The 60,948-nt window shown below is 43.0% G+C and overlaps 4 pseudogenes across 4 annotated transcripts; 2 read left to right on the top strand and 2 right to left on the bottom strand.

Moving 5' to 3' along the window:
* Positions 1-221: 221 nt before the first annotated feature.
* LOC308416046 (RNA-binding protein EWS-like) lies at positions 222-2,138 on the bottom strand (annotated as a pseudogene). The gene is made up of 2 exons: positions 1,736-2,138; positions 222-1,578 (listed from the first exon to the last, which is right to left on the bottom strand). The product of its transcript is annotated as an RNA-binding protein EWS-like (transcript).
* A 2,146-nt stretch (positions 2,139-4,284) lies between these two features.
* Positions 4,285-4,893, top strand: LOC308415941 (ragulator complex protein LAMTOR3-like; annotated as a pseudogene). The gene has a single exon. The product of its transcript is annotated as a ragulator complex protein LAMTOR3-like (transcript).
* A 9,347-nt stretch (positions 4,894-14,240) lies between these two features.
* Positions 14,241-16,169, top strand: LOC308414517 (heat shock cognate 71 kDa protein-like; annotated as a pseudogene). Its single transcript has one exon. The product of its transcript is annotated as a heat shock cognate 71 kDa protein-like (transcript).
* Positions 16,170-38,567: 22,398 nt separating this feature from the next.
* On the bottom strand, positions 38,568-39,114 carry LOC308414890 (small ribosomal subunit protein uS13-like; annotated as a pseudogene). Its single transcript has one exon. The product of its transcript is annotated as a small ribosomal subunit protein uS13-like (transcript).
* Positions 39,115-60,948: the final 21,834 nt, after the last annotated feature.

Raw genomic sequence — 60,948 nt, 5'->3', positions numbered from 1 at the left:
GCTGACTGCATCTTCAAACATTTGTCTTCGTAAGTATTTAAGCAGATAACAAAAATTTATTGTATTCAGGCTACTACTGATCGACCAGGGCTGCAGAATAAATGAGAGAACTGAACTGTGCCCCGAGCCAGAATGGTACAGTTATAGATATGGAATTATAAATTTAAAACATTTTCTGGTTTAAAAAATAAATCTGGTCGTCAATGCAGCTCTGCAGGTCTCTAGTAGGGCCGGTCTCTGCGTTCCTGACGGTGTTCGCCTTTATCCATTTTCCCAGGTCCTCCACGTCCGCCTCTTCTTCCTCCCATCTGTTCCATTTAAGGTCCAGGAGCCCCCCCCCCCCCAGGACCACCTCCACCAAAGCCACCTCAGAAGTCTCCTCTGTCTCCACCTCTGCCACCTTTAACATTCCTCCAGGACTGCCGCGATCCACGAATCCACCTCTTCCTCCTCACATGCCACCAAGGCCGCCTCTGCCACGATCACCACCCGGAAGTGGAAAAGGTGGCGGGAGGAAGCCCTAGGGCTTAGGGGCCTTACACTGGTTGCATTCTGTTCTCCAGGCGAAGTTCTGGTTTCCACAGCCCGGATTGGGACACTGCCAGTTTCCAGCTCGGTGCTGGACATTTCCTCCTCCAGAAGGGTTCCCTCTGGAGCCTCGGGGCCCTCTTGGAGGGAAGCCTCCTCTGTCTCCTCCACGGCCTCCCATGCGACCCATGGGTCCTCCGGGACCTCCTGGGCTACCAGGACCTCCACGAAGTGGTGGTGGCATCCCTCTGCCCTAATGAGGTGGCATGCCACCCCGAATGCTGTTCATTGGAGGCTTCTTTTTGGGCAAGAGAAACCTTAAGTTTGCTTCCTTGAAAATCTTTCCCATCAAACCATTCCACGGCAGCCTTGGCAGTTGGTGGATCTTCATAGGATACTGTGGCATCACCTTTAAGCTTTCCTGTCCCTTTATCCAGGTAGAAATGAATCATGGGTTGTCCAGTTCTCTTGTTCATCTTGACAACCCCACACTGATTAAAGAAGTCTGCCAGAGCATCCAGAGTCACATTGTCGTTTAATCCTTGCACATAAATTGCACTGTTGTCAGAGTCTTCATCGGGATCTATAGGAAGGCCTAGATCAAGATCTGGTCCTTCATCCATGGGTCCACCAGGCTTACTGAAGCCACCTCGCTCTCCAGCGCTGCCCATTCCACCGCATCCTCCTCCCCGCCCACCTCTGCTCATGCCTCCACGATCAAAAGCCCCTCTTCCCCTGCTCCGGTTATCAGGGCCACTCAAGCTCTGGTCCTCTCCTGGTCCGAAAAGTCCTCCGGACTCCTGCCCATAAACACCCATGCTACTGGGGTGGTCCTGTTGGAATGAACTCTGCTGCCCGTAGCTGCTGCTCTATTGGCTATATTGACTTGGAGCCTGGCTGTAGGATCCAGTCTGAGGGGGGAACTAGTGGGAGGCTGCTGCCCATAGCTGCTTTGTTGACATTAGCTACTCTGCTGTCCATAGCTGCTTGGCTGCCCATAGCTGTTCTGCTGAGAGTAACTGCTCTGATCGTGACTGTGAAGAGGAGTCACTGGTCGGAGGACAAGATGGAAGTGTGGTGACTGGCTGCACTGGGTAGCTCCCAGGTACCTGGGGTTAACTGTAGTTACTCTGTTCATATCCTAGACTGGGTTGGTTATAACCCCCTGTGCTAGATTGAGGTTGACTAGTCTCAGCAGGCTTGTTACCATCCTGTGGTCTTGTAGGTCTGGTGGCTGCTGGCTGCTGGCCATGGGCTGGGTAGGCAGGCTGGGTGCCATATGAAGATTGAGCTGCATAAGAGGCCTGCGTTGTGGTGACTGTAGCAGTGGTGGTGTCATAAACACCAGTGCCATATGCCTGGGGGGCAGTTGGAGTGGTATAACCAGTAGGGGACTGTCTGTAAGAAGTTGCATATGCAGTCTGCCCGTGGGTGGCAGTGCTCTGAGCCCCGGTATAGCTGACATCAGTAGGCTGTCCATAGGTTCCACAGCTTTGTTGCCCATATGCCTGGGTGGTCTGTGCATATCCTTGAGTTGGCTGGGCGGTGTAAGCACTGTAGCCCTGCTGGGCTGCAGCTTGGCTATAGGTAGTGAAATCCATGGACGCCATTTTCTTGCCTTCCTCCTCGTTCTCTCAACATCCATCTCCCTCTAGGTCTTTTTATCTACATAGAAGGGCAGTTTGTGTCTTTGTCCATTAGATGTAATCTTATTGTGTAGAAAGTTTGTAGATTGAGACGTTAATACATAAACCTGCATGAAAAGTTACCGGCTTTGGAATAATGTTTGTGTGGGGCGGTGGAGGAAAGAAAACGCCAGGGCAGTTGTATCCACCCAGGACAGAATCAGCTGGGGGGCCTGATAAAGAGATAAACCATTAATTTTAATATTTACAGCAGCAAAAAATTTCTTCCAAGTTTTTAAAGGCAAAATTATGAATGGCCACTGATAAAAAGTCCCTTACAGGTCCACCTGCGAGTGTCTCAGTGCTTCTGATACAGTCTCATCTGGGTCATATTTGAAATCAAGTGTTTCCCTGTAGTTGTCAAGACGTCTCCAGAAACCTCTCATGCTGCATAGTACTAAAAGATTCATTCAGAAATCAAGACTAAATGTAATATGTTGATTAAAATTTAGCACTAGAAAGCTAGTGTCTTGTCTGTAAGTGTGAGTGGAAAAGCAAGTTACTGAGGAAAGTGAGGACTGGCCATAATCCTTGTGACCGTGTGTGCTGGCGCTGGCGAGCCCCGCTAGCATGCACTGCTGAGCAGAAGCTTCCCAGGAAATGCACCACACACATACAGCTTACCCAAGGAGGGGAATCTAGACTGACTTTGTTATTTTGTGCATTAATATATTTTTACAATCCTGCAAACTTTCGTCATCCTTGAGTCACTCATTCCCCATGAGGTCACTTCCTGGTAGTATCCCAGTGCTCTGTGTGGAGTTACTTCAAATTGAAGTGGCCTTGATCACCCCACATCAGGGCTTTTGCTTTTCTGCACAGTACTGAGGATCCAACCCAGTGGCTAACATGCTAGGCAAGTGTGACCACTGAACTCAGCCCCCTTCCCTTTTTTAAGCCATATGATGTCTACATGTTGCCTTTTTAAAGAGAAGATGTTTTTGCTTTGGTTTATTTTCTTCCCATTTGGCATATCCAACCACCATGTGGCTTAGAAGTTGCTTGTGTGTGCGCCATTCTGCTCAAAACTATATGGTGGTCAGGTGCAAGTATGTGTTGTAATTTTTAACAAAAATAAAACAAGCTGCATTTATAGACTTGATTAGAAGCAAAACAGACACAGCCAGTTCATATCCAACCCAGCCTTGCCTTTTTTTTTTTTTTTTAAGTGTGGTCCAATGTTTTTAAAGTAAAATTAGTTCTCTATGACCAGGTACTCAAATATAATTTAATACTCATTTAAAGTCTTTGTAGCTTCAGAATGGAGAAAGTTTTAGTTGTATATCTTTATATCGCCTGGTTTCCCTTTTACTCTAACTTGGTGGCTTGAGTTGCTTATGCTGGCAGAAGGTTGACACTGGATGAAAGATCGCTTTGGGCTCATCAGTGCATTGAATTATCATTTAGGCACTGCATAGTGGGAGTATGTACGTTGAAATAGAAAGGTAATTTTAACAACACACACACACACAACTCAACACAACACAGACTTGATCTCTGCATGTGTGTACAAGTGCGGGTGTGGAGAGGGATGGGACTCACTCAGTCCTGTGAATGTGTTCTACAACTGAGCAACATCCCTAGCCTTCAAAATAGAATTTTTGATGTTGAAAATCCCATATTTAAAGGAAGCCTTAATTATCAATGGATTTATGAAGGAAAGTTAAAAAAAAATAGACAGTACAAAATAGATCTATGGGGTTTTTGGTCTCTCTGTCTGTCTCTCTGTCTCTCTGTCTCTCTGTCTCTCTCTCTCTCTCTCTCTCTCTCTCTCTCTCTCTCTCTCTCTCTCTCTCTCTCTCTCTCTCTCTAGTAAGAATAGCTTGTTAATTATGTCCTCATTAATTATATCAATGTTCATGACTAATGTCATCTTACATTTTGTTGAACATTTGTTCCTTTGGAATTATATGGTATGTGGTTCAGGGCTTGGTTAATGCTCTAGACTTCAAAAACCGCATTATTGATGTGTCATAAGAAATTACCAATCACCGGTACTGGAGGGTGCAGCAAGTGCTTCCTGCATCGCCGCGGAGGTCACAAGTAATGTGACAGTGACTTGACAGGTTTCATAGAGATGACTGAACTTCGGCGACACCCAAGCAGGTCTTCCCAGGCTGGAGCATGCGTGCGTCTGCAGAGGAGTGGAGATTGACTCTGCAAGAAAAAGGGGTTCATCATGGCGGATGATCTAAAGCGATTCCTGTACAAAAAGTTGCCAAGTGTGGAAGGGCTCCATGCGATTGTTGTGTCAAATGGAGATGGAGTGCCTGTTATTAAAGTGGCTAACCACAGAGCTCCAGAGCGTGCCCTGAGACCTGGCTTCATATCCACTTTTGCTCTCGACAGACCAAGGCAGCAAACTCGGACTTTCAAAAAATGAAAGCATCATCTGCTACTATAATACCTACCAGGTGGTTCAGTTCAATCGTTTGCCTCTGGTGGTGAGTTTCCTAGCCAGCAGCAGTGCCAACACAGGACTAATTGTCAGCCTAGAGAAGGAGCTGGCTCTGTTATTTGAAGAACTGATCAAAGTTGTGGAGGTGTCTTAATCCAGCAGCGGTTCTGATGCACGCCTTGGCCTCACTGCAGCAACCCTGGACAGGCCAGCAACCTTCAGACCACAGTAGTACGCGCATCTATGTATCCACAGGGCCGCTTTTCCACATTACACTAAAGACGAGCCTATCGCTATAATTTATAGACAGATCAATTGTTATATTTATGTGTATAAAAATCTTTTCTTACTAAGTGAGACCTGGGAACACCACAGAAATGGTTCATTCTATTGCAGCTCACATGGAGTTAGTGCGGGCGCCTGACAGTGAGTGGCATCTGTCCAGTGCATCAGGGTCGGACGGGACAGGGAGGCCCTTGAGCCAGCAAGCGCACCTGCTGAACTCTGCTCCACTCCATAAGCCGCAGACCCTTTTACTGAGAATATTAATGAGGTCATATTTTTCTTAAGATTCTATTTTATTTCTTCGCATTGTGAGGAAGATGTGTGTGTGTGTGTGTGTGTGTGTGTAAGTGTGTATATGCGCGCCCACACGCGCATGCACGCATGTGTGCCACACGTGCTATGGTGGGAAGTTCGAGAACACTTTTGAGGCATCAGTTTTATTGTTTCACCCTAGGTTCTGGAGATCAAATTCATGTTGTCAAGCTTGCATAACAAGTATCTTTAACCTCCGAACCATCTCACCAGCCCTGTTTGTTTGTTTGTTCTTTACATGGCTAGGGTCTGATACAATACCAATATAGTTTCCCTTTATATTTTCCTGATGTTGCTCATACATTTTTCAAGTGGTTGTAATTATAGGTAACATACAGGTTGAAACTTCCACATAATATTTGCTGGGCATAGTGGTGCATGCCTCTAATCCTAGCACTCAGGAGGCAGAGCTAGGTGTATCTCTCTGAGTTTGAGGCCAGCCTGGTCTAACAGTATAGTCAGAGTTACAAAGAGAGACCCTATCTCAAAAAAAATACTTTAGTTCATTCAATGAATAATTTTAATGGTTACATGACAGCTCGTTAGGTAAATAAAATACAGATTGGATTAGACATATCCAAATGATTGGATTTATTTATTTTTTTTTTTTTGAAACAGGATTCCATTAGGCAACCCAGGCTATCTGAGTTTGGGTTTTACTGCTATAACAGACACCATGACCAAGGCAAGTCTTTTTTTTTTTTTAAGATTTATTTATTTATTTTATGTATATGAGTACACTGTAGCTGTCTTCAGACACACCAGAAGAGGGCATCGGATCCAATTACAGATGGTTTTGAACTCAGGACCTCTGGGAGAGCAGTCGGTGCTCTAACCACTGAGAATTCCCACCATCCCTCCAAAGCAACTCTTATACTGACAACATTTAATTGGGGCTGCCTTACAGGCTCAAAGGTTCAGTCTATTATCACCAAAGTGGGAACATGGCAGCATCCAGGCAGGCATGGTGCAGGAGGAGCTGAGAGTTCTATATCTTCATCTGAAGGCTGTTAGCAGAATACTGGCTTCCAGGCAGCTAGAATGAGGGTCTTAAAGCCCACACCCACAGTGACACACCTACCCCAACAGGGCCACACTTTCTAATAGTGCCATTCCCTGGGCTGAGCATACACAAACCATCACACTCCACTCCCTGGCTCCATAGGATTGTTCAAACATGAGTCTATGGGGGTCATACCAACCCATAGCATAATAAAAATACATTTAGTACAACTTTCAAAGTTGCCATAGTCTGTAGCAGTCTCAATAAGGTTAAAAGTCCTAAGTTCAAAGTCTCTTCTGAGATTTATCCAATTACTTAACTGTAATCTAATGTTTACTCACTGAACATTAAAAACCCAGATCTCTGCTCCTCCCTGTTCCAGAGACAGCTGCATCTTCTCATGCAGTGCCAGCCTCGTCCCTTAGACAAGATGGTGAAGGTCGGTGTTAACAGATTTGGCTGTATTGGGCGCCTGGTTACCAGTGTTGCCTTCTGCTCAGGACCTAGCAAAGAGGAGATTGTCGCCATCAATGACCCCTTTATTGACCTCAACTACATGGTCTACATGTTCCAGTATAACTCTACCCATGGCAAATTCAATGGCACAGACAAAGCTGAGCATGGGAAGCTTGTCATCAATGGGAAGCCCATCACCATCTTCCAGGAGCGAGATCCCGCTAATATCAAATGGGGTGATGCTGGTGCTGAGTATGTTGTGGGATCTACTGGCGTCTTCACCGCCATGGAGAAGGCCGGGGCCCACTTGAAGGGTGGGGCCAAAAGGTTCATCATCTCTGACACTTCAGACAATGCCCCCATGTTTGTGATGGGTGTGAACCATGAGAAATATGACAACTCCCTCAAGATTGTCAGCAATGCATTGTGCACCACCATCTGCTTAGCCCCCTGGCTAGGGTCATCCATGACAACTTTGGCATTGTGGAAGGGCTCATGACCACAGTTCATGCCATCACTTCGACTCAGAAGACTGTGGATGGCCCCTCTGCAAAGCTTTGGCGTGATGGCCGTGGGGAAACCCAGAACATCATTCCTGCATTCACTGGTGCTGCCAAGACTGTGGACAAAGTCATCCCAGAGCTGAATGGGAAGCTCATTGGCATGGCCTTTCCTGTTCCTACCCACAATGTATCTGTTGTGGATCTGACATGCCACCTGGAAAAGCCTGCCAAGTATGATGACATCAAGATGGTGGTGAACCAGGCAGCTGAGGTCCCACTAAAGGACATTTTGGGTTACACTGAGGACCAGGTTGTCTCCTGCGACTTCAACAGCAACTCCCACTTTTCCACCTTTGATGCTGGAGCTGCCATTGCTCTCAATGATAAATTTGTGAAGCTTATTTCCTAGTATGACAATTAATAAGGCTATAGCAACAGAGTGGTGGACCTCAGGGCCTACATGGCCTCTAAGGAGTAAGAAACCCTGGACCACCAACCCCCCCAGCAAGGACACTGAGAACAAGAGAAAGGCTCTCAGCTGCTGAGGAGTCCCATCCCAACTCGGACCCCAACATTGAGCATCTCCCTCACAATTTCCATCCCGGACCCCAATAATAATAGGAGGGGGCCTAGGGAGCCCTCCCTCCCTACTCTCTCAAACACCATGAATGAAGTTCTGCTACACCCACAAAAAAAAAAAAAAAAAACCTCTGCTCTGACCAGACACTCATGGCTCCGGTAATTAGAATTACACCGTCTAGGAAGTTCCAAAGAGACTTTTCTGAAAATTCTGTCTTAGGGTTTTACTGCTGTGAACAGACACCATGACATGACCAAGGCAAGTGTTATAAAGGACATAATATATTTGGGGCTGGCTTATATGTTCAGAAGTTCAGTCTATTATCATCAATTCAGGAACATGGCAGCACCTAGGCAGGCATAGTGCAGGAAGAGCTGAGAGTTCTACATCTTCATCTGAAGGCTGCTTGTGGAAGACTGGCTTACAAGCAGCTAGAAGTAGGGTCTTAAAGCCCACACCCACAGTGACATAACTACTCCAACAAGGCCACACTTCCAAATAGTGCCACTCCCTAGGCCAAGCATATACAAACCATCACATCTAATCAAGACGAAAAACTTCAAAATACTGGGCAAAGACAGTCCTACAACGAATGGCTCAACTAGCCGATGAAGACAGCAGCTAGGTTTACAATGCGCAGAACCTCTGGTCTGGTTTCTAATACCCGGTTCTTAAACAATAACTATCCTGAGCGACATGCAACCTATGGCATGTAATCTGTCTGTATCCAGCCTGGATAATGAAGAAACAGGGGATGGGGAGGGAACATTGAAGAAAATGGATAGACCATCTGAATCCAAAGCTCTTAAGAAAAGGATACCCAATGAGAGATAAGAAAAAGGCCACATTATAAAACAAGAGCATTGTGATTAGGTACATACATATGAGTCAGCACTTTGAATTAAAGGATTAAAATTGAAGTTAAAGAAATCTACCAAAGATGGGTGGTGGTATCACAAAAACTTTAATCCTATTACTGGGGAGACAAAGACAGGCAGATTTCTCTGAGTTTGAGGCCAACCTGTTCTACACAGAGAGAGTTCAAGAAAGCCAAGGCTATTAAACAGAGAAATCTGTTTTGAAAAATAAAACAAAAATAAGTAGCAGAATGAGGAGGAAGAGTAGGAACAACTCTACCAAGGGCAGCTGATGAGATAGCTCAGTGGGTGAAGGTGCCTGCTGCCGTGTCTGATGACCTGAGTTCAAATCTCAGGATCCACATGGTAGAACGCCCATGAGTTGTGCTTTGATTGCCATACATGAACTGTGGTGTGCATACACCAACATGTCTGCACACAAAGTAAATTTTTAGTGTAAAATGTTTTTTCACATTTTTAAAATAAGAGAACTCCGTAAGGAGCAATAGAAACTGCAAAAATTTGAGTCACAATGATGGCTCAAACTTGCAATTCACACACTTGGGAGGTTGAGGCAGGAGGATTGCAAATTTGAGTTCAACATAAGCTACCAGATGGGACTTGGAATTTTAAAAGAAAAACCAGAAAGTTCTGTATAATATTTTGGAATGCTACAGACAAAAAAAAAAAAGACTGATAACAGTCTTACAAATTTCCAGAAAGGAGAAAATGGTCCCACGTGAAGGTCAAGGTAAGTCTTCTTGGCTGCAGTGCTGCAAGCTATAAAACAACAAAGTGATGTCTTTAAAATCTAATGGAAAAAATTTACCTGGATTTCCAAAGCAAGCCTGACCCTCACTTGAGGGAAGATAGAATAAGGCTGTGGAGTTTTGTTCTAGCTGTGCAAGATTAGAGCAACTTTACCTTCCATTTGCTTTTCTCAAGCAACTCTAGAGGGATGTGGTTTTACCAACATCAGAGAGCATAAAGAAAGATGAACTTGAGATCCAAGAAACAGGATGTACAAGAGAGGTGAAAGAAATACTTGAGATAATAGAAGTCTCAGAATAGGAATCGCAGAGCAGACCTGAAAAAAAATAAAAATAAAAATGGACCAATCAGATGGCTCCAGAAACATCTAAGGAAGACAAAAAATCATAAACCTAAGCAGTCTAAATTGTGAAAACCTTCTTAACCACTGAGCCATCTCTGTAGACCTATACACATCTTCTTTTAAAACGTTTATTTTAGGGGCTGGAGAGATGACTCAGCAGTTAAGAGCTCTCCTGGAGGATCTGGGCTTAATTCCCAGCATCCACACGGCGGCTCACAAATGTCCAGTTGGGAAAGGTGGTCCTTTTCTCACTGCTGAAGGCACTGTACACATGTTATATACAGACATTCAAGCAGACAAAACACTCGTGCACATAAATATAAAAATAAACAACTATTAAAAAATCTTTTATTTTAAAATATACATGTATGCTAGGCATGATAGCGTATGGCTTTTATCTTACCACTTAGACAGCTTTATACTTGCAACACTACTGTTGCATGAGGTTTTCTTACTGGCCCTGCTCATTCAGGGCCCGTGCTCCATCCTCCACTTCTCTCCAAAGCATGCTTTGCCTCAGAACATCAGGTAAGAGCAGAACTGAATGTCCAAAGGTCACCCTGTCCTGCCCTCAAGGCTGGAGCAGGCTCCTGGAGAAGACGCCTCAGTAAGTACCCCTCTGTCTGAAGAGCCTTGACTGACCAGTATAGCCACCACCTGCCTTCTCACCTCTCCTAAGTGCGAGTTTACTCCTTCCTTCTACGGCAGTTGCCCCCTTGCTTTCTTGTGTCATCACCTAAGCATGCAACCACAAACATGATACTTTCACCTATTTTTCATCTAGAGGCTCCCTACCTACCTCTTTTTTAAATGTATGTGTTTGTTTGTTTGATTGATTATTTGTTTATGTATTAGATCACAAGACAGGCTTTCTCCGTGTAGCTCCAAATGGCCGAAACTCACTATGTAGAACAGGCTAGCCTTGAACTCAGATCCCCTTGCCTCTGACTTTACCTCTGCCTCCCAAGTGCTAGAATAGAAGGTATGCATTGGGGTTTTATTTAGTTGCTCTTTTTTTTTTTTTTGGTTTGTTTTTGTGTTGTTTTGGGTTTTGTTTTTGTTTGTTTCTTTCTTTGTTTATTTCACAACAGGGTTTATTTGTGTAACAGCCCTGCTACCCTAAAACTCTCTCTGTAGACCAGACTGGCCTCAGACTCACAGAGATCCACCTGCCTCTGCCTTCTGAGTGCTGGAATTAAAGGTGTGTGCCACCACTACCTGGCTTATTTTTATTTTTTTATGTGTATGGGCGCTTTGCTTACATGTTGTTTGTCCAGTGTGTGTGTTCAGTACCTACAAAGGCCAGAGGACAGATTCCCAGGAACTGGCCTTGCTAAATGTCATGTGGGAACTTGGCACCAAATCTGTAAGAGTGGTAAGTGCTCTTTTTCAAAATTATTTTTACTGGATATTCTCTACATTTGCATTTCAGATGTTATCCTCTTTCCCCCAGTCCCATCACCCTTCCCCACCCATTGCCTCGATGAAGGTGCTCCCACTCCCAACATCCCTCTCCCACCTCAGCATTCCCCTAAACCGGGAAAATGACCCTTCACTGCACCAAAGTCCTCTCCTATCACTGATTCCAGAGAATGCTATCCTCTGCTGCATATGCGCCTGGGGCTATGGGTCTCTTCATAACAACTCATTGGTTGGTGTTTTAGTCCCTGGGAGCTGTGGTAGGTTTGGTTAGTTGATCATTTTGTTCTTTCCGTGGGGACGCAAACCCTTTCAGCTCCTTCAGTCCTTTCTCTAACTCCATTGATGTCCCCATGTTCAGTCCAATGGTTAGCAGCAAGCATTCTCCTCTGTGTGGTTATGGCTCTGCCAGAGCCTCTGAGGAGGCATCTCTATCTGGCTCCTGCCAGTAAGCACTTCTTGGCATCAGCGATAGTGCTTGGGTTTGGTGGCTGCATATAGGATCGGTTCCCAGGTGAGGCAGTCTTTGTATGATCTTTTCTTCAACCCCTGCTCCTCTATTTGTCCCTTCATTTCCTCCCATGAGTGTTTTGTTCTCCCTTCTAAGGACTGAGGCATCTACCTTCTTGCCTTCCTTCTCTTTGAGTTTCATAAATTCTGTGAATTGTTTCTTGGGTATTATGCATTTTTGTGGGGCTAGTGTCCGCTTATCAGTAAGTACATACCATGGCTGTTCTTTTGTGAGTGGGTTACCTCACTCAGGATGATATCTTCAAGTTCCATCCATTTGCCTAGGAATTTCATGAAGTCGTTTTTAATAGCTGAATAGTACTCTATTGTGTAAATGTACCACAATTTCTGTATCCATTCCTCTGCTGAAGGACATTGGGTTCTTTCCAGCTTCTGGCTGTTATAAATAAAGCTGATATGAACATGGTAGAACATGTGTCCTTGTTAGATGTTGGAGCTTCTTTTGGATATATGACAGGAGTGGTATAGCTGGGTCCTCAGGAAGTACTATGTCCAATTTTCTGAGGAACCACCAGACTGATTTCCAGAGCAGTTGTACCAGTTTACAACCCCACCAACAGTGGAGAAGTGTTCCTCTTTCTCCACATTCTCGCCAGCATCTGCTGTCACCTAAGTTTTTTTTATCTTAGCGATTCTAACTGGTGTGAGGTGGCTTGAGTTAAATTCATTTGGTTTATACTTCTGTTAGTTTCATTGTGTCTCTATTCAGTTTCTGCTTCCATGATCTGTCCATTGATGAGAGTGAGGTGTTGAAGTCTTCCACTATTCTTGTGTGTGGTGCAATATATGCTCTGAACTTTAGTAGGGTTTCTTTTATGAATGTGGGCGCCCTTGCATTTGAAGCATAGTTGTTCAGGATTGAGAGTTCATCTTGATAGATTTTACTTTTGATGAGTAAAAAAGTCCTTCCTTATCTTTTTTGATGACTTTTGGTTGAAAATCTGTTTTATTCAATACTAGGATGGCTACTCCAACTTGTTTCTTGGGACCATTTGCTTGGAAAGATTTTCTCAACCTTTTACTCTGAGGTAGTGTCTGTCTTTGTTGCTGAAATAAGTTTCCTGTATGCAGCAGAATGCCGGGTCCTGTTACATATCCAGTCTGATAGTCTATGTCTTTTTATTGGGGGATTGAGTCCATTGATGATAAGAGATATTAAAGAATAATGATTGCTGTTACCTGTGTTTCTCTAAGGGCTTGTACTTGTTTTTCTGTGTTCTTCTGTATTTCTTTAAGGGAGTTATTTTTGTGCTTCTTGAGGCCCTTTATCATCAGCATGAGGCACAATTTAAACCCAAATCTTGTTTATCTGGTGTGTTGGGATATACACTGCTTGCTGTGGTGGGAGAGCTGAGTTCTAATGTTGCCAGGTTGTCTTTGTTTCTGTTGCTTATATTCTTGTGCTTGCCTCTTGCCATCTTCTTATCTTCAGTGTTAGTTGATCTTGTTGTCTCTGAATGGGCTCCAGAGGGAGATTGATCCAGCTTTCCATGGGCAGGCTGTGAGTTCTGATAGCAATGGGTCGGTCTAGCTCTGGGTGCAGATGGAGGCCTGAAGGGCACAGACCCAAGCAGTAGTGTGATATCTGCACCCTGAGAGTTCCCAGAGGGCTCTCCCCAGACAATCAGTGAAGAGAGAGCTTGGGCTAACCCGTAGGTTCAGTGAGGAGAGCACTCTTGAATCTCATTTCTCCTGGGTGCTCAGTTCTCTGGGGGGCAGGCCACAGTCCTGATGGCAGTGTGCCTGATCTGCCTGTGGCTCTGGGCTGAGATGGAGGCTGGACCAGTCTGATCCTAGACTGCACTGCGATTCTCCACACCCCGAGGGTTCGAGAAGGTCCTCCCCAGACTATCAGTGGAGAGAAAGCTTGGGCTTATCTGAAGGCTCAGTGGGGAGAGGGCTCCTGTGTCTCCCCTGGGCACTCGGTTTTCTGCGAGCAGGCTGTGAGTCCTGATGGCAGTCTGCCTGATCTGCCTGTGGCTCTGGGCCAAGAGTAGCAAGTGCTCTTAACCAGTGGCCATCTCTCCAGCCCTGCCTGCCTACCTCTTTTTCATCCTTACAATTTGTTGATTTAGCTGACAGCATTTTCCAGGATCTGGGGTGTGGGGATTGGGACAGGGTATCTCTACATAGCCCTGGTTGCCCTGGAACTTGTTCTGTAGACCCAGCTGGCCTCAAACTCACAGAGATCTACCTTCCTCTGCCTTCCCAGTGCTGGGATCAAAGGTGAGCACCACTACACCCTGCTAGGATCTGGATTGTTTTTATTGAATATCCACTGTGTGGCTAAATTTGTTATTAAAAACAATAAAAACAACCTGAAATGTATTACATATTTAAATGTGGAATAATTTTAAAGATGTTGTCATCATTTCAAGCAACTTGACACACCTTCTTTGGGAATAAACTGTTGGTGTTCACATTATAACATTAGCCTAGTCTCTATATTAATTGGTTTACCGTTACTATGACAAAATGCCAGAATTGGTCAACTTATAAGAAGGAAATAGTTGAGTCTCACTGAACGCAGAGCCAGCTCTCGGACATTTGTGTAGTCACACTAGCAACTATGTCTAAGGGACCTGCAGTTGGCATTGATCTTGGCACCACCTACTCCTGTGTGGGTGTCTTCCAGCAAGGAAAGGTGGAAATCATTGCCAATGACCACGGTAACTGCACCACACTGAGCTATGTTGCTTTCACTGACACAGAATGATTAATTGGGGATGCAGCCTAGAATCAGGTGACAATGAACCCCACCAACACAGTTTTTGATGCCAAATGTCTGATCTGACATAGGTTTGATGATGTTGTTGTTCAGTCTGATATGAAGCTCTGGCCCTTCATGGTGGTGAATGATGTAGGCTGGCCCAAGATCCAAGTTGAATACAAGAGGGAGACAAAGTTTCTATCCAGAGTAAGTGTCCTCAATGGTTCTGACAAAGATGAAGGAAATTGCAGAAGCTTACCTTGGAAAGACTGTTACCAATGCTGTGGTCACAGTGCCAGCTTCCTTCAATGACTCTCAGCGACAGGCAACAAAAAGATGCCGGAACTATTGCTGGCCTCAATGTACTTCGAATTATCAGTGAACCAACAGCTGCTGCTATTGCTTATGGCTTAGATAAGAACTTCGGAGCTGAAAGGAATGTGTTGATTTTTGACTTGGGAGGTGGCACTTTTGATGTGTCAATCCTCACTATTGAGAATGGAATTTTTGAAGTCAAATCAACAGCTGAAGACACCCACTTGGGTGGAGAAGACTTTGACAACCATATGGTCAACCATTTCATTGCTGAGTTTAAGCGGAAGCACAAGAAGGACATCAGTGAGAACAAGAGGGCTGTCCAGAGTCTCCGCACTACCTTGAGGCCAAGCACAGCCTCTCCTCCAACACCCAGGCCAGTATAGAGATTGAGTCTCTCTATGAGGGAGTTGACTTCTATACCTCCATTACCCGTGCTCGATTTGAGGAGTTGAATGCTGACCTGTTCCATGGCACACTGGACCCTGTAGAGAAGGCCCTTTGAGATGCCAAACTAGACAAGTCACAGATCCATAATATCGTCTTGGTGGGTGGTTCTACCAGAATCGCCAAGATTCAGAAATTTCTGCAAGACTTCTTCAGTGGGAAAGAACTGAATAAGAGCATTAACCCAGATGAAGCTGTTGCCTATGGTGCAGCTGTCCAGGCAGCCATTCTATCTGGAGACAAGTCTGAGAATGTTCAGGATCTGCTGCTCTTGGATGTCACTCCTCTGTCCCTTGGTATTGACACTGCTGGCGGAGTCATGGCTGTCCTCATCAAGCGCAATACCACCATTCCCACCAAGCAGACACAGACTTTCACCACCTACTCTGACAACCAGCCCGGTGTATTCATCCAGGTGTAGGAAGGTGAAAGGGCCATGACCAAGGACAACAACCTGCTTGGAAAGTTGGAGCTCACAGGCATACCTCCTGCACCCCGTGGGGTGCCTCAGATTGAGGTCACTTTTGACATTGATGCCAATGGCATCCTCAGTGTTTCTGCTGCAGATAAGAGCCCAGGAAAGGAGAACAAGATTACCAATGACAAGGGCCTCTTCAGTAAGAGGGATATTGAGGGCATGGTCCAAGAAGCTGAGAAGTACAAGGCTGAGGATGAGAAGCAGAGGGATAAGGTTTCCTCTAAGAATTCACTGGAGTCGTATGCCTTCAACATGAAAGCAACTGTTGAAGATGAGAAACTACAAGGCAAGATCAATGATGAGTACAAACAGAAGATTCTTGACAAGTGCAATGACATCATCAGCTGGCTGGATAAGAACCAGACTGCAGAGAAGGAAAATTTGAGCATCAGCAGAAAGAACTGGAGAAAGTCTGCCACCCTATCATTACCAAGCTGTACCAGAGTGCTGGTGGCATTCCTGCAGGAATGCCTGGTGGCTTCCCTGGTGGTGGAGCTCCTCCATCTGGTGGTGCTTCTTCAGGCCCCACCACTGAAGCAGTGGATTAAGTCAGTCTAAGTAGAGAGTATAGTATTGTTCCACAGGGACCCAAAACAAGTAACATGAAATAATAAAACTATTTAAATTGGCAAACAAAAAGAAGAAAGAAATAGTTATTTTGATACGGAGGTTTCAGGCCGGGGGAGGGGGGTTGGCATTGTCCTTTCAGACCTTAGAGACACACTGCACTGTGACAGGACTGTGTGACAGAAAAGGTCTGTTCAGCTCATGGCAGTTGGGAAGGAAAGAAAAACAAAAAGGGGCCAGGGCCCCAATATTCCTCCTTTGATAACGTGCTTCCTCCATGTGATCCAGTGACTTAGCTTCCTCCAACTTCAGCTGGGTCCCACCTCTTAATCGGTCTACCACTGTTCAATGTTGTAACCAGTTGGGGATTAAGCCTTTAACATAGCTCCAAACCAACAGTCTCCAATTCAGAAGGCAGCACCAAAAATGGTAGGCCTACCCAGTAGGCTCAGAACTTAGGAGGCCAAACTTGGAGGGTTGCTCTGAACTCAAGGCCAGCCTAAATTACTAAGTGAGTTTCAGGATAACAGGCTACAGAATGAGTCTCTATTTTAAAGAAAAAAAAAAGACAATAAAAAAGGTAAGAAAAAAACTAAGTTGTTTTACTTACATGTCCTTTTATTTAAAATTAGCTTGTGTCTCATTTTTAAGCCAAACTAGTAACTTTAATACAGTAAATGAATCAGGTTTTCGTAACAGGAGAATATTTTCTCAACTCTACTATTAAATCTTTGTCTAGAAGCAACATGAGAGGTCCAGCATCTTTGGCCAGGAAAGGTGCAGAAAAGGTTAACATGGCCTAACATCCAAAACTGTCTGAACCTAGTCTATAAATTTACACTATTATATTCAACTATGATTCATAGAAATGGCATTAAGCTTAAAATATTCAAGTGTGCCATTTTTTAAAGTTCCCAAAGAGTAAATCATTTCCTTCTGTATTTTTGGAAAAGTGAATATTCATTTCTCCCTGGCGATATTAAATTATGACAATCTTTGGCATTCAAATTAACCTGTCACATTGCATCCTCCACAATTCTCCAACATTTGCAGATATGAGAAGCTTCTGAAAATGAAAATCGAAAGGTATGATGACTATAGGCCACAAGATGTCCTTCAGTAGATGAATGGATACAAAAATTGTGGTATATTTACACAATGGAGTACTGCTCAGCTATCAGAAACAATGACCTTATGAAATTCTTAAGAAAATGGATGCATCTAGAGAATATCATCCTGAGTGAGGTAACCCAGTCACCAAAGAACAGGCATAATATGCAGTTACTGATAGTGGGATGCTAACCCCAGAAAGCTCTGAACACCACAGAAACAACTCACAGACTATATGAAGTTCAAGAAAAACAAAGGCCAAAAAAAAAGAAAAAGAAAAATCATTATGCTTAATCTTTACACACCAAGAAAACTTTGACTATTTCCAGGTTACATCTTGTTTTACATGTACTTTATGCTCATTGTAACTAGTAATATTTCAATGCATACTATCAAACCTTTAAAAAAAATCAAGTACTGACAAAAGTATATTCATATACTTTTATGCAAAAAATGCTTTTAAAATCTGTACATTTATCTTTGTTTTTTAAAATAAAGTTGTTCAATTAAAAATAAATACGCCACTCCATCGTGGAATTTTTTAAAGAGTCAATGCATATTTTGGATCAATAATTATGACAGATTTCTATAAATAAGCTTTCAGTGTTAAAAGATGTTGGATCAGCATTTCCGGAAATCTATGACTAATGCCATTATACTATCTGAAGAGTTTTATTATGACGTCATATTTTCAGAAACTTTAAATATTAATCCATAGGTTTATTCTTAGCATGTCATTGTTTTGGTTTTTTTTCTGATTCAGGATACTTTGTCCCTTTGTACAAATAAATGAATGTAATTCTTTTACCATGCTAGAATGAATAAGGTCAGGGGGTAGTATTTAGGTTTGCATCCATTTCAGCCAAATTGAAATTTCTCTATGCAAAGACAGTACCTTGCCAGTCTCTCTTTCCCTTCACAAACCAGGAATGAGGGAACATCACAGGGACTTTTTTTTGAGACCTGACTCACCCTGTTGCCCAAAGTGCCCTCCAACTCTCAGACTCCAGCATTCCTCCTGTCCCAGTCTCCAGTGTGGCCACATGCCCACTGTGCCTGACAGAAACATTATTTCTGACAAAATTTCTGAGTCATTTGTGTGGAATACATTTTCATAATTCAAGTAATTTTGCAACAAATTAAATTATGGTATTCATGTTTCCCTTCTAATATCATGCAAATATTGCTTTGGAAGCTAATTTCTCTCGCTTACAGGCATACTGTAGCAGATGCTGTAGACCGGCTACCTGATCTCCTGGCCTTTACCCAACTTCCAACTTGCCAATCCCTAGGCATCTTTGTTTATAGCAGATGCCCCTGGGTTTAAGCAAGTGGACACAACAGGTTAGGGAATCAACTCAGCTCTTGAGTTGCTCTCCCTCAGAGGCAGAGAGATGTTGGTTAGAGATATCCCAACTCCTTCTGCCTTGTGTGTGAGCTTTATGACTGGTCTCAAGAGTTTCCAGCAGAGGCCCCACCCTCACAGTGCTCACTGCTTTAGCACCCCTCCCTTGTTGGCTCCCTCGCTCAGCCTGCCTTCCTTGGTGATTTCCTCACTTCCCTAAGGTGTATTTTGGTTTGGTTGTGGTTTTGAACCTTCTCGGAGGCAGCGGCTTTGCCTGCACTTCTGCCTCTGCCAGCCTGAGGCTCACCAACCTGCCCGGCTCTGCTTAGTTCTTTCCTCTGCATTTGAATTTGTCATTTCCTGGGCTCACATTTGCAGAGAACAGAGCAAATGTCAATTTTGTTAGGAAATGGCTTTCCGGCTGCTTCTGGATCCCTCATCTTTGTAGTCTGTGTCAAAAGACAGTCATTTTACTCCTCAGCTAATCCCTCAAGACAAACAGATCTACAACTGGTTCTGACAACCAGGAGAGAAAAAAAAAAAATGGGTCTGTGGAGTCGGTATAGTCAAATACAGGTCCCAGTCAGTGGTTTCAATGGTGTCATTCAGCTTCAAAATTCAGTGAATTTTATCCTGAATTCTACAGAAACTACCCTATAAAATTAAAAAGGAAGGAATATTTTCCAACTCATTTTACAATGTCACCCTAATAGCAAAAGTAGACAAAGGCTGTACAACTAGGAAAGGTTACAAGTCAAATTCAGAAATATCCAAAAAGAACCGTGAGCAACACAATCAATTGGAGGCCCCAAGACCTTAGCACAACTGACTCTGGTGGAAGTTCCATTCCAGCTGTAAAACTTAGCATGTATAGGACACCACCTGCCACAACTGAAACAAAGGCCTCATCTATCAAAGTCTATAGCTCTGGGAAAGTCTTCAAATGGACTAACCTTGCTTTCTGGCTTCTGTAGTTCTGCTTCTAAATAACTATTCTTGTTAGCTGAAGTATGTCAATCTTTTTGCTTAAACACCCTGAGATCCCAAGCACCCAGGCTGTGTAGTCGCAGGCTGGTTAATAAAGACTTTCTATTGGCTTAAACCGATGTTCAAGAGCGGACTTCTCTGGTGGATACCCTACAACACTACAGAGGACTTGTTTCCTGAATATGTTAAAATAAGGAAAAGGGGGGGAGGAAGAGAAACAACAGAAGGGGGAGCAGGGGGAAGAGAGGGGCAGAGAAAAACACTGTTCACCCAACAAAAGAACAAAATAAAAAAACAATAGTAGCACCAAATGTTTATGTGTGCCACAACCCAAATAACCACAGAGGTCAGGTACCTAGTAAGGGGAGAATCTCCCAAAGAAGGGTAAATAAAATAGTGTTACAGAGAGATGAAGGGCAAGCTAAAATAGAAGGATGAAATTATAATGCAGACAGCGGAGTAGGTAAAAGAAGGAATATATATGGGGAGGGGCATGTAACACTACAGGTCTCTTGAAGAGCCATATGGAAACCTATTGTTCAAGAAGCTTCCTAAAATATGTACATACATGAAAGGAATTTAAACGGCATCTCCATGAAGGAGACAATGCCCCAACTAGACTTCTCATGCTACCAAATCCAACCTCTAAAAGGTTATAGCTTAGAAAAGGGTTATACCTTACTGAGTCATTGGCAGAAGGGGCTCTAGGGTTCCCCAAACATCACAAGCTGTTGCCAGCTTATTGATTGCCCTCTATAATCTGATGGTAAGTCTCCATTCCTGAAAACACCACCTGCTTATGTCAAACTAGAATTGTCACCCACTAATGACTAAGCATTCTTGATGCAGGAAGGTGCTCTGTATGCTACCAGAAGAGAAAGATGATCATCAGTATCATCCAGCTACAAACCCCGAGACCTAAGACAGCTACACGCCTGCAAGATATGCTGCTGCAATAATAGCATATATATCATGGGTGTAGCCAGCCACTTTTATTGGATTTAAGGCACAATCTATGAGACCAAACTCATACCTCACGTTGCTAAAGTGACCAAGAACCTGAAACTAGATAAGAAATGGGCTTAAGGGAAAGCTTCCTAGTATTATTGTGCTAAAGGAACACAACAATAAAATGGCTTCTGGTGACATATTGCTATGTCCATAGGTCAGTTCTTATCAGAGAAGCTTCTTCTGGCAGCATATGGGAAGTAACATAGAGAACCACAATCGGACAATGAGCAATAAGCGGGCCTGGGGGACACTCAGTCCTAAGTGGCATATCTTCCTCAGCCCTCCACTCTAGGCTCAGATGTCTAAGCAAAAGATGAGGCTGAGAGACTGGAAGAAGCAGAGGTAGTGGTGACTCCAAGGAACCTGTCTTTCAGGCACAGCGAGACGGACGCACATAGGAACTCACGGAATCTGTGACAGCACAAAGAAGGCCTGCACAGATTCCAGTCACACAAGGTCCCAGCACTGAGAGGGGGAAGGTGACATGTGGTCCCACATCTAACGAAGAAGCTATTTGTGATTGATATCTGTTGGCAAAGGGAAAGTTAGTTTTCTCTAATGGGGTGTCACTGGTCATATGAACCATACTCTAGGGCAGACACTGTGGCCAACACAGAACAGATTCCATGGGGCTTTGTTTAGCAGAGAGGCATTCTTGCTTATTTCTTTATTACTTTTTGTCCCATCTGGGTTTTTTTATTAATTTTTATTTTTGGTTTTTATTTGAGGGGAACGTTTGTTTTTGTTTTGAGAGCAAGAGAGAAGAAAGGAGAGGGGAATAGAGAGAAAACATGAAGTTGGGTGGGAAAGTAGGTAGGGAGGATCTGAGAGGAGCTAGAGGAGGGAAAACATGATCAAAATATATTGTCTGAAAAAAATCTTAGAGCCTGGAGAGACAGTTCAGTGTTTAAGAGCATTTGCTTCTTTGCAGAGGACTGGGGTTTGATTCCCAGCACCCACATGGTAACTCACAACCACTTGTAACTCCAGCTTGAGAGCATCTAACACCCTCTTCTGGCCTCCTGTGGCACTTATACATATAGCACAAACACGCATGCATGCGCGTGCACACATACAAATAAATAAATAATAAAAAATAAATTTAAAGAAAATAATAATCTTAATAAATAAAATAATACCAAGTGCTGATAAAGAGGAATTGGATCACTTCATAAATTACTAGTAGAATTGTAAAGTGATCTAGCCATTTTGGAAAAAAGTCAAAACTAAACATGCATTAAACATGTGGCTGAATATTTCTGCTGTTAAACATTTATCCTGAAGAAAACTTTGTCCAGAAAAACACTGTGTGGATGCTCCCATCAGCTTTACTTCCCAAAGCAATATGCTAGATGCATCCTAAACCTTTCTCAGCAGGTGAGTGATTGGACAAACGCCCACAGATCTGTAGAATAGAATCGTATTTTGAAAGCAACAGAAATGAATTATTGATATTTTAGCAACAACTTGCATGGACCTCAAGCTCATTATTCACAGGGGGAAAAGTTAACCTCAAAAGGTTATACACTGCATAATTCCATCCGTATAATATGCTCCAAATAACAAAACGGCAGAGAAGAACAAATTAGCGGTTGCCAGGCAACAAGAACAGGAGGCCAGAATGGAAAGTACATGCAAATGCAAAATTCTGATAGTATTTCTTAGTGATGAAGGAACATGTTTGAGTCTTGATTCTAATGATCCGTACATAAATCTACACATATGATAAAATGTACCTTCTGTTGTAAGACCCCAAGGAGTCTTAGCTCAGGAGCGAGACCCACAGAACACAATTAGACGATAGACCGCTGTAATAACAAGAGGTTTACTTCCATACGTATGGGGTTGCTCATCCTCGCAGGGAGAGGTAACCCCAATCACACATCTTTTATTCTTTACAGTGGGCAGATTTCAGCAACAACATGGGGCGGTGACATCAGATTGGTGGGTTACAGTGACCTTTGGATTCATTGGATAAGGGGGTTTAGGCTGATGATGATGTATATTTGGGTCTTTTCTGTGAGACCCTGTGGCTGTCAGCCAGCAAATTCTGTGGGTTTTCGTCCTTGTTTTGTTCCTCAGAATTGAGTGATTAGAGCATGAGCTAATTATGACATGCGTCAGGACCCCATCTAGGGCTTTCTAGAGGGCCAGGTGGCTATCAGTCAGAGGTTTTTCTGAGAATTACTCTGGGCCATTGTTTTTATTTGTCAGGCACAGGTGGGATATCATAGCCTTGGGATGACTCGAAGGTCTCTGAATCTGACTTCAGCCATTTCTGTGTCTTTAGGGTCCCACATCCCCCCTTTCTTTGGATTTTATTTCAATCTTGAAATTATAGGTTATTCTAGTGTAATTCTTGATATTGTTGTCTGAGCATCATAACATGAACTGTACCTATGTGTTCTCGGATAAAGGCTAGCAGGCGATTTTAAAATGTAAGGCCCGAAGGTTAAAGGCAAAGCAGAATAATCAAAAGTCTAAATAATCAGAGTTAAAACTAAAGTGACCCCCACCCCTGCTGTAAAAACAATAGATCTAGCTCTCTCCTTTTCTGTAGGACTACCTCTGCCAGGGAGGTGATCGACTCATGAAGGTGGGAGATAGAATCTTTTATCCTCTGGATATCAACGTCTATGGCTGCATGCAAACTGGAGTAGCGGTTGTCATGAAGGCAATTTTTATTTTTAACTCTTTTAGGCTGGCTCTCAGAAGCACACTCAGGGTTAAGGTTGTAATTGGTTCTCTATTTCTCCAGCTTAGATTCTGTCCCTTCTCTAGTATCTTAAAAACCTCGGATCCCTCATGATATAGGAGGCAAGACATCTACTGAACTAAGACACAAAACCCCTTGGCCTGATTTAGGACCTGAAGATGTACACAAGGGGTCGATCTTGAAGAGCAAGCCCACCAGGTATCCCCAGGGGGAATCAAATACCCATCTGGTCTACAATAGTCATGAGTAGAGTTACAAAGAAACTTTTTCTCTGGGGAGACAGTGTCTATGCATAGTCTTTCTCTCAGTTTCTGAGTGGGAATATCTCATGTGTCTAGCCCAGTCGCTAATTTACACAATTTAGGGGTTAAAGTGGGCCACCAGGTGTAAGGAGGTGACTCTTTAGACATTGACCACACCTGTAGCTGATAGGACATGCCATGTAAGTCTAGCAGGAGTATGGGAGTTGCTCACAGTTGTCTAGATGACACCCCCCCCCCCAACCACAGAGTAACTTGTAGTCAGATCATAGTGTTCAGGATATCTTGAGTTTTAGGTGGTTGTCAGTCTTTTCGATTTTCCAACTGGAGATGTCAGACGGCTCAGGTCTGTCAGCAGGACTAGGTAGGGTCCTTTCTAGCAGGGCTCAAGCGTCTGGGTGTGGTGTCGCCGTATGTAGACTGAGTCTCTAACTTGGAACTGATGAGATGTCTTAGGAGTCCCCGGCTCATAGGCAGCTGCCAGCTGTGACCATGCTTTTTTCTGCATAACCTGTAGACATTTTAGCCTAGCATATAAATCATCATCATTGTTAATTATAGGTAAGTTCTAGGGTATCTCTTATAACAGTCAGGGGTGTTGGAGTCCCATACATAACTTTAAAAGGAGTCAGGCTAAAGAGGGATGGGGTGTTTTTAGCTCTAAATAGGGCAAGGGGGAGAGCACCACCCAGTCAGCACCAGTCTACAAGACCAAATTTTTTACCTGTCCTAAATTTTGGGGATGGTAAGCACAATGAAGTTTCTAATTGGTCCCCAAGAAACAAGCTAATATCTGACTTATCTGGGCAACAAAAGGTGGCCCATTGTCTGACCTAATTACCTTAGGGGTTTCAAACCTAGGGAAGATCTCTTTTAGAATCTTCTTAGCTATGACGACTGCCGCCATTTCTCTCTTTGTGGGGAGGCTTTCACCCGCCCAGAAAAGGTATCTATAAAGACTAATAGATACTTATATCTATATCTTCCTGGCTTAATCTCTGTAAAGTCTACTTCTCAGTAAACCCCAGGTCTATCTCTCTTTGGCCTCTTTTTTTAACCTTAGTTGTACATGCTTTCACCTTCTGGCACGGCACACAGTCATCTACTACTTGTCCTGCTAGACACCTTAAGTCTGGCACACAAGAATTTAACCACAAGATGGTCCTCAAAAATTGATCGACCTCTAGATGGGTCCATTGATGCATTTGTTTCAAGTCCAGTACTATATACCAGGTTCTGGATGAGGGCAATGGGTTCAACAGGTTATAGGGGTCAGGTACCATGAGGTGGAGATCAGCCACCCACTTGTTTACCTCTCGGAGATCTTAAACTGGCCGGCAGTTGTTGGTTCCAGGTTTTCACAACAGTAGAGGAGGTATGTTCCAGGCTGATTGGCACTTACGCAGAACCCTGAGTTGGAGTAGCCGGATGATGTGTGGCTTGATCCTGTCTAGCGCCTCCTTTGACGTGTGGTGCTGACGCACAGCTATCAGGCTAGCCTGGGCTTTTCAGTTCTATATGGATGGGGGGACTGGTTCTCAGCCTCCCCCATTCCTATAGTTTCCACCCAGGCTTGTGGATACAGCCACCAGTCTATATCTTGAACCCTTTGATCTTTATTTTTAAACAATTGATATTTATCTTTTAATTTGATAGTCAATACTTATATGGACTCTCCCTGCCAATTTTTAATTTATGGCCCTTCAGGGAGGAGTGGATTTGGGCCCGTATCTTGGTGAAGAAGTCTCTCTCTAATAGGGGATAGGGGCATTCAGGAATGACAATAAACAAGTGGGATACCCAGCCCACTCCGAGATCCACTGTTCTTCAGTTAGTCCATGAATATTGTTTGGTGCTAGTAGCCCCTTGAGCCCAAGACTTTTTGTTTGACATGGGTCCCTCAGTTCATAGTATCACAGAGAACTGAGTCCCTGTATCTACAAGGAACTGAATAGGTTTCTCTTCCACTTTCAAGGTTACTCTGGACTTGGGGAGAGGGTCTGAACCCTGTCTCCCATAATTGTTGTCTTCCTGCATGGCCATTATCTTGGTACCCAGGGGTTCTTTTTCAGGATCACAGGTCCCCCTTTTCTTCTTTTATGGGCAATCTCTTGCCCAGTGTCTTTTTGTCCTTTCAACAGGCACTGATTCTTGCCTAGAGGCTCTTTCTTAGTGCCAGACTTGGTTCTTAATTCCCTGTTCCTCACTACTGTGGCCAGGATCCTCTGCAAATTTTTTTTCTTGTCTCTCATCTCTCTTGAGCTCTCTAGCTTCCTGCTCTTTTTTGCTTTCTTATGGCTTCTTGCTCTTTTTCTTTTCCTATGAATTTCTCTTTCTTCTTTTTTAGTTTCTCTTTGATTGTCTTCTTTCTCTACCCTTTATCGTATTTACTTTTACTTTCTCAACAGCTTGTATTAAATCTCACAATGACTTGTCTCATAATCTTTCTAGTCACTGAAGCTTTTTTCCTGACACTTCTACTGGTCTATAAAAGACATAGTCACAATAGCTTTGTATTCCTTGTTGCTGGGGTCATAGGCGGGATGCTTCCATGAGCTGCTCTAGAAAGGCTAAGAGTGACTTGTCTGGTCCCTGCTTAACCTCACGTACCTTTAAGTGATTGGTCATCCTGCAACCCCTTAAGACCTGCAAAATGGAGCCTGATGTAGAAGGTAATGCTCCTTACCTTCTGCCGAGTTGACGTTCCAGCCAGTCCTAGTCAGGGATATCCTGCATCTATGTCCACAGGCACAAGGGAGGGGCGCCCATCTGCCGACCCCCAGGACATTCTTTCAAGCCTCAAGGATAGTACGCTGTTTCTCTTTTGTGGACCTGGAGCAGCTGCTGGCAGTCCTCCCAGATTGGCTGCTGGGAGAAAAGGAGTGACTCAAGTAAATTAGTCAAGGCCTTCAGGTTCTCAGAAAAAGAAGAGTTATGAGTTTTCCAGTTATACAGATCGGCCGAGGAGAATGGTCAATATTGTAGGGGTTGTAGGTCCCAATCATCAGGAGGGCCATAGGCTCCTGGGGGAGCAAGATATTTGACTGCTCAAGAGTTGGGCCACAACAACTGCGAGTCTCTTTAGCTGGCCTCTCTGGGATAGGCATCTCTTGCCCTTGTTGGACCAGAGGAGCTGAGGGCCCCTCTGGGTCCTGCTCCTGGGTCTGTCTGCCTGAGAAGAAATAGAGGACAGATAAGGGGGAAGGTGAGCCAAGAAGAAGGAAGTCAGCATCTGTGGCGTGGCAGACCTCTTTCTTTGGTGATAAATAGCCATGTGGAAATGTAAGCTGAATAGAAGAGCTGTGATTTTAGCTTTCTGCTGGTGCTGCCCCCCCCCCCCCAGCTCAGCTGCGGCCTCTCGGATGCCCAGTAACCGGCTCCACTTAACTCCCCAGCCCTGCCCTGCGCCGCTCCGCCTGGAGCAGCTGTACTGGTCCACAGCCAAATGCAGCAGAGGCCAGGTTTTTTATATATAAAAACTAAAGCTTGCACCAGAATGTAAAAACTAAAGCTTCTCTCCTTATCAGAGTCTGAGCTGAGAAGGCAGGCTTAGCCCAAAGCCTGTAAACAGGAAAGCAAATCTCACAGAGCCCCGGGCGGGACACAACAGGCGAAGTCAGACCCCCTCCTCACGCAGAGAACCAGGAGGGAGGGCGTCTACACCACAAGGGAATGTCAGTCCAAGTCCAGATACAAAAAGGAAAACAGAAAGTAAAATTCTGACGCGTCCCTATAACGAACCCGCAAGTCTACACAGACACCACAGAAAGCAAAACAAAAATCCTAGGTGTTCCTTGCCTCGAATAGTACAGGAGATCCAGGTTGCCTTGGGGCAGCCACCCGGTCTGAAAGGATGGCCACTCCGAGGTGAAGAGTCTGCCACTTTCCCTTCTTGACTTCAACAGACAAATTGTGTGCCCTATCTTTACGTCCGTCCAGTGGTCCAGGGTAATAGTCAAGGGTGTGGAAGTTTTCTGTCCCATTGACTCGTCCAAGTAGAACGCTACAACACCACAGAAAACAAACAAGACCAACACAGGGGCGTCCTGCACGCGATTTCCACATGAGCCTGATACTTTCAGTACCCCGCTCAGACTGCAGCTGAACCTTAGCTACTTACAGATAGAGGTGGACCACTTCTGATCCTCCAACGGGACTCTGGAGTGTCCTCCAGATTCCCTCTTCCTGGATCATCCTCCAGAGCCTGTGACCTGTGACGACCTGGCACTTCTACGGATCACAGCTGCAAGCCCCTCACGGAGCTTTCAGCGACCACCCAGGCTAGGGGACTCTAACCCCTCAGAACCACACTAGGGGACTCGAACCCCTCAGAAACACTTAAACACAGACAGCAGACAACATAAGACGGAAAGTAACACAGAACACAAAACACAGACTTTGCACAAAACACAGACTTTACTCAAGCTTACCTCCGATCTCCCTGCCAATTTTGGACTTGGGGAAGCGCGTTTTCCTGGCCAACACACCAAGTGTTGTAAGACCCCCAAGGAGTCTTAGCTCAGGAGCGAGAACACAATTAGACGATAGACCGCTGTAATAACAAGAGGTTTACTTCCATACGTATGGGGTTGCTCATCCTCGCAGGGAGAGGCAACCCCAATCACACATCTTTTATTCTTTACAGCGGGCAGATTTCAGCAACAACATGGGGCGGTGACATCAGATTGGTGGGTTACAGTGACCTTTGGATTCATTGGATAAGGGGGTTTAGGCTGATGATGATATATATTTGGGTCTTTTCTGTGAGACCCTGTGGCTGTCAGCCAGCAAATTCTGTGGGTTTTCGTCCTTGTTTTGTTCCTCAGAATTGAGTGATTAGAGCATGAGCTAATTATGACATGCGTCAGGACCCTATCTAGGGCTTTCTAGAGGGCCAGGTGGCTATCAGTCAGTGGTTTTTCTGAGAATTACTCTGGGCCATTGTTTTTATTTGTCAGGCACAGGTGGGATCTCATAGCCTTGGGATGACTAGAAGGTCTCTGAGTCTGACTTCAGCCATTTCTGTGTCTTTAAGGTCCCACACTTTAAACCCACACAAAAAAAATGCAGCTTAAAAATGGTGAATACTAAACCAAATTCAGTGGCATGTGTCTTTGATCCCTGCACTGTGGAGTTGGAGGCAGGGGAATCAGGAGTTGTAAACAAGCCTTGGCTACATAGCAAGTTTAAGGTCTGCCAGGGCTACATGAAACCATATTTCAAGAAAACAAAGTAAACCAATAGTGAACATTGGATATCTATAAGACAATGAACAATAATTAACTGATTACAGTAATTTTCAATTTCCTGGTATTTTATTTTATATATCATATCACCATTGAAGGAATTTGGAGCTTCAGGGGTGACTTGTAGTGTTTTTGACACTCCCTGAAAGGTTTCTTCCAAGGGAAAGAAAGTTTTAACTCTAAATTTTTATCCTAGTGTGAGAGATAAAGCATAAAAGCCCTTTAATTATTTGTAGAAAAAAAAGGAATCTTTAGGTCATAGTTAGAAATGCCATAAGCATTTCAAATATAATAAATTTATTAGGTGATGAAACTCAGTGGTACAGCACTTGCCTAGCATGAGTGAGATTCTGGTTTCCATCCCCAGCAAAGGTGTGTGTGTGTGTGTGTGTGTGTGTGTGTGTGTGTGTCTGTGTGTGTGTCTGTGTGTGTGCATGTGTTTGTGTGTATAATATAATTATAATAATATATGTGTTATATACATATGTATGTATATATTATATACCCATACATATACACAACATAGAACAGTAAACACATTGATGTGCATAAATTTTTGGCAAAATGTAAATCACCCATCACTATAAATCCTTAAGAGAATGAGCAAGAAGAGCTCGAAACAATTGGAGTGGAAATGCTCTGACAGGACATTTTCTGACTCTCCTTATCCCTGTGTTTCAACTTAATCTTCTGCCTTTGTTTTTCTACTGCTGAGGGTAGATAAAGGTTCATGAATTATACATTATATTATGATAAAATATTGCTCTTTGTCTTATTAAATGTTTGCTGCTTTGAATTCTATTTGTCTATTATAAAAATTTTCCATAATGCTTTCTTTTCCCAGAATTTGCTTAGCATAGCTTCCCAATTTTTATTTGTAGTCCTTGCTTGTTTTGATCTGTGTATTTTTCTTGTTTCTTTTCTTTCTTCCTATTTCTTCCTTTCTTCTTTTCTTCCTTTCTTCCTTTCTTCCCTCCTTTCGAGACATATACTCATGTAGCCCAAGCTGACCTCAAACTCACTACATGGCAACAGATGACCTTGAACTCCTGACCCTCCTGCCTCCACCTTCTAGGTGCTGGGAACACATGCATGTGGCACCATGTTTAGTCTTTTATGTGTGTCTTTAATAGAGAACATACAGCTGTATATTTTTCCAAATGAAAATCTTTTATTGTTTAAGGGACAAACTTAAGGAGCTGTGGTGGCACACCTAAAATCCCAGCACTCAGAGATCTGAGGCAGGAAGCCAGAAATCTAATGAGACTTCATCTTACAAAATTTGAAAGAAGAAGTTTAATATTTTTAAATATTATTTAAAACCGTGTCTCTGTATATGCATGTGTAGTTGTGTGCAAGTCCTGTGAACTGCCCAACATGGGCGCTGAGAAACTGTGGGAGAATAGCAGGCACTTTTAACCAGCCCGCCATCTCTCCAGCCCAGGAAATTGTACCCACTTGTTTTATTGTGACAAGTTACCCTTTAATTTCATTGTTTTTGTTGGTCTGTGTCTCATATGCATTCGAGACATTTCCTTTCCTTTCCATTCTTTGACCTGTGCTAAGATGACGTAGTTTTTACTAGTCTTTTCTCTCTTTTTTTGTCCTCTAGTGACTTATAAGGTGTATACACTACTTTCACCCTAGTGTTACTTTGCCTAATTTGCTCAGTTTCCATGCAGTGGTAGCACATGCCTTAAATCCCAGCACAGAGAAGCCAGAGGCAGATGGATCTGTGAGTTTGAGGCCAGCCTGGTTACAGAGCAAATTCCAGGACAGTCAAGCCTACACAAAGAAACCCTGTCCCCAAAAAAAATGTATAGTATTTTAGTTGTGAAAGTTGAAAAATAGCTAGATTTATCTCTCGGGCCCCTTTAAAGCATTTGTCACATGTACTCATGCATCTAATATTTTATTGAAATGTTTTTGCTTATGTTTGTACAAAACAAAGCCCTTTGGTTCACTAGATAGGAATGTTTGGCAGCCCCCGGGAACTACTTAGAGATATTATCATTTTAAAAAATACCTCTGGGTCCCACAAGATGACTCAGTAGAAAAGACCATCTGCCACCAAGTCTGAGAATGCGAGTTGAATCTCCAGGACCTACATGGCAGGAGTGAGTGAACTGACCCTGCAAGTTGTCCTCTGACCTCCATGTGTATGCCATGCCATACAAGCATACATACACACACACACACACACACACACACACACACACAAGTCAAAACATTAAAATATGATGTTTTTTAATTAAAAAAATAAAATCACTTTTTTAGTTTTGTCAAAAACAAATCAATTGACTGCTTACATGCTGGTCTCCTTCACCCTCTCTAGTCTAGTCCGAGATCACTTGGTTCTACAGTCACTTCAGAGACATTCAAAGCGCTTACAAAAAAGGCTGCTACAACCAGTACACAGGCTTAATCAAGGTCACAGGAAATGAGATCAATACATTAAAAACAACTGTATTTGTATACAATAAAACATTGGAAATTGAATTTTAAAACTGTAAAATTTGCTATAGTACCAGAAATACCACATACTTTGTCATATTTTTTTAAGATTGATTTATCTATTTGTTTTATGTGAGTACACTGTACATTGTCTTCAGACACACCAGAAGAGGGCATCAGATCTCATTACAGATGGTTGTGAGCCACCATGTGGTTGCTGGGATTTGAACTCAGGACCTCTGGGAGAACAGTCAGTGCTCTTAACCACTGAGCCATCTCTCCAGCCCTAGTCATAATTCTTAAAAAGAAAGGACCAGGTCTTGAGACCTCGCTGTCTCAATTCTTCTGAAGTCTGTTACTGAGCTCTCCAACTTCATTCTTCAAAATTGTTTTGACTATTATAATTCCTTTGCTTTATCAAAGAAACTTTAGAGTTTGTTTGAAATTTTCTACAAAAAAAAAAAAAAAAAAAAAAAAAAAAAAAAAAGATTTGCTGGGGTTGAGGTTCCTGGCAATCTTTTCATGACTACATTGCAAAATGACTCAAAACCTAGTGACTTGTAACATGCACCCTCATTACCTCATGAATCCTGAGCTTCAGGAACCTGGGTAGAGTTCAGGGCCTCCTACCTCAGGATCTTTGGCTCATAAGGCTGCAGTCAAGTCGTCAGCCAGAGCTGAGGTAAGGAGCGACTGGGGGCTTACATGGTCATAGACTTGTTTGCACAATTAACCTTGCAGACAGTTACGAGCACTTGCTGCTCTTGCAAAGGATCTGAGTTTAGTTCCCAGCATCAGGCAGTTCACAGATGCCTGTGGCTACAGCTCCAAAGTTTCTGATAGCCGCTGAGGATACCTGCACACTCATCTATAGTGTAGATTTGAGATCACAGTTTGCTTTCTATTGTCTATAATAATCACCATGACCAAAACCAAGTTGGGAGGAGAGGCGTTTCTTCAGTTTACAGTTTCACATACACTCCATGACTGAGGAAAGCCAAGCCGGGAACTCAAGCAGTGTAGGAACTTGGAGGCAGGAACTACACAGAAAAAGTCATGGAGGAGTGCTACTGCTTGCTGGCTTGATCCCCATGGCTTGCTTTTTCATACAACAAAGTACCACTTCCCAAGGGGTGGCACCACCCACACTCGGCTGGGCCTCCTACCTCAATCATTAATCATGAAAATGGCCTCACTGGCTTGCCTCCAGGACAATCTGATGGGCACATCTTCTCAATTGAGGCTCCCTCTTCTAAGATGACCCCAGCTTCTGTCATGTTGAGGAAAAAAAAAAAAACATATGCAGCCCAGCAGTCAAGAAGACAAAATGCTCTTTCAGAGGACCTGGGTTCTAGTCCCAGATTCCCAGGAACTCCATGGCGGCTAACAGCTGTCTGTAATCCCAGCTTTAGAGGATCTCATGTGGTCTTTCAGCCTCCTCAGGCATTGGGCATGTAGTGATACAGATATATACATTCAGGCCAAACACTCCATGTAAAATAAAATAAAAATACATAAACCAAAAGATATATACTTAAAGATGTCATTCCTTGCTAACTGTGGCTGGAGGACTCTCCACGGTTCCTTTAGTGTCTCTTTAGAACTGCTCACAACATGGCATCGAACTCACCCAGGAGTGTGATACTTCCTAAAACTTGCTTCTTGCCTCTTCCGTTGGTTGCAAGTGCATATCTCCCTCCAGTGCACCCACCCTTCAAGAGGGGTTGTGTAAGGACAGGAATGCCCAGAAAGCAAGGCTCCCTAGAGACCATCTTTTAGGCTATCTGTCACCAAGCTATCCAAAATGAGACTTTAGTTTAGGAACACATTGCATTTACTCTGGCCATCTTTGAATATTTTTCATTGAGGTTTCATGGTGCTGAGCCTCCAGACCTTGTCCATTCTTTGTAAGGATTATGACTAAGGATTTGCTATTTCTAGTACTATTGTAAATGTTACCATTTTAAAATTCAATTTCCAATGTTTTGTTGCTGTTGTGTACAGATACAATTGGGCTTCTATGTATTGACCTCATATCCTGTGACCTTGATTAAATCCATGTACTGGTTTGAGCAACCTTTTTTTTTTTTTTTTTTTTTGTAGGCTCTTCAAGTGTCTCTGCAGTGACTGTCTACAGAAATGGGCTGCTTTCTTCTTTCAGATTATATATTCTTTCATTTTCTAGGCAAGGACTTTCTGTGCTGGCTATTAATCACTAGTCCCTCTTACATTCCAGAGGCTTTTATCTTTCTGGGATATGTTTTGGAAGGCTCTTTTAGGGACTGAACTGGTAAGCTGCTTGCTATGGAAGTATGAGGATTCAATTTGTATCCCTGGCAACCACAGAAAAAAGGCCAGGTGACTCCAGATCTGGGAAAAAACAGAGGCTCCTTACGGAATCGTCGAGCTTCAGGTTAAGCAAGAGATCCTGTCTCATGAACTAAGGTGAGGAATCATTTAGGAAAATTCCTGACATTTGCCTCTGGCCTCTACATGCACATGTGCCCTTGAAAAGACACACACACACACACACACACACACACACACACACACACACAAGCTCGGGTGCGCACATTAATTAATTAATTCAGTGCATCAAAGTTCTTTTAATATCTGTTTATGGCTGAAAATATCTTTGTTACTCCATCATTCATAAAAGTTTACTTAGTAGATATAAAAGACTACTCAAACAGTTTGTTCTTTTTTTGCTTCAAGGATGCTGTTTCATTGTCTTCCAGCTGTCAGTATCACTGAAGGTCTTCTACTTGTCTTTGAAGTTCTGAAGTTTTATCACTCTGAGTATGGATTAGTTTTATTTATCATGCTTTGGACTTCTTTGGTTTCTGCATATGAAGACTAGGATAGTGGGCTGACAATGTGGTTCAGCAGGTAAAGGTGCTCATATGCAGCCTGACAGCCCGGGTTCTGAGGCCCCGTATCGATTTCCATTACAGCCCTGGAAAGTTCTATTATCTCCAACAGTTCAAGATGTTCCCTCTTTCCCAGTTCCCCAGCACTTCTGATGTTCTAAGGAGGGTGAGATGACAACTAGCGTTTGGGTCTTGTTATTGTTTGTATTGGGTTTTGCTTTTCTGATTTTTTTAGAAAAAAATAAAAACATCTCATGTAGCCCCAGACAGCCTTGAACTCACATTGTAGTCAGCAATGACTCCCTTCCCTCCAGACCCACCTTCAAGACTGGAATCACGGTTCACTTCATGGTCATTGTAGGCAGAATACTTTATATATAACAAATAAATAAATCTTTCAAAATCAATAAATAAATGTAAGGCCCACGGTTGCATAGTCCTTTACTGAAATTTCTTCCATGTTGGTGTGCCTTAATACCTGGATAAAAAGGCACCGTGGATATTGCTTTTAAACTACTGCTGTGTCATTTAGCCATTGTGGCGGTTTAAGTAAGTTTGGCCCCCATAGATTCGAGTGTTTACATATGCTTGGCCCATATGGAATGGCACTATCAAAGGATGTGGCTTTGTTGGAGGAAATGTGTTACTGTGGGAGTGGGCTTTGAGGTCTCATTTTATGCTCAGATTATACCCAGTGTGGAAAAAACCCTCCTCCTGGCTGCCTGTAGAAGACAGTCTCCTCCTGGGCACCTTCGGATCAATATGTAGAACTCTCAGCTCCTTCTCCAGTACCTACGTGCATGCTACCAAGCTTCCCACCATGATGATAATGAACGGAACCTCTGAAGCTGTAAGGCAGCCCCAATAAAATGTTGTCCTTTAGAGTTGCCTTGGTCATGGTGTCTCTTCACAGCAATGGAAACCCGAACTAAGACTGCCATGCGTTTTTAACATATTTTAATTAAAAGGTGTGTCAGTTGTGTTGCATGGAGTCCCCCAAGAAACAGACACTTGAGATAAAGCTATGTGGATGAGAACTCTGTCAGGAAACACAATGGAGAAGGGTGCCTCCGGGAAGAGATTATAGGATGAAGCAACAGGAGTGGGCGGGGCCAGGGAGGTAATTGTGTAGCTAAGTCATTAGGTCTCCAGTCACTAGAGCTTGCAAGGCCTGGCATCATGTCCCAAAGTGAAGGGAGAAGGCTGGTTCTTCATATTCCTGTGTAAGTTGTTATGGGTTGTCCTGAGAAAAGATCAGGGGGAACACTAGGCACTGCTGCTGACTACAGTGGAGTGTGATTCCAGAGCTGACTGACAGCGTCCGAGACGTTTAAAGTGGTATCTGAGTAGCATATCACAAAATCTACTATAAACACCTTGGGCTCCAAACAGTACAAAATACCACTGAGCTGTAGTTTTTGTTCCCTCATTTAATATAAGATCTACCACAGATGGTGGCAGGCATCAAGAGCATCTCTCCTGGGTCAGCAACATGGATCAATGGGTAAAAGCACTTTCCATAAGCCTAGTGATTGAAGTGTGATTCCCTGGGATCCACATGATGGGAGAAGCAACCCTTACCCTTACAATTCTCTTCTGACTCACACACATGCTCACATGTGTGCTCATTCACACACACACAATAAATGTAATTTTAAAAAATAGATTTATTTTTTATTTTGTGTTTGTGTGTTTTACCTTCCTGTATGTCTGTATACCGTGTGTGTGCCTAGTGCCTGAGGAGGCCAGAAGAGGACATTGGATCCCCTGGAATAGGAGTTACAGATGGTTGTGAGCTGCCATGTGGGTCCTGGGATTCAAACCTAGGATCTCTGGAAGAAGATCCAGTATTCTTAACCACCGAGCCATTCCTCCAGCTCCATTAATGTAATTTTTTAAAAGAGGGCTAGAGGGCTTAGTCATTAGAAGCTGGACTCATAACCCAATAAAGTGGTCCCCCCAACACTACCCCCTCTTTTTCTCCTATCAAGAAAACAAAATTTGCTTTATCTGGCTAGGGAGATGACTGAATATATAAAGGTGCCTGATAATCCCTCCCCACTGGATGGTGAAAAGAGAAAAGTGGCTCCAATAAACTGTCTTCTTGTCTGCACACATACATGAATGTTCAAAATACATGCAAACACACACATACACACAAGGAAATAAAGCTAACAAAAAATGGTAAGAGAGGTGAGCTGTGGGCTGTCCCCTGACCTACATCATTTGACCCACAGTCCTGTCTGCCCTTATGGAGCCACATAAATCTAGATTAGATACCTCCCCTACCAATCCCCTGCCCTCGGGGTCTACCTGAGGCACAGTAAAGACAGATGAGCTGCAAACTGTTTCCTGACCTCTATCTTCTGGCCCACAGCTCTTCCTGCCTTCTCCCAGGAGGTCTGAAGGCCCCCAAGGATAGTCAGGTCCACCTGGAACACATCGAGAAGAAATGAGCCGCATGGTTTTCCCTGAAATCCATTGTCAGTCCATGGCTCTGCCTGTCTCCAAAAGGAGTCCTGCCTGCATCAAGAACATTCAGCCAACACCAGGGACAAAACCACGTGTCTAACACAATCAACAAGAGCCAGGGCACCAGCAGAGCCCAACTATCCTATACAGTATAACCTAACACAGCTGAACCTCAAAAATATGACCTAAAATCCAATTTTATAAAGATGATAGAAACTTTTAAAGAGGAAATTAATTAATCCCTTGAAGAAATACAGAAAAATACAATTGTCCAAGAAAGGAAAGTGGAAATAGAAGCAATAAAGAAAACACAAACTGAGGGAATCCTGGAGATGGAAAACCTAGGGAAGTGAACAGGATTTACAGACAGGAATCGGGTGTGGGAAGAGCAGGGCTTGTGGAGAGGGCTGGGATACAGAAAGCAAATTCGTGTGGGGGCATCTCTGGGACAAGCCAGAAGCCTGGGACAGGAAGGCTCCCTCAAGTCTATGTAGATAAGCCTAGGTGGACTCCTAGCAGCTGGTGCTGTGGAGACTGACGTGGCTACCTCCTGTAACCAGGCAAGATTTCTAATGTAGGTATCATAACACCAGCCAACCCATAAAACCTTCAACCAAAAATGTGTCCTGCTTACAAATAGTGCAGGGATAAAGATGGAACAGAAATCTAGGGAAAGGCCAATCAATGGCTGACTGGCCCAACTTGAGACCCACCCCATTGGAGAATGCCAGCCCCTAACACTATTAATGATACTCTGTTATGCTTGCAGACAAGAGCCTAGCATACTGTTTCCTGATAGGCTTCATCCTGCAACTGATGGAAAGAGACCCACAGACAAACATCTGGCAGAGCTCAGGGAGTTGTGTGGACAAGTGAGGGATGGGATTGAGGGAACAGGAGGGGTCAAGGGCACTACAAGAAGATATACTTAGTAAACTAACCTGGGCCTATGGGGCCTCAGAGACTGAACCACCAACCAAAGAGCAAGCAAGCATGAGCTCAACCCAGGTCCCCTACACTTTTTCTTCATGTGGACCCTCTAACAATTGGAACAAGAGCTAGCGCTAACTCTGCTGCCTGCCTTTGGATCCCCTTCCCCTAGCTGAGCTGACTTGTCTGGCCTCAGTGTCTGGTCTCCGTGGAGGACTAGGATACACCTAGTCTTGATGTGCCAGGGCCAGGTTAGTAACTAGGGAGGGGTGGGTCTGGGGGGTACTGGAGGAGAAGAGGGGAGGCTTCCATCTGGATGATAAAGTGAATAGATAGATAGATAGATAGATAGACAGACAGACAGACAGACAGACAGACAGACAGACAGATAGATAGATAGATAGATGAAAATAAGCAAAAGAATTCTACTTATTAAGAAAAGAACACAGAAAACCTCCAGTAGAGTTCATATAACTCCTTGACTAGAATTGGACCCTGTGGCCACTCTTGGCTGCAAGGGAAGGTGGAAAAACAGAATGAAGATTGTCTTCATTTTGTGCCTAGAGCAGTGAAAACTGTTGCCTTGAACAACCTCTATAGGTTGTTAGTGTATAAAACAGGGAAGGATGTGCGATATTCCATGAAAAGTTCTCTGCTCCAACAGACTTCTCCAAAAATGTTTGGACACCTGGACAGGGCACTCCAAAGCCCCATTTTCCTAGACAGTGGGATATTGCCTATGCTATACTGTTGTTAATATCCTCATCAGCTCAGTCCTAATTCCAATGTTTCTGCAGGTTGAAAGGCTAAATATGTCGTTCCTAGGTTGGCAAATGTGCTTTCTAAAAAGGTTTTTGATAGAGATTATAAAGATGTACCCGACAGAGGTTCTGTAGAGTTATATTCCTAAGAGCAGTAAATAGAGCAACCTAGTTTCCCACTGGGGAGTAACATTATTTTTTTCATAGATAATATAAACTATTTATTAACAGCAAAGGCCCTGAGACATTTCTTCTTGGATACACTCACAGTACAGCCCCTGCGGCCATTCTGCGGTCTTGGTGTGCTGACTGCAGACACGAGGGCCCCAGAAGTGGCCCAGCCCACTATGAGCTCAAGTTTTCTTCAGGCGCTCCAGGTCCTCACGTAGCTTGTTGTCTGACCGCTGGCCAGAACCTGGCTGTATTCCCCTCCTCCACACCCTTCTGTCTGTTCAGGAACCAGTCTGGGATCTTGTCCTGTCGTGGGTTCTCCATGATGGTGATCACACGCTCCACCTTATCCTCCGTGCGTTCTCCAGCCCTCTCGGTGAGGTCAATGTCTGCTTTCCTCAACACCACATGAGCACAGCTCCGCCCCAACCCTTAATGGCAGTGATGGCGAAGGCTATGTTCCGCCGCCCATCGATGTTGGTGCTGAGTACTTGAAAGATGTGCTGGAACTTCTCAGGGATCACTAGAGACGAGGCGGCGGCACAAGCGGCAGCGTATAGGCCTCGGGGAGAAACATTCTTATTTTCCTTCATTGGTCTTATATTGTGGAGAGAAAAAAGAACCTTTTCATTTCCCATTTGCATATTCATACTTTTTATTCATCATATTTATTCAAGGTTTGTTCTCTCCCTCTCCTCCCCCCAACACACACACCTTTTAGTTGTGATTCAAAATGGAGATAATTTCAGCCTTTGGGAAATGATTTCGGTACAGCGTTCTGCTCTTGTGCTGTTCGGGTTCATCACAGCAAGTCTGCATTAACCTGAACTGCTCAGATGAAGTTTCTGCTCCACGCTGTCTCCTAGTCAAAGCATGAAGTGTATTGATTAATAGTGTCTCTGTGTAACCAGGAGTCCAGAGATTTTCAGGGCAGTTCGACCCAGCTTGTCAGCATTTTTATTGGTAACAACGAGATTGGAGAGTTGCACCAGGGCTTGAAGTGCTGTCTGCCCTCACCCTCACCCCATTTGCCTCTCCTTCCTCAGAGATCTGCTGGTTCCCAGCAGGGATCTGCCTATATGATCAGCAACACACAGACAACCTCAGCAAAGCCTTCATTGGAATCTTCCATTTCCAAAGGATCCTCTCCAGAAATAAATGGGTCCTGACCCAGGAGATATTTGGCCCAGCCTTTACAGATAACAAGCCTGGGAAGAGCCCACATGTGGCCCCTGGAGACCCCCTGCCAGGAGTCATTTGCTCTGATGCCTAGCCTGACTTTCTTACCAGTGCCTCCTTTCTTTGTATAGATATATGAGAGGTTGTGGGGTTTGGAGGAAAGGGGTTGTTCTGATGTTTTGGTGCAAGGATTGAACTCTTGTGCATGCTGGGCACAAGCTCTGTCACCAAGCTACACCCACTGCCCTGAAGCCTATTTAAGCATGCCGCTGAAGCAGCTAGATTGAATTTCTGTAAATGCTGTGTGGCCACCAGGAAGAAAAAGCGTATTGTCTGCTAGATGGGTTTCTTTCAAGGAAGCTATTAAATACGACAGACAAACTATATCATTAACTGGTTCCCCCATCATATTTTGCCTTTGTACATTTTGGTGCCATTTTATTCAAATTGTTTTGGTCTCAAATTCTACCAATTTAAGTATTTTGACCTTTGGTTTTGCATAATTTGCATCTGTTTTATATATTTTCCCATTCTCTTACACTGACCTTTGTGTGACAGCGTGATTCTTTCAAATACCACAGAACTGACTTTTCTAATGTAATCTGTAAGGTTTTATTTTTAAATACATAAAATTTATTTTTAAATGTCAACCCATTTCTTATTTCCTAACAAAGTATTTTTATTAATCATTTGAGAATTTCATATACTGCACCCCAATAACATTTACTTCCCAGTCCTCCCAATCCTTCTGATCTCCCCACCCTCCCCCAAATAAGAAAGAAAAATTTTGAAACAAAAAAAACATAAGTCCAACTTGTGTTGCCCATATACTGGTTGGAGCGGGTCAAACTCTCAGTGGCCAATCCTTTAAAGAAAACTGGCCCTTCCTGTACTCCTTCCAGAAGCCATCAATTATGGAAAGCTACACTTTATCCTTATCACAATTTTTAAGAGTTCTCTTCAGTTCTGTCTAGGCTAATACGTTTTATTGGGGATGGAGTGAAGGGGAGGGTTGTCACAGAAGCCTTCCATATTCCTCTTTTCCTTCTTTTTATTAATTAATAGTGTCATTTATTTACATCTCAAGTGCTGCCTCCTCCCGGATCCCCATCGTACAGTTCCTCTCCCTCCCCTTTGCCTCTGAGAGGGCAACACCCCTCATCCTCCCACCCTGCAGTGGCAAATCTCTATAGGATTAGGCACATCCTCTCCCACTGAGGCCAGACAAGGCAGCCTCTGCTATATATGCTCCGGGGCCTTGGACCATCCATGTATGCTCTTTGGTTGGTGGTTCAGCCATGCTAGGCTCCTGTCAGCAAGCACAGTATAGCATCAGTAATAGTGTCCGGGATTGGTGCCTGCCCATGAGATGGGTCTCAATTTGGGCAGGTCACTGGTTGGCCATTTTCTCAGTCTCTGCTCCATCTTTGTTATTGCATTTGTTTTAGACAGTAACAATTCTGGGTCAGATATTATTTTGTAGGTGGGTTGGTGTCCCCATTCCTTCCATGAGGGTCCTGACTGGCTACTGGAGGTGGGCTCTTCAGGTTCCATATCCCCACTGTTGGGCATTTTAGCTAAGATCACCCACATTGAGTCCTGGGAGCCTCCCCCATCCCAGGTTTCTGGAATTTTCTAGAGGTTCCCTCTATCCCTCTTCAATCCCCTGCCCCCACTCTGGGCAGTTGAGCATTTCCATTCATTTTTCTGGTTCTCTGGGCCTCTCCCCTGTCTACCCCCATACTTTATCCTGCCCCTCTTATCCCCTCCCATCTCCCACCCAGGTCCCTCCCTCCCTCTGCCTTCCATGATTATTTTGCTCCCCCTTCTAAGTGGGACTGAAGCATCCTCACTTGGGCCTTCCTGCTTGTTTCACTTCTTTAGTTCTGTGGAGTGTAGCATGGGCATCCTGTATTTTACAGCTAATATCCACTTATCAGTGAGTTCATACCATACATGTCCTTTTGGGTTACCTCGCTCAGGATGATACTTTCTAGTCCCATCCATTTGCCTGCAAAATTCATGATGTCTTTGTTTTGAACAGCTGAATAGTATCTCCTTGTGTAAATAAACCACATTTCTGTATCCATTCCTCCATTGAGGGATATCTGGGTTCTTTCCAGCTTCTGGCTATTATGAAAATGCTGCTATTTGTCATCAAAACTACTACACTGTGTTTGTTATGTTTTATCTCTTTGCTACTTTAGATGATTCCCTGTTCTTGTTTGATGATTTTTTTCCTCTTATTAGCTTTTTCTGCATTTTTATCAATCATATTCATTACTTTGGAGGCCATAGATCATTCCTTTTGGAGCTAATAATTATGGACTTTAAGCATTCCGAGCCTGAGAAGAAATACAAGATTTACAAACTGGTGTGTGTGTGTGTGTGTGTGTGTGTGTGTTTCATGTGTGTAAATGCAAATGTCCTTGTGCAACAATTTTAATGGAGGCCAAAAGTTGATTCCTTTGGGTGTTGATCCCCCACCTTCCACCTTATTTGAGATAAACACCAAGATTTACTGATCAATATAATCGATTCCAAAGAACCAACATGATACTACTCATTGATATAAGAAATGTTTCTTGGCTAAGTGGCTTCTGAAAGACCATTCATTATAAGCAGTTTGGTACTGAAATTTGCACTTTGGAAGTTGGGACTGTCTTCAGTTTGCTATAGTCCACATTCGCCAAGCAGAACTATATTGCTCATGGGAACCCAGTTTGTCCCAAGGCTCTTTTTCTTTCCATCCCAACTGACATCTGGATTGAACAATGCTAGATATACTACATACTGGGCAGCTCCAGTACTTCCAGCTTTAACAAATACAAAAAGGGGAATCGAGCTTGGACAGCTCTTGGCCCAACTGATTGGTCTAATGCAACATGTTGGCCCAAGAGGCCTATGTGCTCAGATAGGAGATCAAGCCTGGGAGCACAGGCTGGACAGCTTCTGTAGAAACAGGGTCTCTTGTTTGTCACTACCTTTGCATCTGGCTTTATGTGGGTGGGGGATTGAATTCAAGTCCCTACACTCTCACAGCAAGTGCTTTACTGATAAAGGCCTCTCTTCAGCTCCAGCTGGTTGGCTTAAAAAAAAAAAAAAAAAACAAAAACAACGTTTCTATGGAGTCCAAGTTTCTCCTTACCATGCAATCCTCCTGCCTCGGCCTCCTTGAGTGCTGGGATTACAGAGATGTGACACCACTCTCACTTAAAGTACTTTGATAGCAACAAAAAAGGCTATAAGAAACCTACTAGATCATGGCAAATATCTCAGGAGCCAACTTTATAGCAACTACCACTACAAGGACTTGTACATAACCTGAGTGGGCGAAGACAAAACTAAGTTGGAATCTGGTACCAAAATAGGAACCTTTACTGTTTAGCTTTTAAAACTTCATTTTAGATGGATTTTATGGCACTGTTAAATAAAATATTTAATCAGAACAATATTTTTTGATGCTGGCAATTGAACCTATGGCCCTCATATACTGAAGCACAAATTCTACCTTAGCAATATACCCAAGCCTTGTAGCAAAAATAATTAATTTTAAAAAAGCATCCCCAGGCCTATATTGCCTGGTTTTCAGCATTTTAAAAATGAAATAGTATCCTTTAGGTTTTTTTTTTTTTTTTTTTTGCTATTCAGTCAAATTGACTTCATATTTACTTTCTTCCCTCTTTGTTAATAAAGTTTTAGATTTAGATATTATTTATCTAAATATTAATATTAGATGAATTATTTGGACTCTTAAAACTGCCTTTTGTAGTTTTCATGTGACTTCCCTAAGCTTTGGCCCACTTGTGTTTTTAATCCTTTATTGTCGTAGTACATTTTTGCTGGATTCTTTTCTCCTTTTTTCTTTTATTTTTTCTTAGTTATTTTCTTTACTTTTCATATGTTTCCTTTCCCATTTCCCCTCTGGAATTCCCCTATCCCCTCCCCCTCCCCCTGCCTTTATGAGAGTGCTCCCTCACCCACACACCCACTCCCTGCTGCCTCCATGCCCTGACATTCCCTACACTGGGTCATCCAGTCTTCACAGGACCAAAGGCCTCCCCTCCTGTAGATGCTGATAAGGCCTGCTACGAATGCTGCTGGAGCCATGGGTCCCTCCATGTGCTGGATTCTTTTCAAGATGTGTGAACCAACAGAGACAAGCAAAGGGCTCAGCCTTTGGTTTCTCATCAGTAAGACATGGAAAGTAAAAATTCCTGTCTTGGAGGATTATAAGTCAAAAGTGGGTGACTCAGTACACATCAGATGTGTCTAAAACTGGCTATTACAAAATTGGGAATGATAATTTGACAGGCCTTTCAAATCATCCCTAGACAATATCTTTCTCCCAAGTCTAGATGCGTCTCCATTTTCTCCCAGAAGCTTATGCTGCAGAGAAGTATGTGAAGGCAGTGTCTCTGCTTCCTTCGAACAGAGTACCTGGTGCGTCGGGCCCCACCCGCCCTAGTGTGCAGACTAGCTCCCTAACTCACTAGCCATGTTAGTTAAAGCAGCTGTCTGAGCTCTCATCTGACTGTCAACCCTGGATACAGCACAGTGGAAGGGGAGAAGCAACTTCCGCAAGTTGTCCTGTGACCTCCACATTTGTACACTTGTATAAATAAGATTTAAAGGTGGACATGTGTGTACGCCAGAAGACAACTTGTAGGAGTTATGTGTTCTGCCATGTGTGTGTCCTAGGGATTGAACTCATGTCAGGCAAGCACTGAGTCAATCTCAACAAATAATTTTTTAAATGGTTGCCAAATGTAGCTCTGAGCAGGTAGTTAGGCCTTCCTGGAGTGTCAAGCCTTTCATTGTGCAGATACCATTTTCTGAAGCTCAGGGATCCCCTCTTTGTAACTGCCACCTTTCCTGCTCTGAACTGGAACAGCCAGAGCCCCATCTATGCTGCTGCCGGCTCTGTATTCTCAGTATGGCTCATCTCTTTCACAATCCTCTTCTACCTCTGAAAGCTGCAGGTCCTCGAGGCTCAGCCTTGGGCAAAAGTAAGTATTCATCACTGGATTGGTGGACTCCTAGTGCTGAGGCCAACATTGCCGAGTCTCTGTGGCTTAGGGATAAACTGGCCCAGGCCACCTGAGGGAAGGGGTTCTGGCCAATTTTCTGGCTCCCATTATCTCTGTAGCAGCAGCTGCGGGCAGGCAAGTGTATGACTCACCTGTGACAGGACTCCATGCTTGGGTGGGGTGGGAGGGAGGTCAGACTGCAGGATCCCAGAACCAGGTGCTGCTCGAAGCAGCTGCAGCGAGCTGGGGCCTCTCTGTGGGAGCGGGCTACAGAGGCAGACCCACCCTTAGGCCCAGACCTGGATCCTCTGCGTTGAAGCAAGCAAGCTTATAGCAGCCCACCACTGTGTGAGCATGTAAGTGTGCGAAACTCTGCTCCAGAGCTCAGGCTCCGCTGGACCGTCTATTCCTTATCCTTGTCTTTTTAGAGAGCCACTCATATCACGGTAAAATCTCCAAGTGCCTCCACGGACAAAATCATGGACTGCTCTGTCTCTTGATTTTCATGTGGACCAGTTCACCCCAACATAGTGGTACTATCAAAACACTCGGTTGCCAGACACCTAGGACTCTGGTACATGATTGGAACCTTCATTGGAACCTCGCCTCTTTTTGAGTACTATCCAGGGCTTCCCTCACTTTCACAGGAATTTGCAAACTTCAGCTCTGTTTGCTCTACACATGAGAATCCCAGATTTGAATACATTCTGAGATTTAAAATACAAGTCACTTTGTTCCTACTGGCCTACCCGGTCTACTTTCCTTCATGGGGTCAGTATTAGCCAACGAGAGCATGTCCATGCCCAACACAGCTCACTGTGCAACACTGGCCACATTGATCTCATCTTAAGCCCACCATAATTTCCTGAGGTAGGTTCTAAGATTCCCACTTAGCAGATGAGAAGACTCAGTTTGGACAAATAAATAAGATCTTTCTTTTTAAGAAAGTAGTGTTTTTAAAAAATCACTTGTAGCGTGATGGGGAATAGGAAGATGTATGTATTTCACTGTTTTGTGTTCCTCACCTATCCATTCCTGCCACAAACACTTAAAATAATTCACTTAGAAAAAAATTTACCTTGCTTTATGGCTTCAGAGGTTCCCATCTATGACCAAGTAGTTCTGTTGCTTTGGGGTCTGCCAGAAAACAGCTTGAAGCCACAAAGTAAACAAGGAGAAGAAGGGGGGGAGGGAAGGAGGGAGGGAGGGAGGGAAGGAGGGAGAGGGAGAGAGAACTGGATCCCACAAGCCCTGCTGAGGAAGTCCCTCAATAACCTAACCTCTTAGTAGGCCCCATCTCTGAAAGGGTCCACTACCTCTCAAGGGCCCCATGCTGTGGAGCAAACCTTACTTTCAGAGAATATTCCAGACCCAAACTAAAACAGCTTTGTAGCCGAGTATAAACTTTGAACTGATGATCGTGTCTCAACTTTCTTCGTGTTGCATTATAGGTGTGGTATACGTGGTGGTACTGGAGAGCAAACCCATGGCTTCATGCAAATACCCCACCAGCTGAGCTACATCCTCAGGCCCAGCAATCAGGATTTCACTCTGCAACCCTGGCTGACCTTGAACTCAGAAAACTCTGCCTTCCTTTTTCTCTCTAGTGCTAGGATTAAACGTGTTCACCACCGGGCCCATCCCCAACAATCTTTTAAAGCTATGAAGCAGTTTTGACTTTTTCTTTTGACTCTAAAAGTAAAGACTTCTCAGGAACAGTTTCTGAGTCTTCCAGGATGTCCCTAGTTCCATGCTGATGGACCCCAATTCCAGTCCACATTTTCTGGTAATGTACTTTCCCTTAACTGTGACTCTGTGGAGTCTGGTGGCGACGCCTACTTCTCAACTTGTCTAGCCCAGAAGCTGGTGGTGTCGTAAAGAACAATCTATCTTTCAGTGAGTTGTGAAAGAGGTCACTTTATGCTGCAGTCTAGACCTCTCACTCCATGTCTGGCTTATCACTGGATTATTCAATTTTGATCTAAAAGACGGTAGGTGGGCTGGAGAACTGGCTCAGCAGTTAAGCGCACTCGCGGCTCTTGCAGTGAAGCCTAGGTTTAAATCCCAGCATCCACATGGTGGATCATGACCATCTGTAACTCCAGTTCCAGGGGAGCTGCTGTCTGACCTGTGCAGGCACCAAGCACACATACATGCAGAGGAAACATATAAAATAAATAAAGTCTAACTGCCCCCCCTCCAAAGAAAAACAAGGAGACAAGAAAGGTGTAACAAGAGACCAAACTCACAGTGTGGCTCCTGGAACCAGACTCCAAATGTTTAGTCCTCTGCCTAGGGAAGGCCCCAGTCTGAACAGAAGAAAGTCCTTGGAGCAACAACGGCAAACCTTACAAAGTATTCCTCCACTCTTCTTCCATAAGGCCTCTGGAACGGAAGTGCCGGCCTCGATGTCCACCTCCACTTGCCTTCAGATTCATTTCAAGGCCACTCGTGATTTCAGTTTTCTGTCAATCTCACTATTTTCATGGGTTTTTCATCTTTTCCTTAAAACTCACGAAATACTTTAGTGAAAATTATGACATGTTTTACTGGGAGTTGCAAAGCCCAATTCTTTGTACCTTTTTTTTTTTAAGTCATCAGTAGCTTCACAAATATCCATAAATACGTTTTTGTTGTTGTTGTTTGACATCTGCTCCCACAGTTCACTTGGTGAGGAATTCATCACTCCCAGAGCAACCCATATGCTACTGCACTCACATCTAACCCGAGCAATTCCCTCCGTCACAGATCCTTATTTTTGACCTTTAGCAATTCAAGAACAGGATGTCTCAACCCGCTGCCTCCTGCCTCATTTTGAGCTTGGAGACACTGACTCCATTTTTTTTTTTTGTAATGGTTATTTTATTTATTTACATTTCAACTGTTGTCCCCCTTCCTAGTTTCCCCTACACAAACCTCCCATCCTATCCCTCCTCCCCCTGCCTCCATGAGGGTGCTCCCCCACCCACCCACCCCTGCCTCACTGCTCTAACCTCCCCCTATGCTAGGGCATCGAGCATTCACAGGACCAAGTGAATCCCCCCACACTGATGCCAGATAAGGCTACATATGTAGCTTGGATAAACTTAATTACAGATAAGGCTACATGGGTCCTTCCCTGTGTACTCTTTGGTTGGTGGTTTAGTCCCTAGGAGCTCTGGATGATATAAAACAGTTGATATTGTTCTTCCTATGGGGTTTTGCATTCCCCTTCAGCTCCTTCAGTCCTTCCCCTAGGTCTTCCATTGAGGTCCCCGGGCTCAGTCCAATGGTTGTCTACGAGTATCTGCGTCTGTATTGTTCACGTGCTAATAGAACCTCTCAGGGAACAGTCATAACAGGCTCCTAACAGCAAGTGCATCTTGACATCAACAGTAGTGTGGGGGCTTGGTGTCTGCAGATGGGATGGATCCCCAGGTGGGCAGTCTCTGGATGGCCTTCGCTTCAGTCTCTGCTCCACTCTTTGTCCCTGTATTTCCTTTAGACAGGTGCATTTCTAGTTTAAAATTTTTTAGATGGATGGGTGACCTCATCCCTCAACTGGGGGCCTTGCTTAACCTCTGTATATGGTCTCTACATGCTCTCTCTCCTTTGTTGTGTATTTCAGCTAAGTCATCCCCGCTGGGTCCTGGGACCATCATCTCACTTCTCTGGCATCTGGGACTTTCTAGTGGTTATCCCAGTTCCCCACCCCTCACTACTACATTCAATTTCCTGACCCTCTGTACTTCTCTCCTGTCTCTTCCCATACCTGATCCTGACCCCCCCCCTTTTACCTCCCTCACCTCTCTCCCTTTCAGGTCCTCCCGCCCCTTTATCTCCAGTGATTATTTTGTTCCCCCTTCTACATAGGACTGAAGCATCCACACTTTGTTTTTCCTTCTTCTTAAGCCTAGTCTGTGAGTTGTATTGCGCATATTTTTTTTTTTTTTTTTTTTTGAGAGAGTCTCGTGCTGTTGCCCTGGCTAGCCTAAAACTCTATGTAGACCACGTTGATCCCTGAACTCAGAGATCTGCTGCCAGGGTAATGGAATTAAAATGCATATGCCACCACACCCAGCTTCACTCCATTTTTGTGAGTACAACCAGTTTAGCTTCAATTTTAACAATATAATGAATTTTTTTTTTGGCATGGGATTTTCCAGGCTAGCCTCAAACTAGCCATCATCGAGCCTCTGATTCTTAAGTACTGGTATCACAGGGTATGTACCACCATACTAAGCTCCAGTCTGGATAGAACTTTATAAAGAATAGATTTCTCTTGAGGGGAGGTAGGGACAGCTGTGAGTTAGAGGTTAGTCTAGCCAACCAAGCAAGTTTCCAGTCCAGCCAGAGCTACCTAGTGAGACCCTGTCTCAAAAATCAAAAATAAAAACAAACAAAAGAATATATTCCTCAGGCAGAAGTGGGTGGGGGGAGCACCCTCATAGAGGCAGGAAGAGGGGATGGGATAGTGGGCTTATGGAGGAGAAACTGGGAAGGGGATAACATTTGAAATGTAAATAAACAAAATAACTAATAATTTTAAAAGAATATATTTCTCTGTACAAATTCAAATTTACTTAATTGGTTGATATCAGTTTTCTTCTATATAGAGCAAGTAAACTGTTTACAGTAGTTTTTTATATCTTTTAAACTTTTACTGACACTACTTTAGTCTGTAAAATCGATATACACATTGAGTATCAGCAGAGCCAAGCAGAGTTCTAGAATAGTCAACAAAGTCTCTGGTTAAGAGCACTGACTGCTCTTCCAGAGGTCCTCGTTCAATTCCCAGCAACCTCACAACCATCTAAAGGGATCTGCTGCCCTCTTCTGGTATGACTGAAGACAGTTACAGTGTAAACATAAACATACATAACTTTTAAAAATCTTTAAAAACACCAAACAAAACAAAAACAGAAACAAACAAAATAACTGCCCACATCATTTATTTTTACAATTCTAATTTTTAAATTTTTTTTTACAATTTTAAATTTTAAAATAGGATTTCTCTCCATGTTGCCTTGGCTTTCCTGAATTTGCTGTTTAGATGAGGCTGTTCTTTTACAGAGATCAGCCTACCTCTGCTTCCCAAATGCTGGGAGTAAAAGCATGTGTCACCACACCTGGCTATTTTTTAGCTATTTGTTAAACTTACTACTTTTTGTTGTGAGGCTAGCCTGTAACGGCTGAGCCATCTCTCCAGCCCTGTTAAACTTATTATAAGTGAGCTAGTTTACTGTCTCTATTATAATTTTCTGTATTTGAAAAATCTTATCAGCCTAAATTTTGTCAAAATGTGAGTGATTTTTTTTACAAAATGCAACAGAAAGTAACAGTACTATCATAGCTGTGTGGGTCCAGCCTTACCCACAACTTTCTGCTTAAAGAGCCCACAGCCCACAGCCCAGACCTCAAGTTCTGGGTAGTTAAAGTCCACCCTAAGTCAATGACTCGTGGGAGTTGGAGAAAAAAACACCCCCAGGTTCCTAGTCTCGGATGGGATGATGATAAGGTGTGTTCCCAAGGAGGGAGGTCTGATTTCAGATGTCCGCAAAAGATAATGGTTTTTGATTAATCTGTTGGTTGGTTGATTGATTGATTGATTTGGGTTGAGACAGGGTTTCTCTGTACATTCCTAGTTGTCCTGTAACTTACTCGGTAGACCAGGCTGGTCTCAAACTCCGAGTCCACACTATGGCACACATGCCCCTGTACTGAGATAAATACATAGAATTTTAAATGTTATTTTTATGCGTGTACATGCACATGCTGGTGTATGCATCTGTGAGCATTCATAAAGAGGATGTCAGGTGTCCTCCCATATTACCTTCTGCTAATTCCTTTGAAACGGGGTTTCTCCCTAAGCTTAGGGCCTGCATTTCTTGGCTAGGCTAGAAACAAGCCCCCAGAGAGCTTCCTGTCTCCACCTCTGTCAGAGTGGAAGTTACATGACTACATAGAATGCTTGGGTTATAATGTGGGCTCTCAGATCCAAATTCCAGTCCTTAAGACTGCGAAGCAAGCTCTCTAGAAGTCATCTCTTCAACACCTCCCATTCCATCTTCTGTCCTACCCTCCAGCCTTTGCTTCCTGGAATGGTCTCTCGAACTAATCATACTTAAATTCTCTTTTCAAGGGAGTTCAAACTAAGATTACAAATGCAATTCTATAGTTTTTGCCACTATTGGTTTAACTTTTATTATTTGAAAATTTTATACAGTTTACAATGTATTTTGGCTATACCTTACAATGCCACTTTTATTGTTGATTTTTAACAACTCTGCAATGTTTTCCACTGTCATCTGTTTTGTTTTGTTTTTTAATTCTCAGAATAAACACTTGGGTTAAAATTAGTCCAGGTATTGTTTTTATTCAGAATAAATTTTGCTAGGCACTAACTTGTTACTTCTGCTGGCTGCAGAATTCAGCAGAATCAAAGACTGTCATGTTCCCTAAGCAGGTTAAAGTCATAGGGTCTGGGTGAAGCCTTGGTCAAAGCATCCTGCCTTGTATGACCTCCCCATGGATTTTGGTCTTTCCTCCTTTGGAACCCCCTTTTTCCATCTCCTCCCTATTGAGAAGCCCTACTTAATCTAATGATGCAGTAAAAAGTCAGTCCTTCGTGACAAGCACAGTCAGCTCTTCCGTCAAACTGGCCCTTGTCTTCCTCAACGGCGATTACAACCCCTGAACTCCCACAACAGGCTACATTTTCCTCTGGCACTTTTTATTTTCGGCGATTTTTTTTTACTTGTTCACACTCCCTCATTAGCAAAGTGGATCTTACTTGGTTTGTGGTAGCATGTGTTTTACTGGGAACTGCTCCTGCTGGACAAGTGCTTTACCACTGAAGCATGTCCCCAGTTCTTTTTGATTTTTGAGATAGGATCTCACCAGGTTGCCCAAGCAGGCTTTAAACATAGTTCTCCTGTCTCTGTTTATAGCTGAGACCACAGGCCTGAATCACCACAGGTGCCCTCTCCCCCAAGCTGACTTCACTCCTGCTGACATCCACACAGCAGGTATTCAGTGACGGTTATACATGAGATGAGGGTGTGGTTCTATGAATCAAGTGGTGCAAATGTGAAAATTGACAGAATCAGAGTTTGGATCCCCAGAATCCATCTAAATGTCTAGTGGGTGCAGCCACCCACCTGTATTCCAGGCCCCGGAAGGCAGAGACAAGGTATTCCAGAGCAAGATAGATTAGCCATACGGGCCAGCTGTGGATGTAACTGAGAGACTGCCAACATCAACCTCAGGCCTCCTAATGCATTTGCACATGCAACCCCCAAACATGTGTGCTCCCATACATACACAGACATTAAAAACTGAACACATGGGGCTGGAGAGATGGCTCAGCAGGTAAGAGCACTACTGCTCTTCCAGAGATCCTGAGTTCAATTCCCAGCAACCACATGGTGGCTCAGAACCATCTGTAATGGGATATGATGCCCTCTTCTGGTGTGTCTGAAGACAGTGACAGTGTACAAATAAAAATAAATAAATGAAAAATCTTTTAAAAAACTGAACATATGCTTTCATTATAGAAGAGAGAGCCCTACAAAAAAAATATCTTGATATCCAGATGAGTAGAATGTTAAGTTAGCATTTGAGTAAGTTTCCTCTGGAAACTTTAAAGTATATAACAGCATTAACTGTCTTTATCAGCTTCCTTTTCTCACAGCTATTTGATGCTTAATCATTTTGGTCCATAAGTATATGTCTCATCCCTTTGGTTTTCTCTAAGCAGTTTGCTTTCCAGTTAGTGAAATGGTACTGTATAATTATTAAAAACAGTCTCAACAGGGGGCTGGAGAGTTGGCCCAGTGCTTACAAACACTTGCTGGTTTTGCAAAGGAGCCAGGTTTTGGTCTCAGTAACCACATGTTAGCTCAGTTATCTATAATTCTAGTTTCAGGACATCCAACATCCTCTTCTGCCCTTAGTGAACATCAGGCATACATGTGGTTCACATGCACTCATGCAGACAAACATTCATGCACATAAATCTTTTAATTGCCTCAGTAATTGAAGACATTTTGGTCACTGTCTGAAATAGTGTACTCAAAAGTGATGAAACATAAATAATCTTTCAAAATTCCATTATGGGAGGCTGGAGAAAGCACTAAGCAGTTAAGAGGACTGGCTGCTCTTCCAGAGGACTCAAATTTAATTCTCAGCACCCACATGGCAGCTCACAACTGCCTGACCTCCACAGGCATCAAACATGCACATGGTGCACAGATATGCATGCAGACATAACACCCATAAACCTAAGATTAAAATAAAAGCAACAAAACTCTGTAACACAGACAGACAGAGTGACATCATGTACCTATAGTCCTAGAATTTGGAAGGCTGGAGCAGGAGGATCTCAAATTCAAGGCCATCTTGGGTGGCATGGTCCAAGGCCAACCTGAACTAGTGTGACCCCGTCTCAGACAAAAAAAAAAAAAAAAAAAGAACAAAAAATAGTAAGAGGCTTGTGCTGGTGATGGGCTGGTGACTGGCTCACTTCAGGAGTCAAGGCAGGCAAATCTCTGAATTTTAGGCCAGGTCTACATAGTGAGGCCCTATCTCAAAATCAAGGTAGGAGGAGGAAGAGAAACAGAGAGGTAGAAAGGAGAGAAATTGAACAAGAATTATAATCAAAATCCTGCTTCCATCTATTTGGTATCTGATTATTTTTTGAAGTATAACAATGTATAACAATCAGTACCCGTGAAGATATAGCAGTCAAGTCATGTCCAATACTAATGTGTATTAGTTACATAATTAGGACATAATTATTTAATTACATTTAAATTCTACAATTTGCTGGAAGAAAATCCAGCAATATTTGTGAGAGTCTTTGAGTACTTCATTTAGGAGAATGAAAGTATGGGTAAGTGAGAAAATTCTTAGTATGCATAACACCCCGAGTTTGATGCCCTGCATTACAAAAATAAGTAAATAGAATGCTCTAAATTTCATTTTCAGAAGATTACTTTAGAGAAATACTCAGAAATTTAGATGCATTAGATATATACATAAATAAAAAGAACTTTAAATTTATAAGATTTGGGTGGGAGTGTACACATGCCATGGGGCACAAATATCATGGTTCCCCTATAAAAGTCAAAGGACAAAAGGTAGACTTAGTTCTCTTTCCACTATGTGGGTCCCAGGGGTCAAACTCGGGTTGTCAGACTACAGCAACAAGCACTTTCCAGCCTTGAAACAAAAACAAAGTGTACTGTGTACCAGTGGACACAAGGTCAGATAAATTACATTACAACTATATTACAGAACATCAAGCAGTTGTTAATATTTTTCAAAGAAATTTAAAGGCTTGGGAAATTTCTTTTAGTAAAATATTATGAGAGAGACACAGTTAAGTTTCTGATACAGCCCTTACAACAGTGCTTTACGTACTTCCCGAGCTCCTTCTTTGGTCATTCTGGAAATCCTACTCCTTGTAAATTATTTTCTTAGAGGGAGAAAATGGGACCTCCATGTAAAGTGAAACCCTCAGCATGGTGTCACCTTGGCCATATATTGTGTCACAGCCTGAATCTGACATGGCCTGTAGGGTAGTGCCTAAACTAGAGGCTATACTCATTTTCTTTGTAATTCTGTAACTATGCTTTAAATTCTTTTTTAGGATTTATGTGTGAGTATTTTTCTTGCATGTACTGATGTATATCATTTGCAACCTGGAACTGGAGTTATAATTGGTTGTGAGCCACCGTATGGGTGCTGGGAATGAAGACCAAGTCCTCTCCAAAAACAAGTGTCCTTAACCACTGCTCCATGGTTCCCATGCCTTAGCTAGATTTTTTTTTAGTTTTGTTTTGTATTTGTTCATTTTGTTTTTAAAAAGAGATTGAGTGCTTTTCCAGTATGTTCATAAGTGAACCAAATGTATCAAAATCAGGCTTTGGATTCTTTATTATTGGTTTTCCTTATTTTGGGTTTTTTTTTTTTTCCCTCAGGGGAGTGTTATTATTTTGTTAACATTTCAAACGTTACTTCCATTCCTGGTTTCCCCTCTGCAAACCCCCTAATTCTGTTTTCCAGCCCTGCCTGCCTCTACCCCATCTACCCACTCTCAACTCACTGCCCTAGCATTCCCCTACACTGGACCATCAAGCCTCAACAGGACCAAGGGCTTCTTCTCTTATTGATGCCAGACAATCCCATCCTCTGCTACACATATGGCTGGAGCCATGGGTCCCTCCGTGTGTACTCTTTGGTTGGTGGTTTAGTCCCTGGGAGGTCAGGGGGGTCTGGTTGGTTGATATTGTTCTTCCTATGGGGGTTGCAAATCCATTCATTAGCTAGACTTTAAAAAAAACATTCTATGATCAAACATTTAGTTTACATGGAGATAAACAAAAATCGAAATTAGTAAGTGAACTTCTCAGAGCTTCTAGTAATTAAAATACTAAATCTGATACTTCTCTTAAAAAGGAGAATAGTATGCACTGTTTCCCACTGTTATTGAGATCAGTGAACATTTTCTCATCCCCACAGTTTCTGAGACTGGTGCCTCACCAAGTACTTTAGTCTGTTTTACTTGATATTTTTAGCCTGTATCAAAAATATTGAGATGTCCAGGGAAGTATTTGTTGACAACTTTGACAGCTGTATACATCAGCCTTCCATGTGTGAAAGCAATGGTAGTAGAAACAAATGGAGACCTCTTCAATCTCTGTGGACAATTTTTATAATACAACTCCACCTCCTAACCAGGAGCATTTTGTTGGTACTTCTCCAATATTCTGGGTTCTAATTTTATTGAAGACTTATCATGTGCCAGTTAGATTCTTAGAAGACAAAAAGGATAGTATTTGTCCTTAGTGTTAAAGAGTATAATGGAGGTGCTGGAGAGATGGCTCAGTGGTTAAGAGCACTGACTGTTCTTCCAGAGGTCCTGAGTTCAATTCCCAGCAACCACATAGTAGCTAACAACCATCTGTAATGAGATCTGCTGCCCTCTTCTGGCTTGCAGGTATACATGCAGGCAGAACACTGTATACATGATAAATAAATCTTTTTAAAAGAGGGGGGGGGATATAATGGCGAACGCAGTTATCATCAAGTGTCAGAAGAGGTGAGGTGTAAATATTCACAAGGTGCTATCCACAAGTGCTATGGTTGGTTTATAGAGACCAAAAAAGGGTGAGCCAAGAGAGTGAAGATGAGGATGGAAAGGCAATGAGACTTGTGAAAGCATGGCATATTTAGAAACCCATGCAGCTTGCACAGCTAGAGTTAGTTCAGGATACAGTTGGGGATACATTTCAGTGGCAGAGAAAATAAGGGCAAGGTTCCACCCCAATAGGGAGGGCAGTAGGAAAAGGGGAGGTTTACATGACACCCTGGTGAGTTGGGTCTTATTCTCAAAATACAGGGCAATCATTGAAGAATATTCAATCTCAGGATCAAATGTAATTTAGAGAGCTTTCTCTGGCAGCAGTGTAGCAAAGAGAATTATGGAGGCTAATCAGAAATTTCAGGACTGAAGTAGACAAGTATGGTTTAAGGGTTGAGAGTTGAAAATAGCAAGAGACAGGTATGATGGAAGACCTGTATTTCCAGCACTAAAAAAGCTGAAGTAGGATTATCCAGAGTTCAAGGCTATCTTAGGATTCACAGTGAGCCAGTCTCAAACCAAACAAACACCAAACACCAAAAAACAACAAAAAAAAAATCAAAAAGCCAAACACCGAACCCGGAGATGAGTGATAAAAACTCCTGTGTTGGGTAAAAACAGGCCAGATTTCTGCCTTGAACTACCACAGGCCATGGCAGAGCCACACAATCCAGGTAAAACCGTGGGCCAGGTGTGAAAAGAGGGAATGCAGTACATTTGAAACATAAATTTCCCCCATAGACTCAAACATCTGAACACATGGTCACCAGTTGGCTATTTGGGGAGGTTTAGTAAGTAGAGGAAATCTTGTCCCTGGGGTGGGCTTTAAGAGTAAAAAGCCTAGCCTATTTCTTGCCTGCTCTCCTTTACTTCATGCTTGCATTGGAGGATGTGAGCTATTAGCTTCCTGCTTCTGCCACCGTGACTGCCTGCAGCCACAGCTATGATGGACACTAATCCTTCTGGAACCATCAGCCAAAATAATCTCTCTTCCTTAAATGGCCTCTGGTCAATAACAAGGTAACTAATATAGGAGATAATCAAACATGTTCAGTTTTCTGTGCCAATGAAACATGCAGAATGGTCAGGAGATGGCTGGACCTCTGAGCTGAGAAATGCATGGATTTTGTTGCTTTGTTTGGTCGTTTTTTTCAAGGGAGGGTTTCTGTGTAGTCCTGGGGAACTCTTTTTATAGAGCAGGCTGCCAGTCTTGAACTCACAGAGTGATCCACACACCTCTGCTTCCCAAGAAAAGTAGATTTGTCAGAATACAGAATTAAAGTTAGAGGGGAAGCTGTAGGTGTGGGTAAGACTGTATAGAAAGTCTGTATAGAAAATCTGTAAAGAAAGTAGAGTTAAAACCCTGGGAACTCTCTCTAAGCCCTCACTCATCTGTCTGACTTGCTACTGCATTTGCCTGTAACCTACATGGAACCCGCCATGTGGCAATGAACACTGAGCTCAGGTTCACTGTGAGCATTATAACAGGTTAGCCCTGATGGTCTTTTCATTCTAGGTAGTAAGAGAAGGTATTTATACTTTAAAAGGCTATGGCTAGGAATGGAGAAAGAATTCTGTACTAGGTTGTTGTACAAAAAGAAAACTCAAAGATACAAATACAGTGTGTAGAAGACACAACTAATCCAATGGATGAAAATACAGGTTTCAAGGGGGAAGTGTGTTATTTTTTTATTGCTGTGTTAAAATACCATGAATAAAAAATGATAGAATTATGAACTTACTGTCCCAAGGATTAGAGTCCATGAGAGCAGGGCATAAGCAGCAGGCAACAGGCATGTGGATGGAGAAGCTGAGGACTGAGCTTCCATCTCTATCACAAGCAGGAAAGAGAACTCACCCAAAATGGCAAGTCTTTTGTAATTTAAAAGACTGTCCTCAGTGACATTTCCTCCAACAAGACCATACACCTAAGCCTCACACCTTGAGACCACATATCCAAATGCCCGAGATCATCAAGAGACATGTTCTTCCATCATAAAAGCATGTGACTTGGGCTTCATAAAATAAGTAGATTGACAGTCAGGGAAAGACAATTTGAGGCTGGAGAATATGAACATACTGAAAGATGACAACATAATGTAGGAACTATGTAAGAACAGAGTGCGGGACGTAATGGAGAAAAAGTTGAAAAATGATCCGAGTAATTCAAGTCTATGGGATCCTGCAAAGGTTTCTTAAGGTCCATGTGAAAGAAGACGCATGTGTTTGTCCTTTGCCTAAGGTATTAAGAAAATTATAAATACTTTTAAGAAAAATAATAGAGGGGACAGGATCCTTCCAGTCTCCAGAGCTGACCCTGTGCTATAACTTTCTGTACCCAGACCTTACTGGTCCCCAAAAGTGCTGACACACCCAAGAGCACAGGTAAGACCACCACTTCTGCTCTGAGGGACCCACCTGGAGCCTTCAGGACATAGGAATCAAGAAGCAGTTTAGAATAGGATCTTTCTGGTTTCTGTCCATGTCGAGAGCTGACCCTGTGTCACAGTTCTCTGTATCCAGACCCTGCTAGAAGAGAGCTGATCTCCCAGTAGTGCTGAAAAACAGGCTTATAAGAGGGTCAAGCCATTCTCAGAATCTGCAAGACCAGCTAAAACCAGAGATAAGCAGACAGCAAGAGGCAAGTCCAAGAAACTAAGCAACAGAAATCAAGGCCACTTGACCAATATCAGAACCCAGTTCCCCCACCACAGCAAGTCCTAAATATACCAACAAACCAGAAAACCAAGATTCTGATTTAAAAATCACAACTCATAATATTAGAGGACTTTAAGAAGCTCATAAATAACTCCCTTAAAGAAATACAGGACAACACAGGTATAGGAAACACAAAAATCAAACAGGTGAAGGAATTGAACAAAACCATCCAGAATCTAAAAATTAAAATTAAAAACAATAAATCACAAAGGGAGACAATCCTGGAGATAGAAAACCTAGGAAAGGAATCAAGGAGTCATAGATGGAAGAATCACTAACAAGAGATAGAGGAGAGCCTCTCCGGGGCAGAAGATACCATTTTTAAAAAATTGGCAAAACGCTCAAAGAAAATACAAAATGCAAAAGGCTCCTAACCCAAAACATCCAGGAGATCCAGGACACAATGAGAAGACCAACCCTAAGGAAAACAGGTGTATAAGACGGCAAAAACTCCCAACTAAAAGGCAAAGTATCTTCAACAAAATCATAGAAGAAAACTTCCCTAACCTAAAGAAAGAGATGCCCATAAACATACAAGAAGCCTACAGAACTCCAAATAGATTGGACCAGAAAACAAATTTCTCCCATCACATAATAGTAAAAACACCAAATTCACAAAACAACAAAGAAAGAATGCTAAAAGCAGTAAGGAAAAAAGGTCATGTAACATACAAAGGCAGACCAATCAAAATCACACCCGACTTCTCAACAGAGACTATGAAAGCTAGAAGATCCTGGACAGACATCACACAGACCCTAAGAGAACAAAAATGTCAGCCCAGGTTACTATATCCAGCAAAACTCTCAATCACCATAGATGGAGAGACCAAGATGTTCCATGACAAAACCCAAATTTACACAGTATCTGTTCAAATGTCCAGCCCAACAAAGGACAATAGATGGAAAACTCCAACACAAGGTAGGTAACTACATCATAGAAAAAGCAAGATAGTAATTTTTTTCAACAATCCCAAAAGATAGCTACACAAGCATAATTCTATCTCTAACAACAAAAGTAACAGGAAACAACAATCATTGTTCCCTAATGTCTCTCAACATCAATGGAATCAACTCATAGATGAACAGACTGGATACTTAAAGAGGACCCAGCATTTTGTTGCATACTGACAAAGACTGACACTACCTCAGAGTAAAAGATTAAGAAACTATTTTCCAAGCAAATGGTCCCAAGAAACAAGCTGTAATACCCATTCTACTATCGAATAAAATCGACTTTCAACCAAAAGTTGTCAAAAAAAGACAAGGAAGGACACTTCATACTCATCAAAGGAAAATCTACCAAGATGAACTCTCAATTCTGAATATATATATATTCCAAATGCAAGGGCACCTACATTTTCATAAAAAAAAAACTTACTAAAGCTCAAAGCATGTATTACACCTCACACAATAATAGTGGGAGATTTCAACACCCCACTCTCATCAATGGACAGATCAGGGAAACAGAAACTAAACAGAGACACAGAGAAACTAACAGAAGTTATGAACCAAGTGGATTTAACATACATCTACAGAACATTTCATCCTAAAACAAAATAATACACCTTTTCAGCACCTCATGGCACCTTGTCCAAAATTGACCATATAGTTGGTCACAAAACAGGCCTCAACAGATATAGCAGCATCCATATGATCCCATGCATCCTATCAGATCACCATGGACTAAGGCAGGTCTTCAATAACAACAAAAAGGACAGAAAGTCCACATACACATGGAAGCTGAACAATGCTTTACTCAATGATAACTTGATCAAGGAAGAAATAAAGAAAGAAATGAAAGATGTTTTAGAATTTAATGAAAATGAAGGCACAGCATGCCCAAACTTATGGAACACAACGAAAGCAGTGCTAAGAGGAAAACTCATAGTTTTGAGTGCCTCCAAAGAGAAACTAAAGAGAGCATACAATAAGAGCTTGACAGCACAGCTGAAAGCTCTAGAACAAAAAGAAGCAGATACACCCAAGAGGAATAGACAGCAAACTCAGAGCTGAAATCAACCAAGTAGAAACAAAAAGAACCATACAAAGAATCAACAAAACCAGGAGCTGGTTCTTTGAGAAAATCAACAAGATCGATAAATCCTTAACCAGACTAATTAGAAGGCACAAGAGTATCCAAATTAACAAAATCAGAAATGAAAAGGGAAACTAACAACAGAAACTGAGGAAATTCAAGAAATCATCAGATCCTACTACAAAAGCCTATACTCAACAAAACTGGAAAATCTGGATGAAATGAACAATTTTCTAGACAGATACCAGGTACCAAAGTTAAATCAGGATCAGATAAACCATCTAAACAGCCCCATAACCCCTAAAAATAGAAGCAGGCATCAAAAGTCTCCCAACCAAAA

The sequence above is a fragment of the Micromys minutus genome (genome assembly GCF_963924665.1).
Source record: "Micromys minutus genome assembly, chromosome: X".
In the NCBI taxonomy this organism is placed as follows: Eukaryota; Metazoa; Chordata; class Mammalia; order Rodentia; family Muridae; genus Micromys; species Micromys minutus.
This window is presented reverse-complemented; position numbering and strand designations above follow the sequence as displayed.